This window comes from Corvus kubaryi, unplaced genomic scaffold (genome assembly GCF_017639235.1).
Source record: "Corvus kubaryi isolate FWS band 111438036 unplaced genomic scaffold, C.kubaryi_AGA036_p1.0 split3-73, whole genome shotgun sequence".
NCBI classification, from domain to species: Eukaryota; Metazoa; Chordata; class Aves; order Passeriformes; family Corvidae; genus Corvus; species Corvus kubaryi.
In genome coordinates, this window is record NW_024582091.1 from 37,816,765 (window position 1) to 37,877,712 (window position 60,948).

At 41.4% G+C, this 60,948-nt stretch overlaps 1 protein-coding gene across 2 annotated transcripts; it reads left to right on the forward strand.

The window, feature by feature from the left end:
* The first annotated feature begins 9,563 nt into the window (after positions 1-9,563).
* Positions 9,564-60,557, forward strand: PPP1R14C (protein phosphatase 1 regulatory inhibitor subunit 14C). Of its 2 annotated transcripts, XM_042016881.1 has the most exons (4): positions 9,578-9,988; positions 49,894-49,977; positions 51,346-51,378; positions 59,230-60,557. In XM_042016881.1, the coding sequence occupies exons 1-4, from the start codon at positions 9,701-9,703 to the stop codon at positions 59,302-59,304; spliced, it is 480 nt and encodes a 159-aa protein (XP_041872815.1). In that variant the 5' UTR covers positions 9,578-9,700; the 3' UTR covers positions 59,305-60,557. The 2 variants fall into 2 exon arrangements, with proteins under 2 accessions (XP_041872816.1, XP_041872815.1); XM_042016882.1 differs by lacking the exon at positions 51,346-51,378 and having other exon boundaries at positions 9,564-9,988.
* The last annotated feature ends 391 nt before the right edge of the window (positions 60,558-60,948 follow it).

Sequence of the window (60,948 nt, forward strand, 5' to 3'; positions counted from 1 at the left end):
GTTGCTAGAAAAACTATCAATGTGAAGGGCAGTTATATATCAAAAAATAGTCACAGATAGATAATTCAACAACAGGGTGTCTGAGCTGAAGGACCATTTCACACAGCCCCTAACACTGGTTCAATCTGCTTCATATGCTCTGCCTCTAGTTTTTTCAGACTCACCTCAAATTTTCTGTAACAGCTGCTTTAGATAGAGCCTCATAATCAGAAAGCACATAACTTAGCAGGTGTATCTTATCAAATTCAATTTCTGACTAATTTTTCTTTGATTCATTAAGCTCCCATTCTCAGGATGATCCACGGCAGATTGCAATCTTTTCCCATTTACAACATACCAGGGACATTTAATTGTCTGTTCTGTAGACATGAATTACTAACATACTCACCCACAGAAACTAGCACTCATCTACATGTCATTTCTTCAAATGCCAAGGGTTTTTTTTGGAGGCCAATCTAGTGAGTTTTTGAGAATCAATAGAGAGGGGCATAGGAATAATAATCATTAGAAATGTCCTGAACGATTAATGATTAATTTAACATTAGCTAGGATGCCATATTTAAATGTAGACACATACTACCATTTTTTAAGTGCAAAATATTACAAACAGACTGCAATACCATGCCTTTTGCATTGCATATGACCAAAATTTAGGTAGAATTAATACCTTTTTTTCTCATAACTCACATTTTATGTGTGTGTGATGGAGGGGCATTTGTAGGCTGTGGGGGAGATGAAGATTGAACTATGTAATAAAATTCATGCATAAATTACTAATGGTACCCTATATAAGGCTAATATATTGACTAACCCTCCTGTGAACATCAAACAGGTCAGTGCACTAAGAGGTTACTAACTAGCTGATGCCTGTGGTGTTTTTCTTATGGGGGTTTGAAAGGAAATGAAAATAACCCTGACTTTTTTCAGATGGTATTTTCACTCCTGCAAGAAATATATGGGTTCATTTTGCAACACTTCTCTGAATTTCAGTTTAGGAAATAGTTTTATGAAGTGCTGATACCCAGACTCTCAGTGGTGCTTAGAAACATGCGAAGCCAGAATGATAAAACAGCTTTAAAGCTGACTACAGTTAAAAGAGAGTAACTAGTTTTTATGGAACCTAACAGCGTTTCAAGCTCCTCCCATTACAATTAGGAAGTTAAATATAGGACAAAATAGGTAAAAGCCCCTAAATCATCTCTGAGCTACCCAATTCTTTGAAGCTTGTTAAATGGAGACAATCTGGACAGGCATTTAACAGATTAGCCAATATGTATATTTGTACAAGAAAAGGAAGTTTTGGAGCAGTATAAAGCTTACTGAGCTGAACTTCCTGGAAAATGACTTAAGCCTAAGTGGGGGAGGAAATGCCAAATTGTGCCTTTTGCTAAAATTTACTACAGACAATCTCCTTTTTTCACTTCAGAATATGTCCTTACATGACCATGGTTTTTTAACCTGTGCAGTGTTTGGGACAGGGAGTGTCTCTTGCTACAGATTAGTGAAAGTATGTAGGATAATGGAACTTTAATCTTGGTAATACTGCAATGAATTATTATAACTATTTTGTATTTATGAACATCTTATGCATGCACATAGAATGTTTCTTTTCCTATGTTATTTGTATAGAGCTACTAAGTGCAGCAAAATTGCATGAATGCCCCAGAGCTGGATTGTTGTTGTACACATAAAAGCTTATTCATTTAAATTGCACATATTTAGAGAGGGCTTTTGGATTCTCCTTGTTAAAAATAGCTTGGTACAGAAATACCCGGAGAAATTAGGACTGGAGGGCACTTTTAGGCTTGTCTTTACAAGAAATGGGGTCGTGACCTCTTCTTTCTCCCTGAGGGCAAATACCATGGTGCAGAGGAATACCTTTCCCCCATGTGTGAAAGCCTTGTCCATAGTGGATGTTGGGGACAATCTTTGGAGTTTATTTCCTCAGTCCAGTGACCAGGGCAGGGCTGAGCTCTAATGGGGACAACCCTGGTAGCTTAGTGAGTAGCTGGGTATCAGTGCTTGAGCCTTCTCCCAACCCTTGAGAGCTTAGGGGGATAGGTGTAGCCTGAGAGACTCATGGTTCATCTCATTGCCTTCAGGCTGGATAAACTCTCTCTGTAGAGAAATTAGTAAACAATAAATATTTGCCTTTTTCTTTCTGAAAAACCTTGGAAGATGTTGTCGTTTCCCCGTAGGATATTACAAAAGGGGTATGTCTTTTAGTTGTTAAATCATTCCAATTGTTTCTCTTCAATTTCTACCAAATTGGTCCAATCTCTTCTGGAGCCTCACACTCTTGACAAGTGAGAATTAAGAGCCCTTACCTGGAGAATCTCACACAGTAAAGTTACCTCATGTCTCATAGGCATGACATTCTTCTTTATACATTCCACTGCAATGTAGCTTTTTTCAGCACAGCATGTTTTTGACTCATGTTCAATCAGAAATTCAGATGCCTTGTTGGTCCTTGTTGGTAGAACTGCTGTCAAATTCACATTTTCCAATCATGTATTTGTGTAGCTGACTACTCCAGATGAATATGGAGTGTTTGCATTTCTTTTATTGAATTGCATCCTGTGATATACATATAAAACTGATGAACTGGTTTTGTTGCAGTTCTACATATTGCTGATCTCCTGTTTTCAATCCTGCACCCTCCATGTTTTTCTTTACTAGATTTTGAGTGGCAACTTGGAATATCCAATAACTTGAAAAGTGTTTACAAGCACTCTTATAAAAATCTTCCAGAAAGGCACCCAAGTAGTAGAGCTTGTTCTACTTCTGCTCCTCGTTTTGCTCTCTATTCAAACCCTAGCTGAAAACTTTCAGAAGCAAGCCTTCTTGATTGTTTATGCTTCCTCCATCAAAATGCCAGTTAGCTTGAAAGAGCATGCACTGGGATGGCATCCATTACTTCATGTTTTTAGTGTGCTCTTGGCATCTCTTGCTATAGCCAGAGAGGGCACAGGCTCTTTCTATGCTAAACAGCCCAGCCGGGTTCCTGCTTTCCCAAAGGAGGCAACTAAGGACTTGGGAAGTTTAGCATTTCTGTTTTGTACAACAACCAAGAACAGCCAGGTTTTAGCTGCCAGTTTTCAGACAATCTTGCGCCCACTCTGCATATATTCTTCTGCAGAATGCATTGAGAAGCAGGGCTGAGAGGACCTGAAGGAAAGCCGGACTGTTGGCATCAAAATTTCTAAGTCATTGTTTTCAGTCTAGCTTTTTTTTTTTTTCTTCCCAGATTCAAGCACCTAAATTCCATCACTCACCACTAACTGCCAAGCAAAACAGGTAAACCACATTATGTCCCTCCTTTACAGGCTGGCCAAGCTATGCAGAATAACGTATTATCGTTCTTCATTATTTCTTGAGTGCAAGTGAAATGGAGTGTGTAGCAGAGGTGACAGGTACCAGTCTGGGAGATGACTGATCCTGACAATTACCAATCTAGATATTAGTGTCTTTCTCTCTAACCCATACTGTCTTTTAATATTTTTGTTTATCTTGTTTTATGAACTAATACAGACACTTTAACTCATTTTCTCCCTTTGCATTTTACCAAAGGGTTAATACTTCTATGTAAGCAGAGTGGGATTCAAGGGCAAAACAACAATCGATATTACTAGAGGCTGTGGGATGCTAATTGTCCAGCCCTGCTTCCTGGTTTGTTTTGCTGTTGGCTTTTTTTTCAAATCTTTGCCTTTATTGATTCCCTACCTCCCCACTAATCCTATCCAGAAAAAAGGATGGCTGTCACATCTTTCTAAATAAAAGTGACAGCTCAGATGGTAGTGCTCAGGTGAACAATCATAGGCTATTTGTACCAGGAATTGCTGATGTTATTGAGTGCAAGTGCAAGTAAACAGAGGTTACCCACTTCTTTAGTTGCTACCTGTCCTCCACACAAAGTGCCATGACAGCACAGTCTGTGCATCCTAATGTGTCTGAAGAGCAGGCACCAGAGATGCTCAGAGGTGTTGTACCTGACACTTGAGAGCTCTCTGAATTTCTGACTGCTTTCTGAGACACCACAGTGGGCACCCAGGCTGCCTGCCTTTGCACACTGGAGCCCTTCCATAGAGACCTCCTGCTCTAAAGGACCCAGCATCCTTTCCCACCGCTGCTGCTGCAAGAGCAGCTGGGAGAGCCAGAGCTGAACATCCTGGATCCCGTGTAAACTGCCAAGGCAGGCAATCATAAGGAGCCTGAAGAGCATGTTTCTGCCTTCTGAGGACACTGGTTGGGGAGCCATCAGCAACTGGGGGAAGGAGAGACTGCTCCTACAGACAGCTGGTATAGAGGGGTCCTAATGAGCCTTCTTGTCTGGGAGCAGCTACAGAGGTGTATCATGTGGTCCTACACTAAGTGGGTAAGGTGAGAGTTTGGAGGAATTCCACCACAGAGATATGGCCTCCACTGGCAGATTCAGGGCATTGTGGTCTTTAGCCACTACTGGCGTAGGAAAGAAATGAGGCTATGGTCACACCCATGCTTGGATCTCTGCTCTGAGACAGGAAGAAATTGTCACTGTGTACATTTTGTAGGAAATAAAGAGTGCACATGCAGAAATTTATTTTTTCTCTCGTGTAGCACTTACTTTGCACCTGAGTGTATCTTGGCCAGTGTAACTTAAGAGTATGAAACATCCTCCCCTTGAAATGCAAATCTTCCAAAGTTTCATTATCAGAGTCTCAAGCTATAAACAGATAATATTATAAGCAAAGGAGACCAGAGCAAACACTTCAATTTAACAAATATTTGCTTTGTGCCATTATTTTATCTGACTCGTATTATTAGAGTTACTGTTTTGACCACAGGTAATACAGCAGCAGGTTGAGCAATGAGCCACTATTCTCTTCACAAGGAAGAACAAAGGACAAAGCAGCCCTTGGCAACAAACATTTGTATGAGCCAGACTCTGATGAGCTTTGTAATAAAGGCAAAACAAAGTAAAAAAGTAGGGGTTTGGAGCATCAAAAGGATGACTGCAAGAATAAAAAGTCAGTGGTGCTGAGAATGATAGATTGACACAAACAGTGCCTTTGGAGTATGGAACATCAATATCACAGACAGATGAAAAGCAATTATAAATTAAAACAAAATCATAGTATAACTGGGAAGACAAGAAGGTTATCAGTCAGAAGGAGGGGCATTAATTAGGGTGTGCAAAGTAGAAAATCTCTTAGAGACAGAGCCCATTAACAGTTCACAGCTCCAAGCTAAATTCGAACAGGAGACTCAAAAATGGAACTTATACACTGTCTGACACACATGGGGTACTGCTGTGATGAAAGTAAAACTTAGTTCTGGAGTGGTTTATGAACCATGGCCCTGAACTGCTTTGGCTTACTGATGAGGAGGATGGCAGCACTGATCCAGACAAGGCAATGCACAACCATGACCCCAGTACCCACACCACAGGAGTGAGACCTCCTCCGAGCTGAATGGGATGTCAAGGCTCCTCACTGATGAAACAGTTTTCTTACACAAAAATAACATAAAATAACTCAGGATGGTGCCTTCAGACTCCTCAGATGCCGTCACCAGGCACAAGACAGACTATCTGGTTGATGGAAGTTTCCAATAATCATGCAAAAGAGAAGCCCTGCAACTGCGAATCTCACTGGTGAGCCTGGAGTGAAGTCTCACAGCTCACCAACAAGATGCCACAAAGAGCTTTTAAAAGGCAGGGTTAGCCAGTAGACAAAGACTGTCTGGCCTTGCAAAAATAATAGAGTCTATCATTACACACCTAGGAGATTCCCTGGCAACTCTTGAGTATTTTGTTAGCAAGCCAAGGAATACAAGCATGAAATGACTCCTATGATTCTGAGAACATGTAAAAGCAAATGTGCATTTCAATAAGGAAATAAAATCATCAACTGGTGTGTACTTTGCAGTTTTAAACAATTCTGGGTTGCTGAAAATGTCCAGCTATGAGTCTTCCACTCAGCTCTTAATTTCTTCATGAACACATCATCAAGTGAGGTAGAAACCACCAGAACTGCACTCATGTGAATCCCTGGAAGACAAATGCCTCAGGAAAATAACGACTGCTGAAGAGAATGAAATTTCATGACACATATTAGTTTATTTCAGAGTCCAGCAACTATTATTTCCAAAGTTGTTCTGAAAAAAGCATGGAAAAACTTAAGAGAAATTGCTATGAAACAATGGAAAGCCATGGAGAGGTCCTTCCTTCAAGCAACCTCTGGGGAAGGAAAACCTGTGGAGAGCAGCATTACAAAAGGGGTCTTGGTTTTGGCCAGTGTAGTATTTGACAGCATAGGAAAGTGGGTATTCAGATTGTCACTGGAGATAACAAATCTAAAGTTAATTTCCTAAATAGCAAGCTTGCCTCGAGAAGAACCTTTTAGCCACAGAAATGAGTCAATGCTGACATTTGTGGCCAGCACTGATGGGAAGTATCAATTGTTTAGGAAGAGACATGTGCTGTCATACAGGGTTACTAAAGCTGAAAAGGCAATTAATGCTCAGGGCCTTGAATCCCTAAGGGTCACTGCCTAAGCCTCCTGAAAAATTAGTCCATATGTTCTGTATTATTTTCTTTGACTGGAAAACAGGTCAGGACTGTATGATATATACATGGGAAGTGAATACAGCTTCATGTTGCTTGCATTCACAAGAGAGACCCACATCAACTCTTTGGGAAAGAAACATAAGGAAGTGCAATTGTGCAAGTGTTCCTCTGCCTTTGGTGTTTCCTATTTCATATTGTCTGTTCTTTACTTACCCTGATACAATGCTCTTGTGAGAGAGATCTAGACATGATCACACTGAAAGAGCACAATATTTCAAAGGTGTAGTATTTTATCTCCCTGTTGGCTTTATTGACCAACCATTAGCTTTAGCTGAAATGCTGCATTGTGATTTTGATTCAGCTGTTGAAAGAACCTTGCCTATGAAGCCGAATCTCTTATGCCCTGAATTCATTCCTTATGGTAGGTCTAAAACTAAGGCTGAAGTTTTGGGAAGGATTGGTCCTCCCTCTGCCACTTCAACTCTTGTCTTTGTTATGGGTGTAACCATCAATGGTTCTGTTGTGGTATGGAGAAGTACTAGTGAGGAAACTACTCTCTCCAAGAAATGCTCTCATATGCCTCCAGCCACTCAGGAGTACAGATTGTGCCCACACTGGGCTGCATTGCTCATTCCCAGGATGTTAGCAGATCTAAACGTTTTTGCTCAACTTTGACTTTTAAACAACTAGTTCTTTCTTTCAAATGAAGCAAAATCATTGCAGAAAAGATTCTTGGCAGCAGTTCTTGCTCTGGCTTCCTGAGGAATGCGCTCGTTTTAAAAACTGAATGAAAAACCAATGGCACATAAAACTGCCTCATGACAATGCTGGCAGTTGTACCAGTTTCTCATCCACCCACATTTACCAAGCACTATGCGTTATGTTAGAATTGTAACTTTGAAATGATAACCTCTGAGGACATGCTTTTTAATCACCAGTATCTCATTTTCTACTTTCAGAGTGTTGCGGAAATGTTATTTGAATAGCGGGTACCAGATTTTAAATGTCTGCAGTGATTACAATATCCTGTCAATGACAGTATCCTTCAGCTGAGACCTTCTGGATTCTCACACTCAAAGAAAATATTTTAGCCATCTGTTCACCTGATATTTGCTACAGCAGAGAAGAAAAAGCTCAGTATTTTCTAGTCAGCTTAGGTCCACTGTGGAACACCTCAGTGTTCTTTTAGCTCCAGAAAACATCCTATTATGGTGAAAGTTTGGGTATTCCTACTTTATATCTCATGGAATATATCCCAAGTATGATGCTTAATATGACTTTAAAAAGCCTCTTAAGCAATATTGACCTTCTTTTGCATTAATCAATTTTTTTTTCTCAGCAACTGTAAACATCAACCAGCCCATAAAGATGAAAATGTTCCTTCTCTGAACAGGAAAGTTTCAAGTTTTGTGGCTGAGAACGTCAGCACCAGACTACCAACATGACATGCAGAGCCGAAGACCCAAATTATAGGCCACTCCAAACGCAAAAGTTTAAAAAACAGCCACTCCCCTCTTTCAAAAACTCTTTTGTATTCTTTTTGGTTTCTCTAAGAACAAGTTGTTGATGATGGTATTTTCCTACTGCATTTACACAAGCCTAGAGTTATAAAAGCCAGGCAGGCAGCACTACCCAGCTGGAAGCTGATATTCACTTGGGTAATGGCTGCCCTGTCAATAGGGCAGACTTCTTACATAAACACAGATTTCTGGGATATGCCTTTTTCTCAAGTTCTGCCTGCAGCCCAAGCTTCAAGTGGGATCTACACTGGTACTAGTTGCAGTTGCTCAGTATCTCTGAAAATCATGTGGTCCCTACATGCTGGTAAGGAGCTTAACTCCATATGCTTTGCTTTGAAAAAATAGTTCTTTTTTTAGATGAAAATCTAAAAGCTATCATAGCATTTCAGACCAGTAATAAGATTTTATCAGATTATGATCCCTTTAGTGGCACAATCTGTGTTTTACCTAAATAGCCTGATGAGGCTCAAATACCTCATGCTAGCCTCTTTCTCAGTGGTGCCACACGCCCAGAGCAGAAGCAGCTGAAATGTCACTGCTACCACATGGCCATCCCAAACAGCAGCAAGGACCTGACTGAGGCAGATATACCCAGGTAGATGTGGCTAGCAATCCATGCCTCCTTGCCCTCTGCTCCTTGCTGACTTAAGACATTCATTCCCAGGGCAGTGGGGTGTATAGGGGATGGTTCCCACAGCCATACCCAAGCTTGAGACACCAAGCACTTACAGTCCCAGGTCTGCACATGCAAGAGGTTGACTTCTGCCCCTTGTCACCTCTTTGTTAATGGGGATGGTCTGGGGTCCCTAACCACTGCCTGTGTTACGTTGGCCGCTTACTGGGAGTCATAGGCACATTTTGGTGTGTAGGATGGACCATCAGGGATTTTACTCAGTATCTCCTGAGAGACATGAAGCTGCTGAAAGCACTGATGCTAACCTGGGTATTTTAGAAAGTCATCTCCACATAGCCGGCTAATCGTTACAGTGATGCTGATAGCTTGTGTATTTGCTGTTTGGGTTAACTATCCTGAAATCATTCACACACTCCCACGCCCACACACACCACGAAGAGAAGAAAACGATCGCATTCAGCGTGTTATTGCTGCAGATACGCAATGTATATAAACGTAGTGTGTATGACGGGGCAGTCGTGCATTTTTTTATAGGGGGAAAAAAAAAAGATCCATAAACCACCCAGCGAGCGTACGCTCCCGGGGAGCGCCCTGCCGTGGGCACAGCCGCCCCGCCTCCGCCGAGGAGCAGCCGCCCGCACCTCGCCGGCCCCGGGGCGGCCCGGAGGCTCCGCCGCCGGCACCGCGGCTCTCTCGGGGTGCTCCACACTCCGCTACAAGCTGCTGGCACTGGGCACGCTATGCCGAGCCCAGCCGCTCCTCTCCGACCGTGCCGCGCTGTGCCGAGCAGAACCGAGCCGCACCGCCCCTCTTCTGTCCCCGCCCCAGCCGGTCCGGGCCCACCCCCCGGCGGCGGGGCCGCTGCGCCGCCGAGCCATGCGAGGCTTTAAGCGGCAGGTGCGGGGGAGTGGAGCACACGCGCAAGCGGCGGCTGCTGCGGCCCGGCGGTAGCGGCGGCGGGCGCCTTTCGGCTCGGCGGGAGCCGCGGCGGAGCGGAGCATGTCGGTGGCGACCGGGGGCAGCGAGGCGGCGGCGGCAGCAGCGGGCGGAGGCGGCGGGAACCGCGTTTTCTTCCAGAGCCCCCGCGGCGGCGGCGGGAGCGGCGGCTCCTCCGGCAGCTCCTCCCGGGAGGACTCGGTGTCGGCAGCGGCGGCCGTGGTGCAGGTCCAGCAGCGGCGCCACCAGCAGGGGAAAGTGACGGTGAAATACGATCGGAAGGAGCTGCGGAAGCGGCTGGTGCTAGAGGAGTGGATCGTGGAGCAGCTGGGGCAGCTCTACGGCTGCGAGGTGCGGGGCCGGGGTCGCGGGGTCCCCGGCGCGGTTGCCGTCGCCGCAGTCCCCTCGCCCGCCGCTGCCTCCCTCGCCCCCGGCATCCTCCTCCTGCCCCGAGTTGCCTTTCGGCGGTGGGCAGAGGAGCGCTGTCACCGCCACCTCCAAATGACATTCCCGGTCCGCCGCCCCCACCCTGCCGCTGCCCCGCGCCTCAGTGGTGTCCCGGGGCAGGGAATGGTGAAAGGTGCCCCCTGTCCCATAGAAAGGGGGTCCCCCGTACCCTCCCGAGGTGAATGGTAGGGGACCGCCCTTTGGGGACGGGCGGTGGCTGCCGCACGGCCGGGCACGGAAGGGTCCCTCTCCTTCGGGGGGGCCCCGGCGGCTGTGGCAGGTCGGGGGTGCCAGGAGGTTCACCCGCGGCGGTGTTGGCCGGGAGCCGCTGTCCCCGCAGCCTTCCAGGGCAGGGCGGACCGGGGCTCGGAGGTGCCTTCCACGGGCTGGGCGGGCGTCGGTCTCCGTTAGACGCGAGCTAGCCCAGCGCCGGGGAGCCCGGCAGAGCGGTGTGCTGGGCGCAGGGCGAGCAGGAGGAGGGAGCGGGACCTGCGCGGGGGCTGTGCGGAGGCGGCTGTTGTAGAGGAAAGGCTCCGGTGCGGGTACGGTCTCCTCTGGATCGTGGTTTTGCGTTACCCCGACCTACAGGAGCGGGGTAGATACTGGCCAGGAAATCTCAGTGAGCAATTCGGAGATCATGAGGACGAGAATCGAAAACGCTGGGGGTTTTATGTACCTGATTTGTGGGTATGAAACCTGTTTTGCTGTTACTCTGGGCAAGATCGAGTGTTGCCAGAATGAATTCTCTTTTGTAGAGGACAGATGAGCAGGAGGATGTTTCAAGATTGTTCAAAGGAATGGCAACTATTGCCTTCCTTGTGGAGATAATGATGTTGTAAGTAAAGGAAGTACCAGTACTTTGTTTTGTCAAAGCTTCATTAAAAATGTAGACCTTGTAATCCCCAGTGGATCGTATCTCCCTTCACCTCGGGTATTTACTCTTATAAAGGATCAAAACGTTAAGGCTAAACAGAGGTTCGCACATACATTTCCCATCAGTAGTCTACTTCACTTTTGTTAGAGACTTCTGAAGTGAGATTTGTTGAAGCCACATGTGAATTTTGCAGTTAGCATGTCCAGGAGCCAACATCTCACACCAGGGCTCCTGAGCATGCTGGAGCTAGGAAGACAAGAGCTTGACAGTCCTTGAGGTGTGGATGTCTTGAGTGGATGTGAAAATGTAAATTACCTGGATGGAATATCTAGCACACACATAATACAAATGTTTAAAGAAACTCCTTTAATCTCAAAAGTAGTTTATTGGCAAATTTGTTAGAATGCCACATAAAAAATGTGCACATGGTAAGTTAAACCTCCTTAACTGTTCACATCCATGAGCTGTGGGAATGAAAGATACAAATGGAAACTCTAGTTAAAAATAATAAAAATGAGCAGTTCTTAGTCTTTGTCTTGGTGTGACATGCGTCTCCAGTCTCATGACTTGTTTGGCCACATAGCCTGTAGGCTGTGAGGATTTTTCTCAGGTCGGAAGTGTTTACAGTTGTTTGCATGAACTGATGATTCTGTGTCCGTGCAAGCTGATAATGTAGTTAGTGGCTGGCCTGCTGGATCTGTCCTCTGGTTTGACTCTTGCCATTCAAAAGCACCAGGCCTGTTTGGGCTGTGTACTTTTGACATAGAGGTGTACTTGTTCTGTTCATAAGAAAGGATATGGTACATAGGACCAAAGCAAAGCCCAGTGGAATTGTTGCTGCTCTTCGCAGTATTCAAATCACAGGCTTGTTGGAGGAAAATCTTTCATTCTTTTCCTTATTATAGTTGTTGCTTTCAACTGAAGTAGAAGGAGGTCTCCATTAGGGTGGAGACGATATATTGCTGCATAAAACTTTTTTGATGATTTGGTTTCTGAGGTGACTTTTAGGGGGAAAAACGGTTTAACAAAACAGAACAAAATGTTTTCAGATTTGAAGGCCAAGGGCAAAATGTTTAAGTCATCTTCTGTTCTTCTTTGCTGTTATGCATGAACTCTATCCAGAGTCAGCACAGATGATGGAAGTGAAAAGGTCAAGCAATTAATACACTATCAGAATAAAGTTGAAGATGTATGATGAGTGTAGTGATTAAAGACAATAGCAATTTAATGCAAGATGCTTTGCTTGAATCTGCTTGAATTACTTCTAGGCTTAGAGATGTAGCTCTCAGGCTGAAATTTAATCACCTATGCAGACAGTTAATAACCCTGTCTGAGGGCAGGTTGGGAGGGGGTGGGGAATTGCTCACTTTAACTTCTGTGGAAGATACAGTAACTTCCCAATGCAATGACATTTAAGTTCTGGAATGATCTAAAATCTTCCAGGTTGTCAGAAATAGCCATTGAATTGTTAATCCTGGAAGAGCTAACCAATGTCAGTGTTTCATTGCTATTCTGATTCAGAGCTCTATTTCAAAGGAGCAGTGCACTTCATTTCTGGGAAGAGCAGAAATAAGTAGAGGGTACTTGCAGTGTGGTGCACTGAAAGTCTGTAAAAAGGCTTGCATGTTTCTTTGTGGGACTTAAATGTAGTGCCTGCTCACTGTTTTCCATTTAAATAATGTTTGCTATTATGCTGAGATTCATCAGTAAGTGGATACTTGCAGAAAGACTCCCTTTATTCAAAACTAAACATGTATTCATAGTCTCTCAAGTACTTGCAAGTTAAGTCAGCTATAAGCCTGTCTTGGCATGGTGACAAAGTTTAGGAGATGAGGTTGGGAAATAACGAGACAGGTTTGTTTGTGTTCTTTTTCTAGTGGATCTTGTCTTTACTGTACATTTTTAGTTTTAAAAATTGGATGCCAAGCAATATGATGGTTTTGGGAGTGTGGCTTAGAAGGAGCTGTTTGAGGCTATTTTTAATGCGGACCTCAGTTGTACGATACAGAGATTAGCTTTAGAAAGGTTACTTCCACATGATGCAGACTTTAGGGATAAAGGACCCTTTACCTGAATGGTATAAGTTACCAACATAGAAAACTTTAGTAGAACCAGAGAGACTTGAGCAGGATTTGTTTGGCACCAGAACCTGTCAGGTTAACGTACTCAGGTCAGGTGTGTCAGGTGAGTGTCAGTCTGGCTGTTTGCTTCTGGGACTGCTTCATTTAAAAAAAAAAAGTTTTATAACCTGTTTGTTCTGGTTTCTGTGAATGATGAAACTGAGGTTACAGTTGCAGGTTAGTATAGTGAAAATACAATGCCTTAATTGCAGGACTTGAACTGGCTTCTGTGTTGACCTTTACTAGGTATCTTGGTGTAGATACAAAAATGCTGCTAGCAAGGATTTTCTTGCTATTTTCTAAGTCCGTGAGAGACTTTTCTCTCTCACAGAAGAGGCAGCAGAGCTATGTAAACAACCAAACACCTGCAGCCTTGAAAAGTCTTGTTTATAATACAGTAGAAAAATATTTTGACAATGGATGTTTTAGGATTTTGGCCAATCACCTCAAAGGGTGGCTGATCCTTGTCCAATTAGACTATGAAGAAAAAAGTCTATAAAAGAGTTTGTAAAATAATTAAATAAATCAATCTTGCTGCACAATTCCTGCCTGCTGGATCTTCTCTCCTCCTCCCTACGGCTGCGGGACATGGTAATATACCCTAAGGTTGCAGTAATATCTTGTTTCTAAAAATAGTTTCTCCACAGATGCTTTGTGTTTTGGGCTAAGTCCATTATTGGTTAAGAACTGCAAAATAATGCTGCACAGAACACCTTACATCATCATTATTCATTCCCTAATGGTTTGCAACTTGTAGTTCAGCATGAAAGTGGTGACAGACCAGTTTTCCAGATGTATAATTTGTGTTGTGTGCACCTGCCAAACTTGTATATGAAAAAAGAGACCACTGGATTTGTCCCCAGAAACCATTCAGCTTTACAGGTGAATTCCTGTGCTCTGGGGTCCTGTCTATCTAGAATTATAGCATTTGCTATAAATGGCACACAGATTTTTGCACAATAATGAAGAAAGATTTTGCTTGTGCTATGGGTTTGTTGCTGAATATTTTTTAATGTAGAGATTTGCGTGTGCAAATCAAATGAGCCCCTAGACTTTGCACTCTGAAAGCTGAATATAAGACTTGCCTTCTGAGTTACTGCTGAGCTTAGCTAAGTAATCAACTATTTTATTAGAGTATGTCTACTGATGTATGGAAGTCAGTGCTTGGCAGAGGATATGATGTTGTTCTGGAAGTACCAGGATGTTATGTCCAAGCTTATTATTTTTCCATTCCAGGAATGGAAATACCCTGAGATTGTGTTTAAAATTTCACTGTACAATAAAATAAATTTGGAAGAGCTGCCCATAAAGGCTCTTCAGGCATTTCATTTCAGAGTACAAATCTATGCCAGACTGAGAATTGTTATGTGTAAGATTTTCTTACACATAACTTCTGGTACAGATACTGCAATGGCAAGAGTGGCATGAAGCTCTGAAACGGGTAATGGATTGGCAGTGCAGTATGGGGGGGGAGGGGAACAATTTAACTCAGTCCTGCATGGATCGAGAGCTCCCTTCTTCTGGTTGCTGAGTGACTGCAATTCTGGAGAACACCCTCTTTGTTGGTCTTCCTGAAGCTGCTGGGATATGCTAACATTTCAGTCCACACATTCTGTCTTTTCCAAAACAGCCTGGTCAGCATGCTGCTAAGGCTGCTTTGTGGTGATGTGGACCTGATGGTGTCATCAGGTACTACTTACGCCTCAGGCTCTAGTGATATAATGTTTGAAATTCATTATTCATTTCTCAGAAAGGCATTTGGTAAGAAAATCGACTCAATAAAACACTACAGAAACAAACTTTTGCCTATAGTCTCACTCTTTGAATAGACTTCTAACTTGGACTAAGATCTCAGAAATGGTAATTGCATGTAGATTCCTTTCTAAATGGATCAAAAGTGGAAAGAGGCTGAGAAGGATCTGAGAACTAGAGAGAGTGTCAGTCTTTTAAAAAGATGCAAGTCAGTAGGAAGTGTAATAAATTACTTTTTTCTTTGGAAGATTATTACAGTCTAGATGCATTGGAGTAAAGTACTTTGGGGTCCACCAAATTGCCTAGAAATTTATTTGGATTATTTCTTTTGGACAGCTATTACAGATATCTGCATGTTGTACAACACGAACTTTGGTGTGCTCTCTTGAGGGCAGCGATGTTGCTCAAGGTACTTTTGTCTATTGAAGAGTTGCTGTGATCAGAGACCTGTGAAGGACACAGGCCACACAGGTGTAGCAAAGGCTTATTCTATCATGCAGCAACCACAGAAAGGTATCTGAATCCCAAGAGCAGAAAATGGGAAGCCTAAAAGATGCATGTTGTTTTAAAACAAACCTTGTAAAATGCATGCAGTTCTTTTCAGAGGAGTGGGCTTAAGGACCTGTGAGGGTACCAAGCACCTGATGGTGATAAAGTCAGAGCCTTTTGTTTCTAAATGCACTTCTTAAAATCTCAGATTAAGTTCTAAAGATCCTACTCTAGTAGGAAATGTACCACTGTTCAGCTACTGAACTTTCCTTCTTTTTGCATGCAAACTGTGTACAGTGTGCAAAGGAATTCAAGAAGAGAGAAGTTCATCATGGTCAAGTGCAAGGTTCTGCACATGGGTTGAGGCAGTCCCAACCACAGATACAAGCAAGGCAGAGAATGGATTGAGAGCAACCCTGAGCAGGAGGCTTGGGGGTGTTGGTTGACAAGAACCTCAACATGATCTGGCAATGTGCACTTGCAGCCCTGAAAGCCACTGCATCCTGGGCCACATTAAAAGCAGTGTGGCCAGCAGGTCAAGGGAGGCAGTTCTTCCACATTTACTTCACTCTTGTGAGACCCTACCTGGAACTCTGGGGCCCCAGTATAAGAAGGACATGGACCTTTTGGAGTCCATGGAAGACTCCAGAGGGCCACAAAGATGATCAGAGAGCTGGAGCATCTCTCCTGTGAAGGCTGAGAGTTAGAATTGTTCAGCCTGGAGAAGAAAAGGCTTCGGGGGATCGTAGAGGGGGCCTACAAGAGAGCTGGAGAGGGGTATGTAGTGAAAAGACATGGGGAAATGGCCTTAAACTGGCAGGTTTAGATGAGGTATTAGGAAGAAATTCTTCACTGTGGGGGTGGTGAGGCACTAGAACAGGTTGCCCAGAGAAGTTGTGGACTTCCTATCCCTTGGAGTGTTCAAGTTGAAGTTGGATGTGGCTGGCCCAGTGGAAGATGTCCCTGCCCCCATGGCAGGGGGATTGGAACTAGATGAGCTTTAAGATTCCTTGCAACCCAAACCATTCTATGATTCAAAGAAAATTATTTTTCTAGTATTTGATCTTTGTTTAGTCTAGATGTCATTTCTGCACTGGTCATGGTTCATTGTTTTATCTGATTCAGCAGAAATATTCTTGACTTACAATTTAAAGCTTCAAAACACAGATTATCTTCCAGCAGCTATTCCATAGCAATTTTTTTTTTGTCCTTTCCCTTTCTGTTCAAGATTCAACTGGTCTCTTTGCTGAAGCAGTAGGTGTGGTTGTTTCATAAAAAGGTGAATAAATAACTGATTGCTTACATCACTTGAGATTTTATAATTGTACTTCTTATTAACAGTAGCTTACAATCTTCGTGGCTACAAAGACTCTTGTGCCTTTAGGGAAATTGTTTTATATAGAGCCGGTACTTGATTATCCAAGGTAAGACAAGAGAGGAGGAGGGGGTGGGAGAACATGGATACAATGGAAAAACTGTGGATAAAAAAATAAATGGTAAATTCTGCTACAAATCATGCAGTGAATGTACAGCTGAAGGGGAAAAGTGGGAACTGGTCATTAATCTACCCCTTTTTACCACTGAGGTTTATCACACAAATTCATTATATTGCTTTTGGACTTGAGTGTAGCTTGGATGTGTCTGTACTTGTAGTGCAATTAAACTACAACATGAATGATCCATCCACAGATAGCTGAGAGCAGGTTATGTTGTGCTTTGTTGAAGGTGCTGGGCTGACTTGAGCACTGTTGGTCCCTTGTAACCAACCCTGTGTTATGACAGAGTGGGATCTCTTTCCTTATTCCCAGAGCTTTGCATTAGCTGATCCAACCTGTGCTGTGGAAGCAAATGCCTGAAATAAAGATAACCCTGTTTAAATGAGGAAAATATCTGTTTCATGGAACACTTGACTTTTCTTATAAAGCATAGGGAATTTTTCTAAATAGGTCTTGTATCTAAATAAAAAGATGTGAAATTAAGTCTTACTTCAACTAGAACAAGTAGTGTGACAGTTTACTCTCATGACAGCCCTAAACTAATTCTCTTTTGATTCATGCCTTGCAAAGGCTGGCTGAACTCCTGGGTGCATTCTCACAAATCTCCCTGTAGGATGGTTATCAGCCACTTTAAAACACTGTTACGGGACTAAAACCCTATGTGTTTTGTAGACCATATTAGTGTACATAATGTGTACATACTTTACATAATATTCTGACAGTGCAGGAGATACCAATGGGGGGGAAAAAAGAAGATATCCCATCTCTAACCTGATTCAGTCTGAGTTACGGTCGCCTTGTCTCTTGTCACTACAGGTGATAAAGCAGCAGCAGCAATATCAATCCATTCTTCCAGCCTTGTGTCTTGCCTGCAGTATTTCTAATGCCAAGTTCTCATTTTTCCCTGCCTTACATCTAACTCCAGAAACTTCTATTTGACAGCACAAATTGAGTAGGTTAGAGGTGGCCATCCATCTTTGTCACTGCAACTTTTGGCTGCCTGTTGTAAAACATTAACAGTGTCTTTTGCTGTTCTCCCATGTGACATGTGGAATTATGGAAGTCAACATTTCTAGAACTTATTAATGCTGGAGAAGGGGTATAAAATCTTAATGGTATGCAGTCCATACAGCAGCAGTGTGACTGTATTTCAAAGGATAGAATAAATTCAGCCTGTTAAAGATCTTCTTGGAACAAGGAATTGTTTGGGCAGAGGTAAACACTGAAACAAATCAAATCTTCTTTGAAGTGATAAGTATTTAATTCTGAGGATCACATTTCATTAGCAGAACTGTTACCTCCCCTCCTCGTTCCACCACTCCCTCCCACTCTGGAAGCATGATATCTATTCTAGGAACCAGTTCAGCATGGCATCTTAAACTATTTTCAGGGAACACACAGATCGCAGCCCCAGAAGGCATCTTATATATTTTCAATCCATGTGATATTTATCAGTAGCGTAGATCTAGTGGATCTAAATATAGAGAAAAATCAGAACATGTTACTATAGGTCTTTAATAATTAGAATGCTTGTAGATAGTTAATTCAATGTAATACTGCTCAGCCTGTAAAGCAAAGGTAGTATAGAAGATAGCGTTAATTAAGAGGCCTAATGGTAAGTAAGTGAATGGCTAGTGTGGGCAATGGTGCTAGTCTAGAGGTGACACTTCCAGTGGTGACTCAAGAGTTCACCATTCTAAATATGCTGCCAACAAGAGGATCACACACTTCAGTCCTCTGTGTTGGACTTCATAAGTGCAAATGATGGCACAATCAGTGCCTAATGAAAATCCTCTTACCAGACTGTCTTAATAGGATTACTTTCCAGAACACAGAACTGGGAAGGCTCTCCTAGGTCACATGGTCTGCCTTCTTATATGCAGATAAACTCTTTGCATTTGATATAATTTTTTAATGGAGTAACTCAGTTATATGATGTTTCTTTTCACATTATTTCATGTATTTAAATATGACTTTTAAACCCTTTAGGCACTAGGATCTTTCCCATCCCTTCTATAAAATATAGAAAGACATAAACAAAAGACCAGTGCTTGCTTGGAATGAGCTTGCTTGGACTTTCACTCTGGGGTGAAGTTTAAACAGATTGTAAATGTGCTTTACTGCCTGTTCTTACTCTGGGCATCATCAGACTCAAGTGATGACCACAGCTGAGGGGCAGAAGTATTAAGATAGTGACTCTGCTATAGGTCACTTAATACCTTATAACAAAATGTGTCCTTTGAGTAGATGTCTGTAGACTCTGGGAGAAATATGCTTACTAATATTTCATGGAATTAATTTAACACTCCTTGGAAAATATATGTTAGCAGCTGAAAATCCTAAGTTATTTTAGCACTTGAATGATAACTTTTTTTTAAGTAGATATCTAAATTAACTCTAGCATGGCACAAGTGATTAGTTTTCCTTTAGGTGACTGGTATATAACATTTTGACACACTTACTTTAAACACAAAGAATGCCCTGAGCCTTTACTGTTGGTTTCTTTACATTTTAAAAGATACAAATGCACATAGTGCATTTTTTTTTTTTTTCAGAAAAGAAGTCCAGATGTTCTGGAGTAAATTATTGTGTCTTTTTGTTATGCTGGTAGTAAGCATGCCATTTTAGGCTTATGGTCAAATTTTGTATTCTTGTTTTAGGTGTGTTGAGGTAAAACTTCTTAGTCTTCTTTCTTAAAACATCAACAAAACTCCCTAGAATTTGGATTATGTTGATATTGAAAACTGAATCCTTTCTGAGTGCAGAAACTAGTGAGGAGAGGAGTGCTGGTGGTAACTAGCTCACTGGCAGCCAGAAACATTCCAGCTCTTACTTCAGCTGTTGCTGCAGTACTGCCTAGTCTGCTTAGCTAAAGATTTAATCAACTTGCTTATAGCTATCCAACTACTTTTTGTTTCTGAAACCCAAACTCTTAGGCAGAAGATGTGCTTTAGTGTCTTGAAGAAATTGTGATAACCAGAGAATTCATTTATATGAGGAAGCAAGGTATCAATCTTTCACTTTATAATCTGGAGACTTCTTGTCTCAGGCTGGGGGCAACAGAGGTCTCCAGGACTAGTTCTGTAAAAATCAACACCTAAACAACATTTCTGCCTTTTTTTTCCCCAGTATGTCTCCAAACACTTTTTCATCTTCATTTTTTTTTAAAGCTCTTACCAGATCTCACCTTAAAATATGTAATGACTACATTTGGTATTAGAATTGTTAGCTCTTACTCTTGGTTAGTAGTTTGCAGTACATTTAATGTAGCAAGTGGAAGGAGGCAGGACTTTTTGCTAAAATATTTTTCTGGGAATCTGACTGTGAGAAGAAGCACTGGAATCAAACAGGGGTCCTATACAGTCTTTAGCTCCCTTCTCTTTTTGTCATCCTTGGTGGGATAGTCACAGCAGGTTATCCCACCTCCTGGATCTGGAGTTGTTTGTGAATTCATTTTGAAGATCCCTCAGGCACTTTTCCATGTTTTGCAGTTTGGGGACTTGCCTGTGTAGCCAAGTGGTGTCTCTGGGGCCCTGGGGAAGAGGAGTGTCTGCTTTAAAGCATGTTAGAACTCCTGCTGATATTTCTTGACACCAGTGGACCAGAGCCAAAATGCGTTGACTGCCAGTCCCTGGCCTGCCTGCTGCTCCAAATGAGTATCTGGGGGGAGGGAGAGTCGTCTCTGTGTAGAGCACACTGCTATGCTCAGGCACCACTTGAAGGAATGACTTGTTACAAACCATGAGAAACTCTCTGTATCTCTTGCATACTAAATTTCTTCAAAAAGATTATGTTGCTTCTGGATTCTGCAGGATGCGAGCGCACTTGTTTTGATACCACTAAATAAACCATTTCCCCCCATGCCCCAGAATACAGACTTCTTGTCTGCCATGTTAACTCTTGAAGGAGCTAATGCTTCTGGCTAAAGAAGTATTAATGAATGAAAACTATCTTCTGTTCCAACCAATAACACTTTAATTGGCTGGTAAGACAAAAATGTGGTGAGAAGACTATGAGTGTGTCAGATGCTTGATGTACCCATACTGTATGACTTTTATCGCAGAAGTCAATTTACGCACAGCCTCTCAGTGTAAAGAAAATCAATACTGGAGACTAACAGATTGTTTTTACAGGGCTGCTGAAACTGAGATGAGGAGAGCCATTTAGAGGCCTCATTATATCACGTGCTCTTTCCTTGTGTTCTTTCAAACAATCTGATGGAGTAATTAATCCTTGAAGTGCCCCAAGAGACAAACCTACTTAATAGCACTGCTGTTTAGCCTAAATTCCCAGACTGCAAAGAACCTGGTGTTGATTCTGTTTGATCAAAATTTTTTCATGGAGTATATTCCTTAGGTCTTTTTCATCTTCTCTCTTAGAAAAAAGCAATCAATCTGTCAAGTTTGACCTAGTGTGGCATGGTCCTAGTCGTTATTGCATTCTCCCTGTAGGCAGAATTATGTACAAATTGCAGGGAAGCAGTCAGCTGGACCTGTATTGCTTGGAGATGGAGAGTGACCTGCTCTTGTGAATTAGGCAGAAGTTGGTAAGTCCTGTGACTACTATGTGGAAAGTCATTCCACTTGCATAATCATCAAAGTAGCAACATTTAAGCATGGTGGCTTAAGCTCTGTGCCTTTCAAGGGTGACTGTGTAACAGTGATTTGCTGTACAACATGTATTTGCTAATACCAAACTATTTCTGCTTCATGTGAAAGTGGATGATGACAAAAAACATGATGTGTCCTTCCTATCTGCTTTGGAGTGCTTTGTTTAACAGAAGGGACATCCAGGCATAGACTTAGCATGTCCTATTTTTATATTGAGAACACAAGGGATTTGTTTTGGAGACAGCACTTGATTTTCAACAAATATCTTGTTGAAATGGAATCCATGTTATGAGTATGGTTAGGAAGTGCTGAATGCTTCTCTTCCTCTGCTCGGTATAGTCTGTGATCAATGCCTCTTCTTCATTTAGCAATTTCACACTCTAGTGATTCCTTTAGACTTCTGTAGAGATGCACAAATTAGACAACAATTCCTTAACCAGCATGCTCTGGATATATTTGGATAAGTTGAAGTTGTTTTGACAGTTCAGTTATGAAAACAGTGAAACAGTGGTGTTAGTACTGAAGAAGATTAAATGAAGTCTGTAACTGGGTATCAGTTTCTTCTCTATGCTTACTAGTGACACTGCAGCTGAAGAGTGCAAGGTTCTTTGTCTGCATAATGAGAAGAGATATAAATTTTTAAAAAAATAATGTTATGGAAAAATGGAATGCCTGGTATTTTGGTATACCAAAATCTTTTTCCTGTAATCACATCATCTTGCCAATGGATTTTTTTCTGTGTTGTGCTAAAGATGATAGAGCTGCACCCATGGTAGCAGGAGATTGATTATTGAAGTTATGGGCACAATGAGGTGCAGGGTTCTCAAAATTAGAATCTTGCAGCATTTGCCCTTGTATTTTGTATGACGCTTGTTTTTCATCATTTAGAAGCAATGGCATGAATCCCAGAGAACTGCTCTACCTTGTGTCTTGCCTACACCCCCACCTGCTGGCTATATCCCCGCTTTCACTGTCCCTGGCTCTAGGGTAATTTATCCTCTTAGGATGCATTACCAGAAGGACACGTCTCCTGCCTTGAGAACTGCTTCGAAATGTAAGTGCTTGACAAGTTGGAGTGGTTGGTAACTCTTTTGGAAACCCTTGTCCTAGCAAGTCATAGCTGTCCTAGCTGTCATAAAAACTGTGCCTTTGCCTAGTGGAGAGAAAATGCACCTCTCCTCTAGAGCTTGCTTCTGCCTGTCTCTGCAATAGCCAGTAGAAGGATATCCACTGCCTCTGAACCAATGGGAAGGGCTGGGTTATCAGGGCCAGGTGGGAAGAGATTGGAGAAGAAAGTGGAAAGTTGTGTGGACCTGGAGAGGTAGAACTAAGGTAGACATGGCAGTATGCATGTAGAAAGTGTATGGTAGGCTGCCTGCCTTGTCTCCATGTTTTTCCAGGTGATTTCTTTCACTAGTGTGTACTTCAGATCCACGTGTGTGGGTGTATGTCTCCTTGCCCAAATTCTGCTGGCTTGGTTGTGCCAATTGGATAAATATAAGTAATTTTTCTTCTGCCTTGCTTTATTCCTGTGCCCTCCAGTCCCTGATCAAACTTGTCCCCTCTGTCTTTCTCTACTAAAGACTCAGAAATATTCACAGTAGTGAAAGAAAGAACTTCAGAAGTCAGGGGTTGTAGGGACAAATGAGATTGATAGTAGTTTGCTATAAGTTTGCTTCTCTTGCTCTAGATGTTGCTCTTTGGACAAGTAGGAGCTGGAATTTTGTGGTTTAGGAAGACTTGTTTGAATAATGTTTAAAGCAACGCCAGTATTGGAGAGTCCAGTGGAGGTGGATTAGAGGGAGAAGTAATATGATCGTTATCAACAACTGGTATTTTTGCAATTAGTGAGGATATCTGTACATTTAACTCTGAAGACACATGATGTACTGAAATGCTTCTAAAGCATTTGTCCATTGTTTTTTGTAACTTGTACATCAGATCTGGGCAAGTGTCTTCAGATACACTTGTACTGTCACCCTTTCACTCCAAGCCTATCACCAGTAGGTGAAATGGTCTTTGTAGATGGTTTTTCCTTGGACTTTTCTGGGATAATAGGTGTTCAGTAAGATAAGTTGTTCATGGCCATAAGGACATTCTTATGGAACAGGAACTACAGGTCCAAATGTCTGAGGTACAGGCTACAGCAAAAATTAAATAATAGATGGGTTTGAATTTATGTTCTGCACTGTGTGCCTCTTAAAGGCATGTTGTGGGGCAAATTTTAATAGAGGTGATTTTCCACTCACCAAGCTCAGCTAAACACTTAATTTTAGTACTCCACCTCTGGTACAGATGGTTGGTGTTAGAAAATTGCAGTCTTCCACCATTACTGTTGAAGTGAACTGTTCACCCTGTCACATTATGGCATCTGCTTTTATTACAGAATATCACTATTTTCTCATCCTTTTGACTTTTAAAAAAAAATTTTACAAAAAAGCAAAACCTGAATTATCCATGCAATTATTTCCATAGCACTGAACAGGAGAATTAGGGATGTACTTTGGAAGCACTGTAACAGACTGGCTGGCAATGCCTTGAAAAAGCATATTTCTTCCCTTTTCATTTTCACAGCTGCAGTGTTAAGCATAAAAGCAGTGAAGTTAGAGTATGTCTGACTCTGTCCTCCCACAGTGGCTTGTTTTTCATGTTGTATGATTGTTACTTTTAGGAGTCATCCATGTTTATGCAGGTTTTGTTTTTGTTTTTGATTTTCAAATGGTCAGCTAGCAAATCAACATGACAAAAGTTGCATGAAAGCCTAGCCTGGGAATTTCTTGTCCCAGAAGACAAAATACATTGACATATATAGACAAGGCAAATGCAGGGAAGCCATCTGTGCGTTAGCAAAGACTGACTTGCAGGGTAGCTGTGCACAGAGCAGTTGGCTTTCAGCTCTGCTGCTGTAGTTGAGGAATCTTTGCTTGCTGTAGGCTAAGAAGGGGAAGAGTAATAGCAAGTGGAGGTTGTGTGTTACTGGAGAGGTATTAATATATGCAAAGATATTCTTGTTTGGCATTACTCTGACATTGTGTTGGTGATACTGCAGGAAATGAGACACGGAGTGGAAGCTGGAAGAAAAGGAGTGTGACTTCTTGTCTCCTCTTCTGATATACAAATTCTCCCCTCTCAAATCTTCTAATGCTCAGTGTAGAGCAGCAGTGATGCTGGAGCTGACTTCTGATAAAAATGTGGCTGCATAGTAGTACTGCTGGTGAGGTTCTTTGGCAGTGAGGGAACAAAAACCTGGGCACCCTTGAGAAAGGAGGATGGTTGTGGAATCAAATAATTGTTTAGGTTGGAAAAGATCTTTAAGATCATTAAGTCCTAAAATTAACCTAGCACTGGCAAGTCTGCCACTAAACCATGTCCCTAAGTGCCACATCTACATGTCTTTTAAATACCTCCAGGTATAGCGACTCAACCTGTCACAGCCTGTTTCAATGAATGACAATCCTTTTCATGAAGAATTTTTTTCTAATATCCAATCTAAACCTTCTCTGGCATAACTTGAGGCTGTTTGCTCTTGCCCAGTCAGTTGTTACTTGGGAAAAGAGACCAATACTTCCTTTCAGGTACTTGTAAGGAGCAATAAGGTCTCCCTGAATCTCCTTTTCTCCAGGCTAAACAAGCCCAGTTCTCTCAGCTACTCCTTTTAAGATTTGTGCTCTCAACCCTTCATCGGCTCTGCTGCCCTTCTCTGGACATGCTCTAGCACCTCAATGTCTTGTAGTGAGAGGCCCAAAACTGAACATAGGGTTTGAAGTGTGGCATCTCCAGAGCTCAGTCCAAGGGCATGGTCTCTTCCCTTGTACCACTGGCCATAATGTTTCTGCTACAGGCCAAGATGCCACTGGCCTTCTTGGCCACCTGGGCACAGCTGGCTTGTGTTCAGCTGCTGTTGACCAGCACCCCCAGGTCATTTTTTAATGGGCAGCTTTCCAGCCACTCTTCCACAAGCCTGGAGCACTGCATGGGACTGTTGTGACCCAAGTGCAGGGCACAGTACTTAGCGCTATTGAACCTCAGCCCAGCAATGCAGCCTGCCCAGATCCCTTCACATAGCCTTCCTACCCCCGGCAGATCAACAGTCCTTCCCAGTTTAGTGTCATCTGTGACCTGACTGAAGGTCCACTTAATCCCCTCATCCAGATCCTCAGTAAAGATATTAAACAGGACTGGTCCCAATACTGGGCCCTGAGGGACACTACTTGTGACTGGCCAATGGTCAACAGCAGTGGTAGCCCTATGTCTGGCTCCCTGGTGCTGGGCAGGAGATGTTCCTTGCATGAGCTCGGCTGGGGATACCTCTGCCAAAAATGACTGCAAAAATGGTATTTGGTGGAAGATCTGCTTATTTGCTGGAAGACCTGCTCTTCATTGTTGGTTTATGCAGTGGTCTGGCAGCGCTGTGCGAGGCTCACTGCAGTGTGCAGCCCTGGGCCTTGCTGCAGGTCACCCAGCACGCTCGTGCCACACCTGTTCCGTGGGAGCTGCCCGGGCAGGGAATGGCAGCCAGGGCCCGTTCCACCCCCAGCCAGGAGCAGGCAGCCAGGGGCACTAGGGCAGCCCCAGCCCTGGGCGTTTCCCTGTGGCTGAGCCACGGGCAGGCTGGGATGTGGGTACAGCTCAACAAGGCCTGTGGCTGGGCAGGGCTGTGGGGAGCTGGCCCTGCTGGGACGCGGCTGGGGCAGGGGCTCATGGCCCCAGGAGCTGACACGAGCAGCCATGTGGATGGCCCTGTGGCCCGGGCACTCAAGTGAGTTTGGCTTCTTGCTCTGGCTTGCCTGTGAGCGGAGCCTGCTTTAGGATACATTCTTATACAAGCCTTTGGGCCTGTGTGTTTCTTAAGGCTGTTGGGGGCAAACGGGGGAAGCTTGTCCTTGAAGGCAGAGCTCCAGGTCTGGATCATAGACTGTAATGCAGGGCTGTGGGTTATGTTAACATGTGTGTCATGTTAACATGTGTGTCATGACTGGGCATTTGAAGATGTTGGTGCAGACCCAGCTTTGTTATCATAACCAAAGTGGTCATATGGACCTTGATGAGAAGGTGTGTGTTGCACCATTGATTTAGTTTTTATGTAAAGACTTGTTTTTTGAAGTGCCTTTGTTCAGCCATGAAATCCATTTAAATGTCAACTTCTGAAACCATGTTTCTTATTTTAATTTCTTCACATCACAACAGTTTGATATGTTGAAAGATTTTGCTTGCTACAGAGTCTTTGTTGCTGAGGCTGATATAGCTGTAAAAGGCAGAGCAGGAGACAGGAAGGGAGAAGAGAGGCAGGCTAAGCCCAGAGTCTGTCAATGCTGTTTGGGGGCCCTGCAGTCCTGTTGGGGACTGGGGGCTGGCTGGAGGTGTTAAAAGGAGAAGAGAGGGTAAGGGCATGAGTACTCTATCTGATCCACTATTCCTCCAGAAGCTGGGCAGGCAATCTCCTCCCATCACTGTGTCATGCAAGTGCAGTGGTAGGTAACACAGGATTAAAGGAAGTACAGGAGCTGATGACTTTTCTGGTTGTATCTTCATAACATACATGACCTGCAAAGATATCGGCAAAGATTCCTGTAGGTAGGACAAAAAGGATTAAACTCGCTGGATAATAGTTTCTTTGCAGCAATGTAAGCTGCTCTTGACTGCGGCTGTGATAATGGTACCTTAAAGAAAACTATCAGCAGGCTAATGGCATCTTTGAAAACAAAAACTTACCCTGCTTCATCCTATTCATATCCAAAGAGATGAACATTTCCAATCCTAATGATCCATTTAACTGCCAGGATTAAATACATCTCAAGAAAAATTATATGCAATTAAAAAGGAAGAAGCCTGTTAATGTAACATTGAAGCTGTGCGATTGAGGACAGTCAAGCAGCGGGAAGACAGATCTTTAAAACTGAGATTAGTTTTCATTTGACTCTTAGAGAATTTTATTCTTCCTGTTTCCCAGAAACATATTTACATTGCTTTAATTCTGAAGCACACTCTGTAGTGCTCAAAGGTTAATGAACAAAGCTTCAGCACTAAGGGCTAGCTAAGTATTTCCTCCATGTTAGAGGTGGAAACAATCTCTTTATGACTTGCCCGGTGTCACACACATACTTGATGGTAAGATCCTACTGTAAGGTTGTTGGAATGATTCATCTGTTTAAGCTGTATTTAATTGTAGGACCACCTCCATTTACTATTTGTAATTCCTGTTTCCTAAGTGTGGAGTTCTTCACTCTCTTCAGAAATGAACTTCCTTGTGAATTGCAAACTTCTGCAAGGTAGCCGTCTTGTAGTGTACAAATGAATTTGTTGTTCAGCTGGCATGTTTCTTCTGTGTGCAAGACAGCCTTGCATGTAAAACACAGCCAGATGCAGAGCGGGGGCACTGACCTGGGCTCCTGGACCCAGTGCACTCGTAAGCAGCATGGATCACTGTGTACTTAGGCACTTCAGTCCCATATGCCTGTTGCTAGGACTGCCAGTGTCTTATTCCCATGGGGTTTTTTTCTGCATTAAACTGAGCTGCTTTTTATTTCCCAGGGAATTGTGGGAACTTGTCTGTTCTTGGGGCATGTTTTGAGGGGGAAGGGAAGAAGATACTGTGGGAAAGCATCAAATAACTGTATTTGCTTTAGGGCTGAAATCAAAGGGCTATAATCATCAAAAGGTGGAAGAGAACCAGCCCACAAGAAAACATCAGTGGGGGTTTTGCCTGTAGCTCCAAATAGGCCAGGGTGGCTGGGAGTGGAGCACTGAATGCAAGGTGGATGGACTACTTAATGTGAGTGAGTTGGGAGTTCGTTTGGCACAATGCATGAGTAAAGGCCAGAGCTGAGTTGCTATAAAACAAAATGTTACAAGAAGGCCGGAGTAGTTTCCTATGAATAAAAAAGGAGACAGGTACCGTTGCCTTGGCTTCTGGGGCAGCATGAAGATGCTTTGATGTAAAACTTTGGCCCAGTGCTCAGAACAACTCTTCTCACCTAAGCCAGATAGAATGTATAGATAACATAAGCCACCAAGCTGCTCTTACCAAGAGATTGGTAATTTTTAACTGCAGCTTGTTTCTCTGTACATTTGGAATCTTGTAGATTAGAAGCTCAACCAGCTATTATTTCTCCTTTGGCTCTATCTGAAGTATTTCAAGGCTTCACATGAATATTCCCTATTTGAGTGCATACATGGATTTTCAGTTATAACAAGTATTTTTTTTCTTTGTTTATACTTTGTTAAGAAAAACAATATGAAGGAACTCAAAAATTAACCTGCATTCCTTAGTGTATTTTCATGAGTAGTTACCCAGATCTGCATCAGAAACCACAGTAGGAAATGAGTTCTGGTCTGTGTAGAAACAAGGTGAAACTGATGTCCTAATTTTTGTAATTAACTACATAATTGTTTAATCCCTTTGGAAAATGGTAGTATAAATTCGTGCACTTTGGTTTTGAATATTTTTGTTTTACAAAGTATCTTATGACTTGGCTTGTCTGTATTCAGTGGTAGATGCCAAAGGCGTTATATGAACCATCTTCAGCATTTTTAAAGTGGAATAAATATAGAAGTACTCTTGGCACAGCTATCTCCTACTTGCAGCTGAAGGTAATGCGGATTTTAAACAAAGGGATATTGGGTATGTTTGATTTCAGTGAGTGGTAATGATTCTGCTACCTTCTTTTAACTCTGTATTCCATAGGCCAGCTGGAAAGCTTGTGTTAGGCTCTTTCTTGGTCACAAAATGCTACCTGAGTGCCTGAATTTTGCTGTGCTGAAATGACCAGGCAGGGACTGATACGCCCATTCCATATTCAGTGGATTTTATCCTGTGAACTCTTGTTATGGAAGGTAGTTCTGCTTATTATGAATGTAGGATTTATTAGTGTCCTACACATTTCTGTGTTTGGCACCGTGTGTGCAGAACTGAACCATTTGTGCTTTTTCTAAGCTACCTGCCTGTGGGAGGAATATAGGTACAGTGTCCTTTAAACATATCTTCTACAAGCTGCAAAGATGCGTTTGAGTGGGTTGCTCCATCTTCTGTCTCCCAAACCATCTGGGTTTGGAAGAATTTGAGAAGGATTAAAAGTAGATATTTGTCAGCTTTGGGCAGTAATGAGAAAGTGGGGTCCTCAAACAGTGTCCAAATGTAGTTTCTTTAGAAACATCTCAACCTTTTTATTCTACTTTATTTTCAGAAAACAGTTCTCAGTTCCCCAATCCTGTATGCTGGCTTTGAGCCAGCAGATAGAGACCTCATGAATGGCCCAAGCTTTCTAAGCCCTCCACCAGAGGAGTCAGACATTTCCTAAGCTGTTGCTTTGACAGTGAAGTTCGGTAAACGGGGGCACGCAGGGGTGGAAAGTATGTTTGCTGCACTGGAGGAATTTCTGATGTTTAGGCATGCTTGTTGTGGAGACATTTGAAGGTGGTGAGGTGAACTTTAAACTCTGCTTGCATTGGCCATTTGAATGATTAAGAAGACTGGCACCAAGTGAAGGTCAGTGGGAAGGAGCTGATGATACCACTTTGTGCTGACTGGTAGGACCCTGTGCCAGCCAGTGCCTTTCCTGAGCTAGGTTTCAAATGCTTTGATTTGGTTTGCTGAAGCAAGGCTTGCCTGTGGAGGTTGCATATGTGTGCCACCCAACTCTGCTTAGCTGGAGCAAAAAGTCTATCCAGGAGCTTGGATTCAGGCCAGTTACTGCATGAGAAAAATTCTTATTCTCCTCTTGTATTTTCACATGCTCACTCAGCCTGACCAGCTCTTGGAAAAGCACTGGTGTTTCTTTAGCATTTGGGGATGTCAGTCGACTCATCCAAACTTATAATTTGAAGCTGGGTATTCTATTATTAGCTGTAGCCTGAAGTGATTTTCAGAATCCACCTGTCATTTTGATTATGCTTACTCTTTATTTGTTTTGTTTTCTTGTTCATTGATAAGAGAAAATATTAAAGAAATGTGCATCCCTTGCAGCTTGTGGCTAATGTGGTATGCTAGCATGTTTTAGAATGCCTAAAGAGAGTTTTAAAGGAATCTGGTAATGGAGGTTGGACAAAGAGCGATTGCATGCAACCACGACTATGCATGGGAGTCCTCTACAGCTCAGGCTTTTGATTTGAGGTGAGGCAAAAGAGGGTTTGGGGCTACCTGAACACTGATTTACCACTACAAGTTTTAAACAAGTCCTCTTCCATTGCAGAAAGTCTTCTGAACTGGTGCTACAAGGTACTTAAAAGCTGAGCCAGAGCACTTTTTTTTTTTTTTATGGACATAAACACTTTTTTCCAAGCTCAGGACAGCTTGTGGAACATCATTCAAATACAAATCCCGAAAGCTGCTTCTCTGGCTTATACAAATTTGGATTGTAACTAGATCAGGATTGGCTGCGTTTTAAAGGCATTAAGTTTATTTATTTCCATTATTAAGCTAAAATGACAAGCTAAAAGTGTTTGGCAGAAAAATTTGTCTCTGTGTGTCTTCCCATGCTAGCTCTTCTCACCCTAGCTTGAAATTGGCCAGAGAGATAATGATATCCTAACATGATGATAACTGTAGAATTAAGCTGCCTATTTTCACAAAACTTACACACCCTCTAGGTATCTTCACTGTGGGGAAGAACTTCATCCTTTATTAGATGGCAGTGAATCCACACAGGTAAGTTGTTATAGCTTATATATTCTTGAAAAGGAAAAGGCTTTATTGGGGCACCTGAGAATCAAGACACGAATTACAGGAAACCCACACTTCCATAGCACTGGTGCTTCCCAATCCATGTCATTGTTTCTGCTCCGTGTAAGAACAGACATGAGGAATGCAAACACAAATATGATACACAGCCTTCTTTTGAGTAGCTCCTTTGTTGGATACTGAGAGACTACTCATAGCAGGTTTGTTTGTTTGTTTTTTGTTTTGTTTTGGGGGGGGGGTTGGTGTTTTTTGTTTGTTTATGTTTTTTGGTTGGGTTTTTTTTGTTTGCTTGTTTATGGAAAACAGTATTCACTTTAAAGTGGATGCTTTATTAAAGAAAATCACCTGCTAGCAACAAGTCACACACTGATGTGAAACATTGTCAAGCTACCAGTGGATCAATCAACCCCTGGATCTACTTTGTTGAGGTGCCATTTCATTGGTCTTTTGTGTGCCACAGTGTAAAAAAAGCAAACCACAAACAAACAAAAGAACAAAAATGATTATCCAAAGATACACCACCTCACTTCTCCAAACCCCAGTGATCCCGGGTGGTATGCTGGGAGCTAGGTGAACTCTTGTTTTGTCCACAAGAAATCTTGTGGAAGTCAGCTGTTTTGGGATGCACTGGGTGTAGTTTGTGCTGAAAACTACTTTGACAACTGAAATCTTTTAAAGTGGAAAACAACAGAAACATGAGACAGGAGCAGCATGGAGCTTCCTCTCTTATCTTTTTTTCCCAGGGAGGGAAAGGGAGTGCCTGACTTTGATCTTATTACCTTCTTTCCACCTGATTCTGCGTGCGTGTTCATGCAGTTTCATGTCTGGAGATTTGATTATCATTTCTGGTGTTCCTGAAATATCTCCCATTTGAGAAAATCTGTAGGTGGAGATAGAAAAGCGTGTGAGAATCTGGAGGAGCAAAGATTATAGGAGTCTTCCTTATTAACATGTTTGTGTCGTAGCTGGTCCCTACAAGGGCTTCAAACCTTAAGACTTTGTATATTTGTAAAAAAAGTAGCCAGTTAAAAATAACTTTATTGTTTGTTTAACAGAGTATTACACTTTGAATTCAAAGTTCCTTTGAACTGGCTATTCTGTATTAAACATAGACTAGCACACAACTGGTACTTTAAAAATGCATGGGAGTGCTTCTGGATTCCTTTTGATGGCAGCAGTTCTGTAACCATGACTGTAAGGTCAGACTCAATGTTTGCAGAAAGCATGCGATTGCTTATGGCTATCCTTTTGTCCCTAGAGTGGAAATAGGCTGTTGCAGGTATTTGGTTTATATGCAGGTGTTTTGTAGGCATGGGCCATATGAGAAGGAGCTCTATTGAAGGACTTTGTTTTGGATTCCTTGGAATTAGTTCCTCAGCTATGCCCTGTAGGGTAATGATGTTATGTTTCTTATATGTCTTTCACTGCCACTTGAAATTCTGGATTTCTGACTATATGCTAAGTGCAGTGTCAGTGAGAACACTGCTGTCCTTTACACCTGCCTTTTTGTTTTAAGTTGCAGTGTTTAACTGCTTGAAGTTTTCTTCTCCTGCGTTTCCAATCCTAGCTTTTATTTCAAAGGTGGAGTAACGTGAAAAGAATGCAAAATAGTTAGCTCTTTGTCTAAGATGTACCAGTGATAAAAAGCTGAACTATGTTTAAAAACTGGAGCAGAAAGGATGCTCAGATTGTATTGGTTCCTTTTCTTGGTATCTGGAAGCAGAAAATAATTTTCTACAGAAAAGACTGCTACGCTGTATTGAGTAAATTAATTATTTAAAGTCTGTCCAAGTTAAATGTTTGAGTTGAGAAAGGTTAGGGTTGTGGGTTTTTTTGTCACTGAAATTAAGATTTTTTTAAGGTGGTAGTGCCCATCTTTAGAACTTTTGACGTGATAGTAAAATAATTAGTCTTAAAATACAGTGTAACAGATGGAAAAATTAAATTACATTAGTTGTGATTTGTAATACGTGTCTTTTGGTCAAGCATTATGAGCAACACAGACAGCCTTTAATCAGACAGTCTGTCCTTAGTCCCATGTCCTGACCCAACCTTTATCATGGTACACTGGTTAACTTTATCAAGGTCTGAAGGAGGACACTGTCTCCAGATGTCTTGGACTAGGATGATGCTGTATGTTGCCTTCAGGATGAAAAATAGTGGCAGTGAACTTCAGCTACTCCTGTAACAGAAGGATGTAGGTCTTCCATGTAGTGACATGAGAGGTACCATTGATAAGATTCATTTTCTGGGAGACAGACCTCTGTGCTGTAGTGCTTGATGCTCCCTTAACAGTCTCCTGTTGTTCACTGTAGATGGATGGTTGCTCAGTCATAGAATTATTGAATAGTTTGAGTTGGAAGGGACCTTAGAGATCATCCAGTTCTAATCCCCCTGCTGTGGACAGAGATACCTTCCACTAGACCAGGTTGCTCGAAGTGCCATCCAACCTGGCCTTGAATACTCCCAGGAATGGGGCATAACACTTCCAGGAATGGGACATGATACTATTTCTGTGGTGAACATAGAAAGCCAGGTGAGAGAAATCCCAACTTGTGAGTCCTGGGCCTTGGTTAAAAAAAAAAAAAAAAAAAATTGTAGCTTAGCTTTAAAATATTGCCCAACATAAATGATTTTGGTCAGATGAAGTTCTCACTCTGGAAGATGTCTGCTCCTGAGGTAGATATGACTCTTTACATGTTAAATGGCTTTACGTGTATGAATTGGAGTTGTCATGTGATGAATGTGTGTATTTGATAGGAGGGAAGGTGAAGAAAGGAGAAGGCTAACCTCCAAGTGTTTCCAAGAAACAAGATAGGGGGAAGTGAGACTCAGGAATGAGCAGCTGAAGTGTGAATCCAGGTAAATTCTTTGAATGGTTCCTTGAGAGTGTGCCAGGGGCTAGAAACTAGCTAGTGTTGTCCAGAAGGATGAAACACATGTTACGGTCTCACCTGATGGCTTGAAGCTGTTCTGGCTCCTTGCTGTAAATATATTGTATTGGCTGAGTTCAAGATCTAGAAATTTTGAGCCCATATTACACAAATCATGAGGTAATTTAGAAAAACAAAGTTGGTCTGTCTCTTGACTCCTTAATTGCTTTTGCCAGCAGCTTTTGAATGATGCCAAAAAACTTATTAAAGAGGCTTTGACAGTTATTACAGGACGTTTTGCAAGACAAAGTCCCCATTATTAGAGCCCTACTGTGATAGGCACTCAGTCGCAAACACAAACGAGATTTAGTACTGCCTGGAGAATATCTAGTGATGGTGACTGCAATGCACCCAAGTGAGATGGTGTTCAATCCATCCAAAAGCTGTTGGTAGTCTCCAGCTCTCATCTGAGGTGGCTGGCCTCAAAATAACATATTAAAGATGAGCACCATTTTGGACCCTGAAAAGATTCTGAGTGGCAGAAGACTTAACTAATAATATTTTGTTTGTGAACACAAAGGTGGCTTTCTAGAAGGACACTGCAAAACTTGCCTTTCATGAGCTTCCAGGGAAAGGGGAATCAGCTTACTGGACATCATCTCAAGACTGCTAGTAAAGTTCCCTGTTTGTCTGTTAAGTAAAAAACTGCATTGAAACTTCTAATTACAGATTTTTTCTGATGCTTTTTCATGTGCTCTGGGGCCTGAAAGACACGTTTAAGCTTGTAACCTCTTCTCATGGGGACTTTCAGAGATTTGGGCTCAAAACTTTTTAATCCTAAGCAAATTTTAGCTCCTGTAGCTAGGTGTAGTGCTAAAGCAGAAGATACGTGGTTTTAGCCATTATCTGGCCAGGGAGCAGTACACATAGGCATAGCCTGGCATCCTTGTGGCCCTGTGAGCAAAGCATGATGGCTTTGTAAAAATGGCATTTTGTGAAAATGTTAAAACACTTAGCTCTGGAGATGCCTCAGAACAAGGCCCCTAAATGATGAGCAGGCAAAGAGGCTGCTGTAGTATGAAGAGGCGGATTTTAGCAGAACAAAACAAGATGTAGCTGTACGTACTACGAGTAACCACATCCTCTACTGTGGCAAAGCTTGTGCTCTTTGCTGAACCAGACTTCAACTCTGCTTGGTTATTTGTTTGGAGCGTCTGTCTTTGTTGTGAGGATCAAAGTACTAGCTGGAGGTACATGTGAGGTAAAGTGTCTGAGATTGTTTCAGAGTTTGTATGACAACAACATTTTTAGTGAAGAGAAGAATGTATTTTGAAATTTGTCTTGTTAAGCACTCCTTTTAGTAAGTCTTTTAATAAGACTTACACTGTGTTGGTTTTCCTGTTTGGAATTCAAAGGCTGAGGAATTAATACTCAATTTCAATCCCAGCTCTCCTGATTTACTTGCTACACATTTTTTAATTTTTTTTTTTTTTTTAAGATGCAAACCACAAGTTAGTGATTTCTTGGTGTGACACAGATGATACTGGCTGTTTTCACATTTTTGCAGCTTTTAATGAATTTGAGTATCTCTTAGCATGGTGCCTGGCTTGCTCTGAATTTCCGGATTGGAGCCTTGGGAAAGTTACTGATTTAACCTTGACTCTTTTGATGCCAGCTTTTCTAGGAGGAGAAACTGAACTGAGGTTGCTGAGCTTAAAAATTTTGGAACTAGCAGAGAGCTGTTTTGTGTCTCTTCATAATACCGGCCCTGACAGTTTAACAGAGCTTATTGACCATCTGCTTTGTCTAGTTTGCCACATGGCACAGTAACAACTAAGCCAAAATACTGGCTGCACAGTGTATTAATTAAACAACTTGCTTGTGAACACTATCAAGATACTAATTTGATTGATGATGTACATTTTACTTGAAGAGTTTTGTCCTTTCTCTTGCTGCAGTTGGCTGGGTATTGAGCTGAAGACCATAGGATAGGTGGTGAGGAAGGAGCTGTTTGACTGTATGTTGGAGTCCCTATTTGTCTTCTTGCCCTCTGTCTTCTGTTAACCCACTCTCAACAGATGGGATCCGGGGTATATTACAGTCTTGTTCCCCTGCTGCTACTTCTGACTGCTGTTCTTTGCTTCTCACAAAGCTGGCAAAGCAACAGCTGTTTCATAATTTTTCTGTTTAAAGGGAGAAACATAGCAATGGGGGGTGGGGGGAGAGACTGAAAGACTAGTCATCTTGCTTGCATAAGACTTGAGAGAAACACCATTCTTGTCTCCTTTTTGAGAGCCAATAACTCCTCTGAGAACAGATTTCATGTTCTTCAGTGTTTGTTTTCCTGGAAATACAATGCATCTTTCTCCAAGGTGAGAGGAGAAGTTGAGAGCTTTAAGTAAATAGCACTGGTTCTGTCTGCGTGTGTCTAGCTGGAGGAACCTGACTGTGGGCTGCTTGTTAGTGTGACTAATTCTGCTCAAAGGCACAGCCCCCTGGGAAAGCAGATTTTAAATCCAGACTGTGCTGGTGGCAGAGATGTGTAACATGTTCTCTGAAAGGGATGTGGCAAGACTTTGGCAATATCCAACAACTGTCTGCTTGATCAAGGGACATGCTGTAGGTAGCATCTCTGCATCTAGAAGCTGAATCCTGTTGAGCTTGTTATAATGAACAGATGGCTTGTTAATATGTTCTGTGCTATGGGAAACCATGCTTCTTCAAGGCGTTGCTAGCTATGCTTTCATTGCAGAAATTTATGTACGTTCTCTTTCTTCTGGTAATTTTCTGTAACAACGGGTAACTGTTTATGCATATGTGGATGTAGGTGTATATTTGTGGTCTATTAACATGATCCTGAAGGGTTAGTGTATATTTATGTGCTCACTGTGTATATAGTATGCTCTTGGATGGTGTAACATGAAATAGTATTGCAATTCAGTGTAACATCAGTCTCAATGAAACTACTGTTTGGCTCTATTTTTAATATACCCAAGCTGCTGGCAAGGCTTTGCATGGAAAGAGCTTCAGGAGAAAACTGAAAGACTGCTGTACTCATTTGGGTTCTGTCTGAAAAGCTGTGTCTAGTTGGCTGCAGACAAAACCTCTGATAACACCCCTGTGTTTTGGCCTCTGGAAACTCAGTGCTAACCAGAAGCATTGCTCTGATTGTGTTTGGGACTTCCAGGACTTGCAGAGGATCCCAGGTAGTCTTGGTGTGTGTGTTGCCCTACAGAACAGGGAAACTATTTAAGAAATGAGATCTTGAGTATATATGTGAGATCTCTCCTTTCTGGGAATCTTTGGTATTCCTGATAATTGAAGGTGGCGCCTTCCGGCATTTAAGGGATACTTGAGAAAATTACATTCCTCTTAAAACCTTTTTCTCTTCCTCCCATATTTATCTTTTCTTTTTTTTTTTTTTTTTTTTGCTTTTCCCCCCTATGTGTTAATTAAGATACTTAAGAGTAATCTTTCACTCTTTTGTTAACTTGATAATGAGCGGGTTATAGCCCCTCTGCCAGGGCTCCAACCCTAGAAATGAAGGGCTGGGCTTGATACAGCTTTAAAGAAGTAGTCTTTTCCTGGAGCTGTAGTTCAGTCATAGGAAACAGTTTAAGCAGTTGTTTTCTTTAGCACATACGCGGGAGCAGTACTGCTAAGAAGGGGCGGGGGTATAAGTGCTCATCCTTCAGCAGCCTGGTGGAATTCTCGCTCTTCAGTTCAGTCCAAATGCAATTTCTCTGGTTTTGCTATTGCCAGTCTGCAAGTTCATCTATTTTAAGGGCCCTCATCAGTCCTGGACTTGCTTTGTCTGCCTGCATCATCTTTCTGCTACAGTGATTTGTGAGGACTAGCAGCTGTTGCATGAGCATCTGGAACTTTCATGGTTGTGCTGGAAAATATTGCCTGTTTGTGTATCTGAGGAGCAGAAGGACACCTCAGTGCTTTGGCCTCATTCTGTTTTGGGCTTGCTAACACTCATGTATCTCATCACAGTTTTTCGTTATCCAATGCGAAAAGGTCTGTCATATGTTTGCTGCTGGCAAGAGAGTGTGTTGTGGAAGATGATAGGCTCTTTAGCATTTAAAAAGTAAAGCTGTAAGTAAATTAGAAGCTTCAGGAATTACTTCGGTTTTCTACTTTTATACAAAGCCAAAACAACAAATATCTTGCTTTACATTGTACTTTTCTCCTTCTGTATGCCTTAAATTACTTCTCAGGCTATGGTTATGGAACCACAAAGCTTTTATTTCTTAAAAAATAAATTTAAAATATATACATTTCATCATAACTTATTTCTTTTGGAATGCCACTGGGAAGAAAAACACACTTTTTTTTTCAGCCTGTGACAATTTCCAACAATGCATATGATTAGAGAGTGCTGGCAAATCCTGACTTGGCATGTTTGTGTCTCTCTGAAAAATGGAGGCAAATATTTTCACATATATTTGACGTCTGCTTAAGAGAGATAAATCTTGAAGTGAAATTGAAGCAGGAGAAGAGAACAAATTTTAGGCTGACCACAGCAAAGTGAGAGTTCAGTTGAAAAAGTGTACTGTTCAAGGGTCAAGGGAGCTGAAACGGGAGTTCCTGGAGCTGCAGGTTTTCTTGGAAGGCACTTAGGCTGATATCTTGTCTTAAAACAGTTGCTGCAGATCATCTGCAGGCTCTGCCAAGGGACGCTTGCTCAGTCTGTATTTTCAAGATGGCAGCACAATTCATAAGTTTGCCGGCTGTTCAGAGAGCAATTTTTTTTGGCAGTGAGCAAAGGTTAGCTTCCCTTGGGGTAGGTAAATGTGCCCATAGGGGGCTTCATAGTGAAATGGGTACAAGAACGTGGGAGGAGTTGGGAGTCAAAAGGGTTTGCTGGAAGCTTTTGTTTTACTTGGGCTTTGGACTTCTTCGCAATGAATTTTTCTCTTGCATTTGTGCTCTGGTGGCCAGGATGTGTTCTTGATGTGCAAATAGAGTGTCTCCTTACAACCCATTTTTCAGAGACTCTCAGGAAAGTGTGAATGTGTATACTTGAAACCAAATAAGTGGCAAGGCATTTTGACAGACTCCTGGGAGCTTTTAAATGGAGGTATCCTAAAATGGTAACTAAAACTTAAATTCCTTTCAAACATGCTACATTTGGATATAATAAAAGGATTTTGGAAAAAATGTGAGTGGTTCAAATCTTGCTGGCAGTTAGATATTGACCAAAATGAGATAAAAATGACGTGACACAAAACCCATGAGCACAGATGTCAGGTGAAATGTGTGAAGGAAGAGTGCTGCTGCATGGTGGAAATCCCAGTTAACAAACCAGCCGGGAAAATAACACTTCAATGCAAGAAAAAGATCTGAATGATTCCATTGAAAATCCCTATTTTGAAAGGAATTAACACAACATTACAATGACAGAGAATATAGTCTGAACTTAACATGTTCAGCTTCACCTGCCAGCACTTATTTTCAGTTTTCTCTATCTTCCAGTGATACAAAATTTTCAGATGAGACATTTATTAAATTGTGAAGTGGTAATGAAATGGAGCTTTCTTTGTATATTTCTTACTGGCTTGGCCTATTTTGTCTGCAGAGAAATGTTGGGCAAAGCTGGCTTTTTCTAAATTAATAGAAGCATTTGCATTGGCATCGTGATAACTCTTCCTTGGAGACTGGGCAAGAATTTCCAAGCTGGGAGAGGAAAGGACAAAGAGTATTCTGCATGTTAAAGGGAAGTGGCCATGTTTCTGTTGTACTGGGTAGTTGCATCAGTGTCTCAATCAAAACCATCTGATTTTTAAGGGCTGTCACAATTTTTGCTGTAAAAGAAGAGTAAATAACAAGTTGTATATCTGACTCTCAGCTTCCTTTTCCCAAATAAACTGATGGAAGTATTTAAATGAATGATGGGACCATGAACCAAGCAAGGTTTGCCAAACTGTGTTTTTTGGCCAGCTAGGAATCCCTAGAAGCTGTTCTGTTCCAAGTCAGAGCCAATTTTGGTTGCTCACTGTTGGATGCTTTATGGCAGGGGTTCTGAGCAAGTGCTTCCTAAACAGCTGCTCATACAAGAACTACTGTGTATGGACAGACCAGAGTCAGCACTGCAAGTGTGTGACCCTTGACTAGTGTTTCAGTCACCCATTCAAGCAACAGATAAATACCAAACTAAAATTAGCAAGTCCAGGGCCCAGGATAAGTATTTTCAGTCACCTACATAATAGGCTCTTTTGAAAACTTGTTAAAACACAGGGTACCAAGAAACTGATTTGATTAGGAAAACCTGTAAGTAGTGTGTGCGTGCATTTGTTTTACCTTTACAAAATTCCATTTAGCAGCTAATTAGAGGAAAAATTACTCCTGTTGATTCTTTGCAAATTATTTCCTTAGCTTCCATATAATAATGAATAAATAAATAAAAAGAACCCTAAGAGGGGAAAAAATCTTGAACAGAAGTGGGGAAAAGAAAAGTAGAAGGATCTGTTATTTATCGTTCTTGGCCAAGGCACCTGCACAAGCCTCCAGTGCTGTTCATGGAGTTGCAGGCTGCGTCCAACTCTGTGTGAGTTACATCCCTGCTGCTGATGGGAGAACGCAGCCAGTGAAATGTGGCAGCCAGCCCAGGCATCTAAATAAAGAGGCATGGTCTTCTGAAAGAGCACAGAAAGCCTTCCTTCCAGTGAGAAAACTTGATGGGTGTGCTGGTGACCAACAGCAGGCAGTGTGTCTGCTAGGCAGGCCTGGCCTCAACTGCATTGGCAGAGTTCAAAATGCAATAAAACTTAGTTTTTCTCCTAACACATTATTCTTTCAATAGCAGCTTTGTGGCCCTACTAGCAAGCAGGATGGAGAACTGTGGAAAGAGAGGAACCAAGGTTTCTTCTTCTGCAGAGGCACTTCTAGATATTTCACTGTGGTCACCATGTCAATATTTTCATATGGTCTATATAAACACAAAGGCTACTCTGACAGTAGTGGTCACATTGATGCAGAATTGTAAAGTGAATTTTAATGGCTAGTTTGCCCTTACTGATTAAAGAGAGCCCTGATCTCCATTTGAAAATACCATAGCCACCACTCCTGGCTGTTGGTAGGCTCAAATCTTCATTGAAACAGCTTGCAGAAATTATGATGCTTCTTCTGTTGCAAGTTGCTAATGTTATAAGGCTCTACCTTCAAGTTGATATATCAATGTTTTTTTCAACTACTCGTCCTTTTGTTGTTTGCGAAGTGGTACCATGTTTTATTTGAAGTTTTGTTTTGGCGTAACTGCGTGGCACTGAGGCAGTTTAGGTGTGATGGGTAGCATCTGTCTGTGATTCTGTGGAACACAGTAGCAGGGGAGTGGTCCAGATTTTTCATTGCTCTAATTTGGAAAACCCATAGTTTTGTAGCCTCTATATATTGAGTTGTTCCCTGAAACTGGCCCTGCCTCCCTTTCTCTGAGTAACTTCAGTAAGGGTTTTGGCAGTGCTTGTACCTGTCTCACTGTGCTTTAGCTTAACTTCCCCTTTCCCCTCTTTCAGCTGACTTTTTGACACAGTTGGCTGTCTCATTTTTCCCTCACTCCTTCTACAGGGTAAAATGTTATGCTAACCATGTTGTGGTGTAGGACCTAGCAGCTGACTTAAATTTAGTCCTGTAGCTGTAAGGAGTTTGTCCAGAGGAAGTCATGGTGTGTTGCCATCGTCTTTCTGCCCTCTAACCTTCTAATTTAAGGAAAGGCAAAGCTGCAGTGGCATCTACAAAGGCAGCAGCTGCCTCTGAGTCAAATGTCAATGCAGGCAGGCTTGTGTTCTGGGGGAGGGTGAAGATACTCAGGGAAGCTGGTTGGGGAGACCTGTGCTCTGGATGTGGATGTCCTTTCCCTATCCTCTTTCACAAAGGCTTGCCCAGTAAGAGAACTTGCACAGGAATTGCATTGAGGGATTGATGTTCTTATCTCTGCCTCAGACCCTAATCCTTTCTTGCTGATAGAGGAACCCACCTGGAATAAGGGTGTGAGAGAGTTGTATATTTTTGTATCACCTGAGTACCAGGATTGTACTGTTGCCATTTTTGTGTACTCGGGCTATTTTACAATAGAAACTTTGGGGTGCATTTGCTGCTTTAGAGGGGCTGACTCTTTGAATGAAACTTGGAATAGCATCTGTCTGTTTCATCTGCTCTACTGTCACTTGAGAGCCAAGAGGAGAGGCTGATCTATGACAGTGCTAGCTTGAGACAAACAACAATGGTTTACAGTGACTGAGGCAAGAGAAAGAGCCAGCTTGGGTAATGAGATGGAAGAACTTGGCTTGAGTGGGTGATCCTCCCCTGATTATTAAAAATATCAGTTGTTAATTGCTTTAATGAGGTTCACAACTAGAATTTAAGTGTTTTGTGTGTACTGTATATCCATTGCCATGTCAGTATATTTTTCACTTCCACTTGAAGTCTGAAGCTGCAGCTGTACCTAACTGCTGGCACGTACATGGGCATTAAGATGCCTTTATACTTAAGGGATTCCAGAAATTTTCAAATGTTTTACACCACGTTTTTTATTTGTAATCATTTCTAAGTAAGGAAGCTTGAGCTGTTCTTGTCTATTGTTAAGTAACATTAACATACAGGATTAGTGTTCCAGCTTGCCTAGGATGGTATCCTTATATAGGGATTGTCCTGCTTGACATCGTTCTGTTCTGAATTCCTTCCTCCTTCCCACCACACAAAACCAAACCCCACAAATCTGTGACCCTCATGAATTACTCTTTCTAGGCAACTTGCAAAAGTACTGATTGACTAGTCGTGTTGTCAGGTAGCATAGTTCACAGAGGGAGCATGTCCCTGTTGTTTGTCTCTAAATCTCTAAATTTGTCATTATGTAGACTGATTAAATCAAAACTTTGTGTCCCTCTTTTTTCTGTAAGGAACATGCTGCTCAAACTGATCTGCTGCCTGTATGACAGGAAAAGATGATGGAGATGGTGATGGTCATGGAGGAGGCCAAGAATTCTTAACAGTGCTGTTTCAGGGAAGGCTGACTAGGCTGTGGCATAGGCATGCTTTTTCAATTATCCAAGGAGTATGGTGGTATCCTTTTAACATATAATCCTATTCTTTTTCTTATAGTGTGTCTCTGGCTGGGAGCAGCACACACCTGACTTGCATACTGGCCTGGATCTGGGATGCTGTTAGGTTATACTTTGGATCTTGGAGCTTGAGAGCGTTCCCTGGGTTCAGACAGGAATCTCCAACAGATTTCCTAGTTGAGGTTTCCTTGTAATATAATGTGTACTTCCTAATACAAGCCTGGGGCTATTTGCCCACTTACCTACTAACCAACATAGGGTGATTTGGCAGATTCAGACAGGCTTTTTAGCTGTTTCTTTATTCTCTGAGCCAGGTGGATGTGGGGAAGCTTTGGTCTGGAAATCTAATTGCTGTGTTAATAAACTATGGCACTTGAATATAAATGTTCTGCCAACAGGGATTGTTCTCTTGGTCTGAAAGCTGCCCTAATGTAGCTATGTTTTCTGGACCATGCAGTTTGTGCATGCTGGCTGAGCAAGCTGTGGTCCGGCTGTGCCTGCCTGTGTAAACACCATCATGTGTGTTTAAGTGTCTGTCCATCTTTCTCACCTTTTCTGCAGCTTTGTTTCATCCTCTGTATTGCTAGACTTTGCAAATTCCTAGGTAAGCTTCCCCTCTGCTTCACAGCAAGGTTTGTAGTCCTCCATGCAGAGCTCCATTAGCATTGTTCTTGGCATTATTCTTGATGTAACAACTGGCAAACACACTTTAGACGTTGAACTTGTCCAAATTGAATAATCTGAGCTGAGGAGGTTCACAGTGTGTGCCTGTCTCAGCTGGAATATCTTGGAAAGCTTTTTAGGTGAGACTTCAGTTACTTCTGATGTTGAGACTAAAATCAGGAAGAAAAAAGGTGGTCTTCCACATTGTTTGAGGACTTTCAACAGCCGAGTTGAAACTGGTATGTGTGATCTTGGAAATTTAGGAGGGACCAGATTTGCTGTGCGTTGGAGATGCCTGTGGCCAGTTTATGAAAGTGTTCTCAGTTTAATCAAGCAACTCTCCTCCTCTTTCACTTGTCATGTGCCTGAACTTGTTAAAGTTTGGCAATAAGCTCAAAGATTGTCATATGTGAACAAGCTTGCTCTGTGGGGAACTAGAAGGGGCTGGGCTCTTGCAGTTTTGTCTTGGCAGGGAGCCCTCATCACAGTGCCTGGGAGCTGAGTTGCTCGTTTTTCTGCTTCTAGCAGTCCTTTCTCTGGCCCTCAGTTGCAGAGAAAGGGTACAAAGGATGGATGTTAGAAGCAAATACCCAAAATGATAGGAGCAGAGGTGGTAGGATTTTGCAGGAGACAAGATGCTGAAGTAAAAGCTGAGGACTACATTTTTAAGAACAGGAGCAGAGGGCAGTGTGTACTTGAGGATAAAAGTTCTCCAGACTGAGAACTGTACACAGGGCTCAGAAGACCTTCCCATGCTTTACCGGCAGCTTCAGGGGCCCTCGTTGCGTTTGCAAAGTGTTACCTCCCTCTAGTGGTGTATGCACAAGGCTATGGACTGCTATCTCCGGGGTGAGGGTACGTCAGATCTGGACCATATAGATAAAACACCGTGTCCTGACTTTTATCCAGCCCTTCATACCATGTTATGTAAATGTAGATGAGTTTGGTGCACCAGAGATACTGGGCAGCTTGCATAAGCCATTCTGTTGACAGGTGAGCACTTAGCGTCCCTCCTTTGTCATATATTTAGCTGGATCCACGTGATGTCAGACTTGAAGACAGGCTCAGCGCAGGAGAAGGTTTCTGTGAAATAGCCACACTGCCACAAATAAATTACGATTATTCATAATCAGTAGGATCAATGACTCAAAATGAGTGGACAAATCTGGTAACGTTGCCTTGAATGTCTCTGCACTTTGATTCAATAAACAGGAGTGATAGAGGAAGATAGACTTGCTGTTGGTGGAAGAGGCTGCTGCTCTGGTTAGAACTGATTGGGTACAACACGGGTTTTGCTGCTACCTTTTAGCTGGAGCCAAGGCTGGATAGCATGTGCTCAGGATTGTGGGGCCTCATTGTCTGTATTGCCTTTGAGATTTCACATTCAATGACTGGTTGCTAATGAGATAAGTGCCTGATGGGGGAGGAAATAATATGTAACTGCATGCTCAAGGTTGTATCATACTGGGAGCAGCAGCCTAAATGTGTTCACTGGTTATCGGCTGTACAAACTAATATTCACTGTTGCATGAACTGCTTCACCTAGACCAAAAGAAATGAGAGATAATTTTTTTTTTCATATCTACCATTAGATCTTCATGTCTGCTATGGGATTACTGCTCTCAATATTTTAGGATTGGAGAAAACATGCTGTAATTTAGTAACTGGGTTTTACCACTGAGGATTCTTGTTCTTACTGTAAGTTTCATGAACCCTGGCACTTTTGAGTACCTTCTTGCTGTCTTCAGCATCCTTTCCTAATCTTCTCTTCCTCATACCAATCAATAGACAGAGCAGTCTTTTTGTCTTGCAAATGGCTTTATTTTAGCTGTGTATTTTGACTCTGCACTAGAACTGGCTTTAAGTAAAAATGAGCTTCCTTTGATTCTGGATTAATAATTTTTGATCACTTAAACTATTGTCTTTTTCTGTTTTCACTTTTATCCTCTTTTGCCTTCACACTTAAGTCCCCCAAAACAACTGAATGCTTTGAAACAAGAAACACATAAATATTTCCTTTGTGTTTCATAGAAATTACTATTTGGTCATATTCATTTACCTGGACTAAGTGCAATCCATTCATAATCCTACCAGGTTGCATATGCAACCAATGACTTCTAGTCTTGGTAATTTATGGATTTTTTATTTATCATCTGGAGACTTGCACCACTGTCTTGGAGTGCCATCCATGTCAGCAGATGAACTTGTTTAGAGCTGCCTGTATTAGATGCCCAGCAAATGCCTGTTCTAAAATAAATAAATATTTTCATGTATTAAATGGATATTTCCAGAAAAACTGGTCTTTTTTTCTAGTTTGGTTTTGATCACTTACTGGCAATCTTCCAGGACTCCCAAGAGGAATCCCTGATTCATACAATCTGAAGCCTTCATATGTCTGAATTGTACAGTCATCTTCCCTTCCTTTTCCCTCATTTTTCTTTTGCTATCCTTTCCTGCTGTTTCCAAACTCACTATAAAAATGATGGCTTTAACTTTTCTTGCTGGATTTAACTTCTCCTTTCTTTCCCATATTTGAAATCTAAAGCAAAAATCAAACAAGCCTATTTAATTATTTCCCAGCACTACAAATGAGATGGTGCACAGTGAATGGCAGTGAGGATGTGGGATAATAGGCTAATTTGCCAGTTGGATTTATATGGGAAGTTATCCATAGGGCAACTATTGCCCTTTAAATTTTAAAGCCTCCAATAAATGTTTAATTAGTAGATACTTGGGATGATGTCAGACCTGCTTTTGCTGTACTGGAGGTGCTGTCCTCAGGGTCAACAGACTGGAGTGTGCAAGTGTTCTTCGAGATGCCCCTGCAAAATCCAGCCTTTTGGCTTAAGCTGCTGTGGGAGCTGGTTTTGAAGGCCTTTCTCTGGTCTCACTAATGGATGTTCACCTGCTTCTGTTCCATTCACCTCTGCCAGCTGCAGAGGTTGTAATGTCTTAAACTGCTACAGCTGTTTACTGCTTAATGCATGTCTGTGCCCAAGGTCTTTTGCCCATAGCCTGCAAAGAATTCATGCAACCTAAAGAGAAATGGGGCTGTCTTTCAGTGCAAGGTTGAATTTAAGTTGCATTAAATATCATGGAAGTTGTCTTTGATATTTTCTGACTTTTGAATAATTAAGCAGAAATCAGCTTATGTTCTGCCTACATTGTTAATGCAGACTGCAGAGGGTGCTTAAAAGGAGAGTGTCCATCCTCCCCTCCCCCAAGAGTTTCACTTGATAGATGTTTGCACCTGGAACCCCCACACCCCTTCTGTTTTAGCTTTTCTGGGGGCTGCTCCCTGTCAGCATGCTGCTAGTGGTTTCTTGCCCCCTGCCATCACCTGCTATTTGCATCACTTTGTCTCACTCTTACTGGAGGAGAACTGGTGGCAGTGCTTTGTTTTTTTTTTTGCACAGCCTCATGACAGTAACAAGACCCTCAAAATACCATCCTTTGGCTATGCACAGACCCTTTCAGGCTTGGCCCAGCCCAATCTGTATCTAGCTGCTTAATTGTAATTCGAGCAACCAGACTAATCTCATCAGTAAAATCCGTCAAACAGAAGGCATGACTTTGTCTTTCCTCTCTCTCTCATTACAGCTGTTGTGGAGTGGTCAGGCTCCTGACCTAAGGGCTTGTTTTTCACGCCTAAGATAAAACTCTTGAGATCATGTAGGCACAGTAGTTCAGATGGAGAAAAGATGTTTTGATTGTTCATTCAGCCAAAAGTAAGAGCAAGAGTTACCTTTTTGGTCTTCCCTCTCCATTTGTGTTGTGTATCAGAGTTCAAAGCTGCTGTGACGTGAAGAAGACACACATGATCTTTTACAGAAAATGTAACTTAGTTGAAAGCCATTGTGTCAGATACAATTATAGTTCCTTGTTTCAGAAATATTTCTAGTTTATTTTTTTTTTTTATCATTTTCTGTGATGTATAGGAGCTTTGTTTCCTCTTATACCAAAGTTTCAGTGAACTGCTGGTGCAGTTGCCCTCTGAATTCATGGCACTGTGAACCTTGAAGTTGTAGGAGAAAGTTGAAGAAGGTAAGAGGGAAGAGGGATAGAAGCAGGATTTCTCCCACTGAACTGGTACCATTCAGCGTGAAACTAACCTTTCAGGAGTACTCAACTTCAGTGAAGTGTGATCACAAAAAAGCATTAGATACCTTCTAGGCAATTTCCCTTCACTGCTGCTTTTCAGCTTTGTTTCAGTTTGCTAGAATGCCACTCCAAGAGGTAAGAGTTCAAAATGTGTATCTGACAAAATATTCAATGTGCTGAACAGCACTTCTAAATGCAGACAGATGCACTATTTCTATTTACAGGGTTCAATGGATGTGTCTATTGAGAAGTTTACAGTATTAGTAGTGACAAATTACTCCAGGCACCCTGTCTTAACAGTATTTAGGCTGAGCTGCTTAGATAGAATGTTCAGGAGGTTTTCTACCTATGTGGGGAATTTCTGGTTCTTGGTGTGATATGTGAATTCGCTTAGAGTTGGGATAGTAAGCCACTAAGTAATTGTACCACTGTTATGGATTATTCTTTATCCTTTCCAATTCTGATGGCTTTTACTGAATATATAGCCTATATATTCTTCCTCTTCCTCTTGTTTAAATTGCTAAATTGCATAAGGTTATAAACTCCTATATTGCCAGATTGCATTACAATAATTGGTATCTTTACTTCATTTCAGCAAATGTCCACACTTCCTTTCTGACCAGGCTAATTGGGCAAAGGGTGTGCTTTGTGTATTTTTGTTCTTTGGGTCTAACTGCCTGTGTGACTGTGCTATCGTGTCCCTGTACACTTTCCTTCAGAGATGGGGAATGGGGAACTTAATCATCCAGCTTCTGTCCTTTCTCTGCACACTCAAAAAGAACAGTTGGTGTTTTAGCTGGAGTTTGATACAGCTGGTTATTTGCCACTTTGGTGCTTAACTTCTGTTAGATTAACTTGAACTAACTTATCTTTGATGCTGATGTTTGGACTGTCTTTTACCCAGTAGAAGAATAATTTTGTTGTTACCTGAGGCAGTTGCTATTGGAGCTCTTACGTTATCTCACAGTTGTTGAATTATTTCACAATTGTTGAAACCTTTGCAACTTGCTAGAACCACCACATTTTTGTTAAAATGCTTCTTTAAAGGATCTTGAAAAATGTTGGTAGGGTACAAGAGGGCTGCTGCTGCTGTGATCTTGTTGCTTCATCCTGACACTTAAATCCACCTTCCCCTTTGGAGGATTTCAGGTCCCTGTTTTCATTAGGTAGGTGCCAAAGTGGTGCTGTGTCAGTGAGTCGATTGAAGGCAGTGTACTTGTGGGAGAGGACAGTCTTGCAGTGCCCATGTGTTGGCTTAGATGGAGGAGGGGCAACAGAGGAGCTGTGTGCCATGGCACTGAGGCTTCTGTCAAGGCTGAACTTGGTGTGGGAGAGAGGCTGAGATCAGAGTTTTGTATGTGCAGTAGGGAGCTGCATAACAATTTTGATGAGAAGATGTATAAAATGGCCAGCAGAATATCTTTTGCATAATTGAAAATGCAATAAATGGTGATATCTGTGGATGGTGAATTCTCATTGGGATTCTAGAGCTCAGGGGTCCTGCAAAATGTGTGGACTGCTGCTCTGACTCAGGGAGCAAGGCATCTGATGTGTTGCTGATGCAAAGGGAGAAGTGTGTGGGTGGAGGAGGTTAAAGAAAAATTCTCTAAAATACTCTATGCCTTAGACTTTGTGCTTCACTGCAGGTACTGAAAATCTGAATTCTTCTGATGAAGCTTGTATTGTAAGTCAACTTTAAGCAATGGAGATCTTCCACAATGTTACCAAAATAAGCAGTCCAATCTAAAATGCTTTCAAAACAATTTTGTGGCTTGCTGCAGTTGTTATCTACTTCCTCTTCCTTCTTCTTCTTTATCCTCATGCCCAGTATGGTGAGAATAGCATGACTTGTGCTGCTGGCCATGAGTTAGTAACACATCCTGGCTGTGAGCAAAGGATTGATTAGAGTTGTCAGCTCCTGTGAGGCTGGGGCTTGGCCTTCTGCTGGCCTGGGAGCAAGGAATCAAGCCACCATGCGCTATTGATTTCCTTGTCTGGCTCCAGGAAGATGGGTTTGTGTGCTATCACTAGGCTGCTTTTGGGGTTAGTTAAAAGATAGCTCTATGGACTAAGTGGGTATTTTTGCATTTCAGGAAGAAGAAATGCCAGATGTAGAAATTGACATTGATGACCTTCTTGATGCAGCCAACGAAGAGGAGAGAGCTCTCAAATTACAGGTAATATTATTTTATAATTTTAAATCAGAAGGTGGCTGAAGTAATGCATCTGGATCGATATCTTGTGTTTGATTGAATCCACTGTAAACGTAGAATTAGAATGGAGAGGTTCGTAGGTCTAGTTTATCATAGTCTACCAGACTGTTCAAAGGTAATCAAAATCCTTTTAGATAAAAAATTTCCGGAAGGTAGGTGGTAACACTAGTGAATAAAACTTCAAAGAATCCAGTAATAGAGGGAAATACGCTAAGCCAAATTAGCCTCATTCTAATTTGTACAAGTATATAAAATAAAGAACAGAAAACATAGAAAAATGAAGAACAGTCACATGGAAAAACTGTATGACTGAGAGTCAGTTATGATGACCAGATAGTTTCTGTGATTCACTTCAGCAGCAGAAATGTGTATGCATGTGTATACAGACCAGAAATCTTCCCTTGTGCTTAGACTACTGGTAATTATTTCTGTCTATACTAGATAGAAATTGGAACCCATCAAAAAGTTGAAAGAAAGGGTAAGATGGCCAGGAGCAGGAATTAGTAGGGAAATTCAAAAGCTGTCTGTTGAAATTACACAGTTCAAGCCAGCTCTCTAATTCTTTGAATCCTGTGTGAGGTAGAAGTTAATGAATGGAAGAATGAGGGGGAGAAGAAAAGAAGCATCATTGTCTTAATATATATCTCTCTCTAAATCAATACGTAAAACTAATAGGAAGTGTCTCCATTTATAATCTTTTCAGATGCACTAAGAAAATAAAAACTTATTCTAGAGTTGTGGCTTGCCCTCAGCTTGCTTCTGGGAGGTGACTAATGTGGTGCTTAGATGCAGCACATCTGATTTCAGTGCCTGTTAGCACCCTTTTCCCAGTGCCCCCTGGCCAGCCACAGAGATGTGGGGCATGGCCCCAGGCTGTTTGCTCAGCATTCATAAATAGCTTTGCTCCTTCTGCCTAAACTAGCTGCAGCAGCCCCCTGCTAGGAATGCCCTGCTAGAAATAACTAACGTTTCTATTTCTGCATTGCAAAGACTCTGATGTCCTCACAGAAAGCTGCCTTTCACATGTCTGTTGCTGGGAGAAATGTTCTTAGATTCTCCTCCTCTTCTCAGGTTTTCTTGGAGAGAGGGATTTTGTAACTTCCTATCTGGGGAAAGAAGCCATTATTTCTCTCCTGGTACAAATCATTCTGATCCACCTAGGGAGCAAAGGTGACTTGTATAACTCTGGGTTTTTGGTAACATCTTCATTCAGTGATTCAAAGATTGTTGCTCCTTTTCTTTCTCCCCTCCCTTGCCAGGTTTCATACCATGACTTGTTTATGTACACTATTACTCTGTATGGATACTGACGCTTTCATATTTTGCTTCTAGGAAACTCTTGTAGATTGCTACAAACCAACAGAGGTAAAAGACTTTTTAAAAATGCTATTATCCTGTGGAAAATGTAGTTATGTTCAAGCTAAAGTAACTTTATTTTTATTCTTATGATAAAGTAACTAGATGAATATGAATGTCTAGCTGATAAACTTGGAGCTTTATATCCTGAAAATGTTTGTGCCTTTCACTTGGCTCCAGTAGGAATGTGATTGTACCCTGTGGAGGAGCTGCTGGTCATTCCAGCTGAACTATCAATATTGTTTTCTGTAATGCTCTGACTGACTATACTGACTTACACAGCTGCCATGTTGTAAGAAATCTAAACACAATTCTCATCAGATGGATAAAATATTTACGTGTTGGACTGTGCTCTTCACTGTGAAATCATTTAATTTTATCTAGGACAGTAAAATTTATTCTGAGAACTGTTATGCAGATATGCAGCTCAGCTAATTGTTTGTGTGAATGGACTTGAATAAAATTGTGGGATAACCTGTATTAGCAGGATTTAGTTACCCAGCTTTCAACTTGCGTATCCATTAATGTGTCCAGTGTCAATACAGCCTGCTTTTTTTACAGTAATGTGTGTTTACTAGGAAGAGTAAATTTTGTAAAAACCCCTTTGGACTCATTCTAAAAAAAAAGAGGAACAAAAATAATTAAAAAAATCAAAAGTCTAGATGATGGGTCAGTTTGTTAGTTCCATTTATAGAGTCAGTTCTTTCCCAGAAGTGGCTGCTGCACAGTATTTAATAGAGGGGTTGGTTTACAGGATTCCTCTTGTCAGTGGCCTCTCAGCTGTGCATGACTAGAAGCCAGGTGTTTGGTTTTGAAACAAGGCTGCAAATACATTGGTTCTTCTGTAATATCTGCAGCTGTAGCCACAGAAACTGCTGGGGCTTAAGGATAGTCAGACTATCCGGAAGAACTGCTGGTGCAGTTGAATAGGCACTTCTCAGTCCATGAGATATTTTCTTCAAGACTTTTCCATTTTTATTGATTCCTATGGTAGATGGGGAAGATTCTTCAGAATTGCTGTAGTAGTTGCTGGTACAAACATTTTGACAGTGCAGGGAATTAACCCAGAAAGACTCACTTGATAAGACTTATAGAGCTTGTTGTGTGTTGTATCTTGGTTTCTTTACAGCGGATACTGTCTCTGCTATTCAGAACATAAAGAAAAATAGTACAGGCAGAAAGCTTAATAACTCACGGCTCTTACCCAACTGTTAAAATAAACCTCTAAACCTGCAAATGTGTATCTTAAGTCAGTTTTGCTTAGTACCTTCCATTTAGACTGAAGGTTAAGAAAAGACTGAGGAATTTTTGTATGTATCCTGGATTGATTTTCATCAGAGGAAGTGGAGTTATCCAGGTCACTTAAAAGATGGAAAGAGTTCCCAGCCTCTTTAATAATTTGGCCAAAGATAGTAGCTGACAGTAACTTATGAGGAATTATTACAAAACCTTTCTTCTAAGGGAAATATAGCTAGACTGTTGAATGTGCTTCTAAAATATGAAAAGCTTTTCTTAGGCAGCAGTTATGGCTGTTTTAATTTGTATGGAAATATGCTTAAGGTGGGACCTTTATATAAAGACTTACTGTGTACACAAACTTAAAGGATGTGGTATCTGCTAAATCAGTGCTGTAATCAAATTCTGGATTTGAACTGTTGTAATTGAAGAGGAGCAGGGAGCAGCATCCTCTTCCTGCATCATCTGTGTGCCAAAGCAGTCAGTTCTTCATACAGTCCCACATGTCACTTGTGGAAAATCCCACTCTGACCTTTGTCAAGTTGCTATCTCAGTTCTGCCTGATGTTCTCTGTCATCATCTGGTGATGGAGATTATTGATGTTAGCAGTGAATATAACAAAGAAATTTAAATATAATCTGCAATCTTGATGATAAGGTTTAGATGCTTCACAATAGACCCTTATTTAGGATAGGAGGACAGTTTGATTGTGAAATCAATGAGGTTTTTTCAAGACATGTATTTTGAAGAAGGCTGACTGAATCTGTATTGCTGTTATCTCTGCTATTGGTAACAGCAAGGCCACTCATTTAGACTGGGCATTGGAGAAAATCTGAAATATTTGTGGCTGATGTGAATTAAAGCTTCCACTAGTGGGACAGCCAAAGTGATGACAGGAGAAACAACAAGGAAATTCTTCAACTGCTATAGGAGAGAAATTCAATGAGTGGGCAATTTATATGTTTACTGACTCCAAAAGATGCAGCTGAGCAACACACGGTCTGCAGACAACGAGTGTTTGAAGAGAACTGGATAAATTAGATTTGCAGTTTATTTACTTTTTTCTTTTCTTATAGAAATATACAAAGCTTCAGATGAATGGGCTGGAGATCTCCCCCATTCAGGTGGAGGGTTCATTCAAGCAGGATTAAATCTATTTTGCTAGTACAATTCTTCACTTAAAATGCAAAAGGGCAAAATGGGAGAAAAAGGAGATGAAGTTGCATCATTAAAGAAAATTGCATTGGTGGAAACTTATAATAATTTTCGATGTGGTTTGCAAACAAACTATGTTGAATTGTTGTCCATATTTTCTGGAGAACTTGGGCAGAGATTTAAGTTACTGACTACTCAATTACTTCAGTGGTTGGACTATTTCAGCAGCTTTTAACACTTTTGAAAAAGGTAGAGATGCATTTTCTTAACTGTATGTTTCTCCAAGTTTAATTTCTAGCTGGAGCAAACTAGAGGCTTGTGATGCAACTTTTTCGAGTGGTGTTGGCACTATGGTTTTTAAGATAAAAGCTGTTTTGTGTATCTATTGACATAATGTATGTTTTTAGTATGCAGGCATGAATAGAAAGCTCAATGCTTCTGAACACAGAACCCCATAACTTTTGAAGGACTGTATGTTTATTTTGGTCCTAATATTTTATGAATTATTTCAAGTTAATTGTTGTTTTTTCTATGAAATTGCAAGGCAGCAATATGTAGGATACCCACAGGAAGCAATAGTCACTATAGATGTGTCCTAAAGCCTCAGTGCAGTGTGCTGCCTTACATATGGGCAAGCCAGAGCAGCTGATGGGTGGCAAATTATTAAGTCACAGCAAATGTATTTTGTGTCCCTATTACTTGAAATCAGATAGGACAGTTTGTAGAGAAAAAGGGTTAGAAAGCATGCTTATTTAAAAGCGATGCAGGCAGATGCATTTTGAGTAAAGCATGATTTCTTGTTCATCCATTTGACCACTGAATTCAGTGAACTAAAACTTTTTATGTGCCTGCTGAGATCTGCCCTGTATTGTACTACAGCCTTGGAGGGAATTAAGCTTGCATGTTTTCATTTCTGCAAGTACTCATGAATACAACTCATAAATACCTATTGCAATATCACAATGGAAGGGCAAGTGGTGATTTGACAAGAATAAGCTGTGCTTGTTTACGTGCTGCTGAACTGGAGAATAATTGGGCTGCAAGTCTTTACCATAGCTAAGCTTTGTAGTATGTAGTTAGTGCCTTGTACAGAGCTCACCAAGAAGCTAAATTGCTGCAAAAATTTCATCCTCTGGACACTAATGGTGCTGTGGCCTCACTGGAGAGGGCATGTTGATGGCATTTTTCAGTGAGGCTACAGAGACGCTGCACTGGTTCTTGCTAATAGAGGGCATCTTCTGGTCCTGCTCTCCGAAAGCAGTTCCCTTCTTTCTGTACTATTGGCTTCAGGTTTGAGCCTTTGTGGAAGAGGTGTTTGGCAGTAAGATGAGTAGGGTGCCCTCTTTTTCTTTTTTTTTTTATTTGTTGGTTTGGTTTTTTGGTTGGTCGATTTTTTTTCTTTTTAGTTATTATTTAGTTTCTTTCCCAAGTAGCTGTGGGATGCTCTCCAGGCTGACTTTAGTTTTTACATCCAACCAATGGGGCTGTCTCCGAGAAATAGCCTTGGGCAAACAGTTAAGGAAATCTTGGTTTTTGACCTGGCTACAGGGAACTAAAGCTGTGAAGGGAAGCTGGCTTAGGATTCATTTCATGCTCTAGTGAAGCAGGAGGACTAGAAACTCTAAATTTTAGTTTAAAAACTAGTCCTACTACATGTGTACTGTTTGAGGAAGAGAAATCTGGAGAGACAGAGTCTAATTAGTCTCCAGAATTAATTGGAAGACTTGAATAGGAAGCCTGGAATTCATTGTCTGTCAAATGACCTCATTAAAACAATGAGTCACACCACCAAAGCAGAGAGATGAAGTGATTTCCTCCCCTTTCCTGAATTAGCATTTCACCTTTGTTTTTTGCCTTTATTATTTTTTTGCCTAAGGCTGAATATAGATGAGTTCAAATGAACTATAGATTTAGTCTGTCTCTCCTTAAAATTTGCCTTCGGAATTAGAAAGATGTCTTCTAGAAACAATGATTTAGTATTATAAATTAACAAGATTCTCAATACTTGTAGCAAGGGTGCCTCCTTGCACAAAATCTGTAAAAAAGAATTTTAACTAAGTTTGCATACATTTTTGCACATTTAAAAAATTTTATTTTTTATTTCATTTACCAAGGCACAAAGTGCTGGTATGAGATTTTTCTTCTATTAGAAGTGCATGTAGCCTGTATATTCCTGGCTATAACCCTTCAAGGAATAATTAATAAATTCTTGAATCCTTAGCTGAATTATTCTTATGTTTTTTAACTCTGTGAATTAAATCAGTATATATAGGTAGATAATTCAACCTGTGTTACAGAAGTGTTTTTAACATAGATTAGTACACCATCAGCTTTCAAACATCTGATGCTAAATTGCAGCGTATCTTGTTAGAGGGGATTTCAATAAAATGCTCTGTGTAAAATGATTTTTGTGTACACGGTGGAGATAGATGTGGATATTAAGTCTTGACTCAAATGGCCACAAGGAGCAACACTGCAATTTTTGAGCAATGGCTTAAGAAAAAATTGGTCATTACTGTCATAAGATGAGTTGGTTAGTTACTGAAATGCTGTGAAGTTTCTTTCCTGCCTCCATGAGGGAAAATGTGCATCTTTTCTAGAACACTGCTTTTCCTTGATGGGAAACTGCAAAGCAAGAAAGGCACAAGCACCGGAGCACAACTGTGTTAATGACAGCCAGCTCCATGCAAGTGTCAGATGCAAAGTGATACTTAAATCAGAAATGTGCTGAGCCAGTGTTGTGGTTTGGGTGTCCACGGGATGTGCACAACAGCAGTACTGCATTATGCAAAATGTCTGCCACATGCAAAATGCTCTTGTTGGGTTCTACTCTTTGGTACTGCAGACCCTTATTTCAAGAAGAAATAGTTCCTGAGGGATAAAGCATTTTAAATTATTACAGGTACTTCTTCAAATGAATGCTTCCTCTGCCTTAAGAATAGTTGCAGTTACCTCAGATCTCCTCCTTTAGGGGGTTGACCCAAGAGTTTGGTTTGTTTTAGCAGCATTAAGAAGTTTCCAGGTGGTGTTAAACTTGCCTGAAAACTTCAAGCAAATACCCTGTTTTGCAAAAGAAGGTGCTTATGGTAACTCTTCAAAGTATAAGGGGAGGAATTCCTCTCTCTTGGTATAATATCATATTAAAAAGCAACTGACCCCGGCTACATTTCATATCTAAGGGAAACTTGCTCCAAACTCTACGGAGTTGTGGGAGAATGGTTAGAGAAATGGCAGGGTGGGATGTCCCAAATGACTACAGAGTACCATAGATGTCCCTGTCCCCTCTGCAGGTGCCCCTTCCTGTAAGGCTCTTACTTGTGTGAAGCTGCTGCAGAGTTTCCAGATGTAGTGTCTTGTAGAGTATTTGTGGCTTGAACAGGCAATTAATAAAGTTTTCTAAGGGAGGAACTGCACTTCAGCCCACTCCTCTCCAAAGCTGTCTTAATCTGATGTTTTGGCATGGGACTACAGGTTTGTCAACTTTCAACTACTTGCTGAAAGGCAATACTAATGACATTAATCCCAAGTAAAAATCTTCTAAGATCACTTCAGGGAGTTAATTTCTCTAATGATTTATATAAAGCAGGGCTTTATATAAATTTGATAGTAAAAAAATCCGAAAGTGTGTTTATATGTTTCAAGCAGCACCATGCCTGCAGTTTTGCATTATCTAACAGGTCCTTACAGTGATGATAGGATGACACAAAACTGTTTGCGAAGTTTGTTGAGAACTGTGAATTTTTAGCGTAAGCATGTCTTCCTCCTTTTCTGTTTTTTAGTGGAGAAGTACTGGGCTGTGACAAGTTTAGAATTGATATTGTTGCAGTGGCTTGTGCCTGTGTGGAAGAAGACAGCTTCAAGAGGATGGAGGGAGAGGATTTGGGGGTCTTAGGAAACCTGTTTTTCTGATTATCTCATTAGGCTGTGTGTGTGTCCAGATGGGAAGTGTGATATTGATATGCATAAGATGTATTCCTTACATCTATGTGTGTAAGTTAAGTGGCCTTAACTTAGTTCAGGGTGGAGACCCCACTGTCGTGTAGCTGCTCTGCCTTCGCTGCTGTTCCTTGCAGCCACAGATAGCGTGGATGCAACAATAACCACAGTGCAACAGTACATGCACTTCACTATAGATGTGCATAATCTGTCAGAAAAGGAAATTGGTTTGGTGGGACCATGGTCCCACCAGAAAAACCTGACATATTTCTCAAGTTAAAATACACATTTACAGAGACTTTCCTTGTGCAAAGTGTAGCCCCTTGTAATGCATGTTTCAGTATGACCTGTTTTGAAAGGTACTGCTTTGTCATTTAGGTGGTGACTTTGTTCACTGGAATTTTTAAGCATTCATCCAGGAAATAATGCTTTTAGTTGTTTCATAGAGTGGTTTGGGTTGGAAGGGACCTTAAATATCATCTAGTTTGACTCCCCTGCCAAGGGCAGGGACACCATCCAGTAGGTTCTCAAAGCCCTGTCCAACCTGGCTTTTCACATCAATCTAACTGACTAAATCCATAATTATGTTCCATGTTTATAGCTAGCTGATTTCATAAGAACCTTTTTGTAGGTGTATACATAGTACTGTGGATAAACATTATTTTCCCAATGTGACAGCAAGGAAGTAATTTAGCTTTAAATGCACCTGCAAGAAATTGTATGCCAAAAGAATTTTGAATTATGCAAACCTGTAGGCTTCTGTTCTTACACAGTTTAAAAAAGAGAAAATCTGCTGAAACTGGGGAAAATATCACTGTGCCTGGTCCATGAATTGGTTTGTTGTGTTCTGGGTTTTTTGTTCTGGGTTTTTTTGTTTTGTTTTGTTTTGTTTTGTTTTTTACTAGTGTCATTCACTTGGCTCTGCAACCAGTTTCACCCATCATAAACCAGTGGTGCTACCTCTGGTTCCTTCTTCCTGCCTTGCCTCGGGCTGACACAAGTGTTAGTGTGGGCTGAGTGGTGGGCCTGATCAGAGGGCTGAGCCAGCTTGGTAAAGTAGCAGGGCAGGAGGAAAAACACCCGAGTTTTTAGCCAGATCAGCTTTCTTGTACAGCTGAGTATGCAGCCAACCAAAATACTGATTCCAGCATGGAAACTGGCAAGAGAAACACCTCTTTTGGCAAGAGTGCTGATTTCTGTGCAGGATTAAGCTGTGGAAGTCTGCTTTGACTGTTTGCATTGTATCCAGCCATAGGTGTTGCTTCATTCAATAGTTGGTAGAAGGCCCTGTGTAGTAAAAACCTGAAAGATGGCTAACAACTGAGCCAGCACAATCACAAGGAAAAGCTCGTTGTTCACACCTCTGCTGGATGGGAAGGGTGTGTATAAGGTTCCTGGTGATCAGGCCAGAGAAATTCCAGCTTAGCAGTAAAAGCTTAAATAAAAATGTATAGTTTGCTTTTTAGAAACAAAACTTGATTATGGTATTATGGGATCATTAAAATTACTCATATTTTCTTTTTTTTCCCCTAGGAATTTATCAAAGAGCTGCTAACTCGGATAAGAGGAATGAGGAAACTTAGTCCCCCTCAAAAGAAGAGTATATAAATAACTCAAAGTAATAGCACTCTGTAAAAGACATGGCAAGGGAAATGGGACTTTGAATACAAGACCTTATTAAAATAATTGTCTTTCTCCACAACTTTTTTGATTTTATTCAGTTTTGACTCAAGGAATTTTTTTTGTGTGTTTTAAGGGTTCTTTTTTAAGTGTCAAATTTTTTTAATCAAAAATACCAACAATTTGGATGCTCTCAACTTTCACCTGAGGATTACTGAAGCAAGTGAAGAATCCAAGAGTTAGTGATGAGGGGAAGCAAGCCTATGTGGTGAACCAGAAGATCTTGTAAATTTACAGAGCTAGGAGACTTCTCCTTGCAAAACGTTTCTTAAGTTGGTTGTACATTTAACTCATGGATGTCAAGTTTCTTGTGCTTGTCTGTACATAAATTTTAAAGTGGGTTGTGAATACTGTTTCACATGGATGGAAGGAGAAGTTTGTTATAGTAAATTATTTAGATGGTGGTTGTTGCAAATTTGCTACCAGAAGGTACCAATTTAGATTACTAAAAAGAATGCTGCCATTTTTCTAAATACCCTTAAAGCAGCCCAGTGAAGAATTTCATTATATCTCCTTGTTTAGACTGCAGCATATGAAAATTGGGAATTTTAAGGGCTTAATTTGTAGACTTAAAAGTTATTTGATTGACTTTGATGCTTTGCCAGGATCACTTCCTCTCCAGGATCACTTCCTCTCTCATGGTGTCTTGGAGCTTTGCTAACCTATACTGAATATGGGCCTGGAGTGATACCTAGAGAAATGTCCATCACCATTTAAAAGCTGGTTCATACTGGAGGAAAGGCAGGGATACCAAAATGAATTGCAAGTACTGTATTGCATTTAATGGTGTGGTCTTAATCAGATGCAGATTCCTCTCCTGTAACGGTAGGCAAAGAGTAATACAGCCTTTGTTTATGGCTCTGCCCTGAGAAGTGGGGAGACTTCTTAACTTGGGCTCTCTTACTTCTAAGAGCAAGAACAGAGATCCCTGCTCCCTTCTGGAAAATGTCCTAACTAGAATGTTTGATAAGCTACCATTTACTGGTAGGTGACACTAGTCAGGCATTTTATATCAAGGGTGCTCTGAACATATTTTATTTTTCAAAAGAAATACATGTTTGTGAATTTTATGTATACTGGCAAGCTTTTTTAATGTATTTAATTTTGTAATGTTTACTGATGATTTTATTTACCAGATATTTACTCAAATAAATGGAACAACTTGTGACTTGTTACATGTACACTTTACAAGACTACTGTTGCTGAGTAGGTTTGTAAATGGAATTGCTTGTCAAAAAGAGAAGCCTGTGAAGTGGTAAGTACATGGGAACCCGGCTGTATTGACCCTAACTGGCTTTTAATGTACCCAGTATCACTCAACCTCCTGTAACCTGGTGCACAGCTTCACTTTTGAAAGTCTCCTCCAGATGAGGCCTTCCTTCCCTGTGCCCTACGGAATTTAAAAAGGGGTGGGGGAAAAAAAGCATGGAAATTCTTTCAGGTAAATGCTGATAAATTCAGGTAATTTTTTTTGTCCACCAGAGAGGGACTGTAGGAGAGGGCTTACACAGGGTGGCTCTCAGTTTCCTAGTGAAGGTGTGGCAGAAGGGAATCTTTCAGAAGGAGACACAC

Bases quoted from the DNA above. Each gene is read 5' to 3' on its own strand.
- PPP1R14C (XM_042016881.1), top strand. From the start codon at position 9,701: ATGTCGGTGGCGACCGGGGGCAGCGAGGCGGCGGCGGCAGCAGCGGGC. The intron at 9,989-49,893 runs GTGCGGGGCCGG...TTTGCATTTCAG, and splicing joins GGCAGCTCTACGGCTGCGAG to GAAGAAGAAATGCCAGATGT. The intron at 49,978-51,345 runs GTAATATTATTT...TTTTGCTTCTAG, and splicing joins AGAGAGCTCTCAAATTACAG to GAAACTCTTGTAGATTGCTA.